Source organism: Ixodes scapularis, unplaced genomic scaffold (assembly GCF_016920785.2).
Source record: "Ixodes scapularis isolate PalLabHiFi unplaced genomic scaffold, ASM1692078v2 PGA_scaffold4__175_contigs__length_147842914, whole genome shotgun sequence".
Lineage (NCBI taxonomy): Eukaryota > Metazoa > Arthropoda > Arachnida > Ixodida > Ixodidae > Ixodes > Ixodes scapularis.
In genome coordinates, this window is record NW_024609879.1 from 20,178,622 (window position 1) to 20,250,710 (window position 72,089).

General features: G+C 44.8%; 1 protein-coding gene across 1 annotated transcript; it reads left to right on the plus strand.

Moving 5' to 3' along the window:
- The first annotated feature begins 11,450 nt into the window (after positions 1-11,450).
- LOC115318213 (maltose permease) lies at positions 11,451-30,621 on the plus strand. The gene is made up of 3 exons (XM_029977920.4): positions 11,451-12,542; positions 20,869-21,030; positions 30,253-30,621. The coding sequence occupies exons 1-3, from the start codon at positions 11,510-11,512 to the stop codon at positions 30,447-30,449; spliced, it is 1,392 nt and encodes a 463-aa protein (XP_029833780.4). The 5' UTR covers positions 11,451-11,509; the 3' UTR covers positions 30,450-30,621.
- Positions 30,622-72,089: the final 41,468 nt, after the last annotated feature.

Sequence of the window (72,089 nt, forward strand, 5' to 3'; positions counted from 1 at the left end):
CCGCGAATACAATGGCCTCGGGGACGACAGGTTTTGCGCGCTTTGAATGGGTGGATGTGGCACGGTGTTGCGGCTTTCCTCTTTAGGATCGGAAGGTGACTAGCGCCGTCTCTCGGTGTGGGATATTTTACTACCGGCCGAACTTCCTGCGGTGTGTGCACGCTCTGCGGTCGCGGCGGCGTGGGTCGTCTGTTGAATTTAAAAAAAACAGCGGACACTTTATTGGTGACTCATTTAAGGGGCGCGTTTACGTAGGATGAGCTTTATGTCTACGTTGTGTTATATAAACCGCACGCATGTAGCTCGATCAGCGAGTATCGAAATTTGTACGGGCGGTTTCGAAAGATGTTTTAATAAGTGTGGTTAGTCGTAATCGCACTTCAAAGTAGTACGGAGCAACTAATATTAAGGAACTATGTCGACACGACAAGCACGTTTAGCAGGCACAGCAATGTATTGTCATGTACTTCACAGCAAAGTATTTGCTACTATGATTATCGCTAAACACGCCCGAGAAGGCACTTTGAGTAAACGACCCTATTTTCGCGAGCTCGGTATGTCGAGAATTTTTCAAAGTGCTGGTTTCGGGAATGTCCGGCTGGCGCAAAATTCTGATATCAGGAGTGGGGTTCTGTGTATTAGATATAAGACGATTTAATCGTGTGATCCCTTTCTCGCTATTTTCAAAATGCGAGTAGGTGGTGCTTTGCAGCAGCCCAAGGCAACAGAAAAAAAAATGTTCAGAAAGTTGGGAATAATTTTTATTACTTCGTGGGTAGTCTACATTTTTCCTTATAGACCATGCTGGCCTTGAACAAAGTTGGTTTGGATTTCTTTTGGTATTTCTGCAATGATAATTGAAGGTGCGAACTCAGATTCCACTTATAAATGTAATTCGACAAATTATTTGTTGAAACAATATTTATTGCACATTGAACAAATGAGTACAGCTTTGCCTTCAACAAACACATATCTCTGTTTACACAGACAATAACGCCTTGAACAAATATATACATCTCAGCATTCAACAGACACGGATCATATCTATGTTTTACACACACATTTTGAATAAGCTCAGCATGAGAAACGCGACGCCAAAGTTGTTTACTTACGTGATTTGATCTGGAGGGAACCGAAAAAATGACAGGTTTTTGCCCTGCAAGGGCCGGTTCTTGCTGCGGAGAACGGAGAACACTGTCCCTCCTGCCATTTTCACGGATTCTTTACAGCGGCGAACGCGTCATACTAGGTGCACTACAAAAGGACACTGTAGCGTGCCATCCGTCGAGAAGGACGCTGGCATCAACATGCGGTGACAGGTCGTGCAATGGTGGCCGCTGATAGTCGTCGCGCCCGGCCTAGCCAACACGCCTAGCCCGGCGCCCGCGTGTTCGCCCGCCCGCGTTTGGCATCGTCGGTGACGCATATCGGTCACGTGTTCTGGCGGGAGGAGAAAATGTGAGAGGAGGGGAGAGAAAATAGGGAGAGGGACACACCCAAATCATCCCGCGCCACCAGGGGAGGAATCGGCGCGGCCATCGCTCCGTCTAATGCAAATGAGCGGAGTGTCCTGTATTCCCCCTAGTAAAGTATTTGTTAGTAGCTTCGATGTAAAGAGTGCTCCAAGGACGCTTAGGAATTCCGCAAAGCAATAATATTGCTTAATTTGGGCCCGGTCGTGGGAACGTTGAAAGTGTCTTCCGAGGGTGTTTGAAATGACGCTGTTTATACATAGCTTTGTTGGGGTTTCTTCGCCACTTTGTGTAGTGCTCAGAATAAAAATTATTTTGTTTTCAAACTATCATGCCGCCATTTTTAATCAACAGTAACAAGTAACGGGTAACGTAATTGGATACCAGAAACCGTAAAATAACAATGATATTACTTTACTCGTTACTCAATTGGGATTCTAACGAGTATGTTAGTACGTTACTAAAAAAAAACCAACGCGTTACCAGTAGCGGCGTTACTTGTAACGCGTTAGTTCCAACACTGCGCCATAGTAATCTCCTTTCATCGATTCATTCAAAAAGTAGATACGCTGTTTTAACGTATTCACAGAGTTCATAATTATGTGTTAACTTGCCATTTCTTTTCGGTTTTATTTTTAGCTTTCCAGCTTTCTGTAATGTGCAACCATTTCGCTATTAGGCTGCAAGCACGAGGTTTTCTTTGAATGATGCATCTCGGCTGTACGGACTCTCGATCAGCGCAGGAGCAGCTGCCGAAGATAGGGCTTTACGAGCTCGGGATTCTCGCCTTGAAAGAATATCAGCATTTAAAAACAAGTATTGGTTCAGAGTGTTGTAATCAAAAACGTCAGGAAAGCAAGAACTGTCAAATTAGCTGTATGTTTTAGATACATGTTGAGCTTGGCTATTTTCTGAGTGAATTTAGCAACAGAAACAACAGCGTACTCACTCTATTGTTCTATTAAAAATGCCCGCGCGTTGGCGGGGTGGTGTAATTTTACTCCTTGTTATCACGTTATGCCAGGGCTCAAAATAGCCATATGAACAAAGCAACTTTAAAGATGTCAGCGGAAAAACCTGCGAGTTTAGAAAAAGCATTGAGCACGCAGTCTCTTCTCTTCAGAATCTTCTGAACACACCCCCCCCCCCCCCCCCCCCCCCCGCCCCCCGCCTCCGATCCCTCCATCTCACGTTGTTGGCCCTCGACCTTTCCGGCGTAGGCCGTCTGTCCCCCACACTCAAATGTGTTTGAGACCACTGGCCTAAGCGATATAAAACACCATTGAGCCGGCTAAAAAAATATGGGATGGTTGTGAGTCTATAGCTCGAGACAGTTACATCCCTCTATAGCCGGCTAATGCAGATTAAAAGGCAGTCATGGGTAAGTTACTTTTAAAAAGGAATTCGTTACAGTTACAGTTACTTTCAGAAAAAAGTAGCGAAGTTACAGTTACAGTTACCGCAACAAAAGAGTAACTCGTTAAAGTTACAGCTACTTTCAAAAAGTAACGACGTTACTTTTCAGTTACTTTTCTATTACACAAAACTTAAGGAAAAACTAGTGTTTGAAAGAAAAAATATAGACACGAATCAGTCGGGCTTCCACCATTGCGTAAAATTCAAACTTAATAATTTAGCTGTAAACTTAGTCAATAATATGAAAAGAATAATGACCAAAATTCAACTGGATGTGTTTTCTCAGATTTGAACACGAAGACGTGTTGTCGGAGTACTCCTTGTTGCAAAGTTTGCATACTGCGGTCAAATGTTAGCAACCAACATCACCACAGAAAAATACTCTCTGCACGCCGGCCATGCTAGTTCTTTGGTCTCATTAACATCCCTATCCTTGGTAGCACTAGCACACTGCTGGATCGTTGACGGTTGCGCTGGGTTTATTCACTCCTTTGATATATTTCAGTTCGTACCCGGCAAACCAAAAACAAGCCCAGCGCAAACAGAAGTAAATTTTGCCTCCACCGTTGAAACCACGCCGGAATACTGGCGCAAATCAAAATAAGAAACATTCGCAGTGCGGAGTGGTGGCGCTAATCAAAATACGAAACATTCGAAGTTCCTTCCGCGTGTATTGTTGTTTCACGTTTGATTCACCCGATTAAAAAGCGTGCGCACAAAAAATAAAAAAGCGCAACAGAGATAGCGCTTCAATATACTAAGATGTAAGTGTTCAGTCACAAAGTATAAGCAAGTGCGTAAAGATAACTACATTGTTCCTTTTTCTTTTCCATCAAATCTACACGTGGCTATATTCGGATAGTGACTCGCGAGAAAGAACGTATTCTCAAGTTTGTGCAAGGCCAATTGACACTCGAAATGTCGGTACAGGCAATTTGGAAAGTGCAAGGAATAGCTAGATTATACTCGTTCAATGATATATTATTCTCAAAGAACTGAAAGTAACGACAAAGTGATGTCGTTACTTTCATCGTTACCTCAGAAAAAGTAATAGAACTACAGTTACAAGTTACAGTCTTCAAAAGTAACTCGTTACAGTTACAAGTTACCGAAAAAGTAACGAAGTTACAGTAAGGCGTTACTAGTAACGCGTTGCTACCCAAGACTGTAAAGGGTGGGAGGCCTATGGCAATTTGGTGGCATAAAGCATTATTAAGTCGTCTAAAGGAAATTCCATGGTTTAGTATTAACTAACTTAAGAAAGCATATATTCAGTAACGGAAAGCCATTGGTTCTGACGGTCCAATATTTTAGAGGTTATACTGGCGTATATGAAATATTGGAAATTCATTGGCTCAAACAGTTCAATATTGGAAAGCTATTGGCTTTGACAGTCCGATTTTGGACAGCTTATGCCAGCTTAGTCCATTATTGGCCAATGTGATTCCAATATTGGGAAACATATGCCTCAGTTGGGCCATTGTTGAGCCAATCTTTGCAACATGAAATCCGGCCCAATACTGTGTGCTACCTGGGGGGTGTTCATTGTTCAGTAACATTAGCATGGAATCAACAAGCACACAGCCTAGTCAACGGCTTACTAAAATCACTAGGTGTTCTTCAGGCGGAACCTATATCTGGCTCCTATAGCAACCACATTCCTGGATTATGAAGCAATATTTCGAACTGAACTAGAATATGCAAGTATGATATGGCATACACATCAATATTACCTAACTTCTAAATGAGCGTATATTCAAAAGAAGGCTCCATGGTTCAAATTAAACGATTTCTCGCATGGAGGCGGTGTCTCCGCTTTAAAATTGATTCTTGGTCTTTCCTTATTATCCAACAGGTGCGCAGACAACCGAATGTGTTTCTTCCATGCTGTGTACTAGAGTTAGCTCATACTTCAAAAGCGTATTATTGCCATTCTGCCCATTATATTTCTCCTCGAAGGGAGAATTCATACAAACTTCAGCGATTCCGCTCTAACAATAATTATTTTCTGTTTTCTCCCCTGATACTGTCGATTACCGCTTGGAATGACATTCCAGACCAAATGATTACTAACTGAAATCGTGGGTAAAGAAATGCGAGAGCCTCTGTATCCCCAGTAGAGCGTGTATATAACTTCATATGTTTTATTTTCCTCATTATTTTATTTTTCTTTTAAGTTAGTAATAAGTTCTGTGTAACGTGTTAGCCAGATTCCGCATCTTGTTCTTTGGTAATTTGATATAGTGTGATCATGTTGGTACGAATGTATTCTTCAAAATAACCTGCTCCTGTAATGCGCCCTTAAAGAAGGCCTTTGAGACCCCTTGAAATGAAATACAAGCATTACATGGTCGGGTATTAAGAACGCACTGGCGCCCCCTAGCCGAGAGCAACAGGTTTATTCAGAGGGCTAGAATATACATTAGTGAAAGTCAGTACCTGTTTGGAGGGGAGGGGGGGGAAAGTGGATACAGCGGATTTGAAGGTTCAATAAATACATTCAGTGGGCCGTTATTTAGAGCTAAGCTTTGCTAGCGGGAGCTCGTGCCGTCACTTTGAAGCATGGATAGAGCACGCCTCCGCTTGGTATGCTCTGCGCAGCCTACGACCTACTAAAACTATTTTTAAAAGCACTAAAAATGGACAGACAAGTGGAAAAATGACGAACCCCATAAAGCGAACATTCCACTGAAGTTTGCCAGCAAAATAAACACACATACCACGAGATCTAAAAGTTGTGTGACTTGAGAAACGGGAATTATGTAATGCTGTTCGTTCCCCTTGAAACGATTCGAAATATGCTCCCTCAGAAGGTTTTGGAAGTAGCGCTGCCACATATGCCTTCATGACACTCCAATATAAAGAACGTCTTCGAGGCTCTCTCGTCTTTTAGTCATTGATCCGAATCAAATAATGAAGATGTCAAACTTTGGGACATAATTGTAATGCACTTCCAGATTGCCCGAGGGCGACAATTCACTGAAAAAGATTTTTACCCGAGTCTTTAAATTAATACAGCGGCCCTATCAAACTATTCATACACTAGCAAAAAAAAAAACTCTTGCACACCCTTTTTTGACCGGCCTCTGTATCAGATAATGATGCCAGCAACCCTGCACGCGCAGACCTAAAGTCCGTGCGCTAGAAAATAAAGAATCTATTGCTCCTGGCACCAAGCGTGAATACCTTATTTGTATAGCCACTGCCATAGCCTCCTCCCCAATTTCGCACGCTACCACGTCTCAGCCATCCACATAATCGATTACAAATTTGAGGCGCTTTAAAGACCGACGACCAGTTCGCGCTTTCCACTTTTCGCCCGTTTCCTCCTCTCCCTCCTACCCTTTCCACCCACGCCCGCCCCTCTTGGTCTCTTCTTTCCATCCTTCGCTTCCCTCGCCCTAAGGCGTGGAGAGGAGGGTCTTCTGCCATGCAGAATCTCGAGTCTGGTCGTCGGCCTTTAAGGAATCAAGAGGGTGCACAAGGTATCATCTCTAGTATAACCTTGGGATGCACCCAGGCAGCAAGACAAAGAAACGCCTAACTATATTCCGTGTCACTAAAACTGCGCAGTACAGCAAAAGCTACACGGGACAGAGGCCATCCCAACCTGTTCAAGAGAAGGGAAAGGAAGAACGGGGGAATCTCAGCCCTTCTCTCCCGTTCCTCCTTTTCCTCCTTTTGAACAGGTTGGCGTACGATCTCTTCTCTGTAGCTTTGGCTGTACTCCCCGAGAGCGAACACAAGCGTCGCTGCGGTCGCCGCGCCCTGATTGGGCGAGGTGTACCGTGACGTCCGGGAGAGGACTCCGCTCCGCGATCTCGCATCGGCTCGCTTCCCAGCACCGGTTTCCTGGTTTGGCGTTGTGTGCCGCAAGCCCTTCGAGGAGCTGGATTTCGTTTACCCGGTGTACAAGACGTTGAGTTAGGCCGACATTGACGTGCTTCCGCACATTTTATAAGTTTGCTTGTCCCTTTTACTTTTAAAATTGGGTTAAGAATCCCGAAAGCAATCGGCGGAGGCAATTCCGACGATGAACCTTCCTGTCCGTCCGAACGACACAAGGCAATCTTGCGAGGGGTCCGTGAAGCGGTGGCGCAAGTGTTTCAGACGCTAAAATTCGCTTCCTTGCATGTTCATGATTTAGGACGATATTACATCCCGCTTTCAAGGCATTTGAAGAGGCATTTATACCATGGGCCATTGGGTGGTCGGCAAATTAGTTCGCGACCCCGACTCTGCGCTGCCACTCTGCATGCGCTGGTTCGCAGATGTTTTAAAGGCCCTGTGTCTGGTTACCTTTGAAGTGCTCGTGGAACAGAGTTGTCTACATAAATGTAGTTTCTTCGTGTATTAATTATATTGTTTATACACGTATGCAGGCATATTTCCTAGAAGATGCACAATTATTGGAAATCAGTTTGTATGGTAGCACCAAAAACGGACGAATTGCCCCCAGTTGCCTGTATGATATGTATTGAACTGCCCAAAATATGCACAACAATAGTGCCGTAGTTTGGAATGTTTATACTTTTTTCCTGACATTCTTTATTCCAGTCTTCGGTATTCGGAAAATACACCGTTTAGTCTGAATGAACCTTTTCCACACACCGACGGCACCAGGCGGTGGCTGCACGAACTAAAAATCGAGGAAGTAACCTACCTGCGCTACCAATCGATAATGGGAGCTACGCTACCAGTTGCTTCGCTCTCTGTGCAGCGGCGCCTGCCCAACGCGACTTTAAAGAGGGGCATCCGTCGCGGTCGCGTCCACCCAAACGTCATGTTTTCCTTTCCGTCGACGTTTTTTTTTTTGTGTAACACAATTATATATATGCTGCAGTTACGTGTTCTACTCGCTGATATACCGCCTCCTTCCGAATTTCCTCGATTTTTCGTTCCGACTTCCGCCGCTTGGCTTCGGGCGCTCGCGCGTGCGCAGAACGCTTCTCGGAAAGGGCCATTGTCATTTCCAATTAAAAGAGACACTGCTGCATGTCCCCAAAAGCTTCCTCAGCCTCCAAACTCCCTACAGCTGGACTCTGACAACAGAGGAGAACAGGAGTAAAAGTAAGCATTCGAACGTTTGTCCAGTGGTAGATGCAGCACTAGTAGCAGGAAATGTGGAACCTGTGAAGGGCGACAGTCTGCGTGAGAAAACCTTCTGGTATTTTAGCCTCAGGACAATTCGATTTAAGTAAAATATGAATTTTAGGGCTTAAGGGACTAATAACGAGCTAGACACCTTCGCTTACATTTGTTATACATTAGTTAATGGTTGATATAAACAAGCCCACACATACCACCCGTGTAGTCTATTGAAATACTATCCGAATCCAGCGAAGGTCAAATGCGAGCAATGTATAAAATAAATGTTCCTTTTTTTTTTTTTTTTTTTTTTTTTTACTTTGCCCCCGCACTTGGGCTGTCTTACTTGTGATTCTCTTGTCATGGCTCAAACTGTATTTAGCATGTTGCTCGAGCAGCTTGCAGCTCTTCTGCTTCGGCGATCTTGTTTAAAAACAAATACAAAAAAAAATAGTATACATAACCTGCCAATTCATTGAGAACACTCAGCAGCATTTATTGCGCGGAATGTAAATCTATAATGATGCTCCTGCAATTGTGGCCATACTTCTTTATTTTCATATACCAGCTGTGATACATGCGTTGCCTGACCTGTCAACCATGCTTAAAATGTTGCTTGAAGTTTCGCCTGTAACTACAGGCCATACCTCCACAAAGGCACATATAAAAATTTACACTTCCTACGAAAAACACGCAAAAAAAAAAATAAATAGAAACGAGCGCGCCGACAGCTAGCGTAGTCACAGCCTCCACAGGGCGAGCGGGGCGAGTCGGGGAAAAATTCTCTCCTCGCCGTGACGTCACCCCAGTTCGCCGTAAGGGGGCGCCACGCGAACTTCTCGGGGCTAATAGTCCCAAGATTGGCAGTGCTAGTGCCCAGCTTTCGCCTACTAAGGTTTTGCTCTAAAACGTTAGCTAGGGTCGAGGAACTCTTCTGTTACTTTTGTACGGTTTCCTGGGGCCCGCCACGTTGTTGCTAAATTGTCAAGCATTAGCCAAAAATGCTGCATATCAGACAAACTACCCGGAGTGAAGCATACTTACGGCACTTGTTTGTTAATTTAGGCCCAAATTTGCCAAGAGAAAACCGAATGATGAGAATTGAGTTTAATTCTGGAATTTCATCGGGAACAGAGGCACACATAAGCCAGATGACAACCGAAGAACCAGGCGCTGAAACCTAACTCATGCCCCTGTTTCACAATTTAGGTCCAAAACAGCCAGACTTTGACGAAATGATTCTGAGTTTGGCTATACCTTCGCTTTTTGGAGCTTTCAGGGCTTTAAACTTTAAGATAAAACGTTTTGGCTCAGAAAGCTGTGTTACCTGGGCATGGCCTCTCAATTCCCGTCCTCTTTCCTCCGACGTTTCTTTAACAGCCCGTTCACCCTCCACCCGCAATATGAGACCTTGTTTAATCACTTGAGAATTAAAACTATCTGATAACTCTTTCCGGTAAAATTTACCTACTGATATTTTTATGTGCGCAAAGACAATATCCCTCTCAGCATATTTTGATGGACTCAAATCAAATATTTGCTTTCAGCTAGTCCATAAAACGAACAAAAGATATAAAAACTGAGGTAAAAATTTACAGATGCAGAAACACTAGTAAACCTTCAAATGGGTCTTTCTTAATGAAACTCTGTTCCGGCACACCACTCTCAAAAGTCTTAAACATTTTTTTCTAGAAAACCAACCGTTTACAAACTTTCCTTCGAATGAAACAAAGACAGTTAAATATTCACACACTAAAAGAAACACAAGTAACATACGCGTCTTAGAACAAACTTACTTTGATTCTTCATACCTCACTTCACAAGAATCTAATTACTCACTTCCGATACAAACACGCGTTCGCTGCATCAGTTGCTTTGCATACAAAAGAACCTAGGTAATGGAAACGTAACAATTACAACAGCAACTTAATTCTGGACCTTTACAATTCCGTATGCTCCAATAACCTCTTGAACCCAATCAATTTTAACTACATGTAATATTCAATAAAAGCAACTTTAACATCAAAACATAGTGCATTCCAAGGCTTCTGGTTAGAATTTTTAAAGAATTCAATCACAGCGAATTGTCCTCTATAAAAAAATTATGCATAGGTAGCAAAAATAAAAACCTGTGGCGGAATAACAGAAGCCTAATTCAGTGAAGCACTCTCGAAGCCCACCACGCGTATTGTAATGGTCATAACAAGTCCTAGAGTTGTCATGCATGAAAAATATATAGATCTAATAAAATAGGCCAGTCAAATATTTTTTTACGGTTGCTCCTCAATTGTTCTAACATTTTTTTTATGTTGTAACTAGGGCAGTGAGAACATTGTTGGGTACGTGTTATATTTCAGGTAATCTTTTCGTGTTTAATGTTATATTTCTAGTAATCTTATAATATCGTGTTATTCTAAATTACGCAAACTATTTTATGTTATTCAAGCTCTCGTGCTTTATTTCAAGAGAAGCCAATGGCCAAGTGCATAAACAAAAATCTTACACAGGGTTGTGTTATCAAGATGGTTGTTTGAATGCAGGAATATATCCGCCCTGCTAAGACCCGACATGCAGCTGCCATGGACAAACACACTTTTGTGTGTGAAGATTCATTATTTTCTCATTTTTGCAGGTGAGTACAAGGGCTTCAACAGAGGTATCGTTAATCACAGCTTGCATCTGTTTTTAATATTGAGGAGTTCGGCTTTTTGTATGTACTACCAGTTCAAAATACATGTCCCGGAGGAATGTATTTTTGCAATATACCGTAATGTCCCGAGAGATACCCACGCCCGAAAGATAGCCTACCCCTATCCTTTCCACGCTTTGGTATAAAAAAAAACACCGAAAGATAGATTATTTCTAGAAATGCTGGGTGCTGATCAACAATGACCTTTACAGAAATGGTGCTACTTAGCTGCGACAGGAGATCAGCGACTGTTTCTAAGAGGGACAGTCGTATTTCATTCCCCGCAATCAGAAGTTTTGAAGGTGACACAATTTCAAACAGCAGATTTTTCTAACTTTCCTTGGTCGCACACCGAAAGTTAGCCCACTGCTTATTTTCACCTGATTTGCTTTCAATTTCAGGTGGACTATCTCTCGGGATACTACGGTACATGTTTTATATTTGTTCACTATTGATCGCTTTTATATCACTGTATATCATGCTGCTAAGCCCTCAACTACTTGTTTGAGAATATATGACTGTGTAAAGTGCAATATATATTATCGTAATTGTAACAATTCTGATCATAGTAAATAAAACATTGCTGCAAAGGCTAACGAAATTGTGCTTTTTTTCTTCATTAGCCGCCGGCTGCACTCTGCCATACGAATCTGCAATTGGTCGGAGAAACGGAATCCCCGAAGCAACACTGGCCTACATTTTAACTGTCACATCTCTGCTCGCTATTCCGGGGAAGATTTTGATAGGATACATTGCTGACCGGACGCAAAACGTAACAAGAATATTGTTAACACTTCAATCGCTTGCAGTCCTATTCAACGGCCTTCTCTACTTCAGTGAATTTATGATCAAAACAGTCGAACCAAACGGGGAGGTATTATGCCCAGAGGGAGACGCAACTCTTTTGAATTCGTTCTCAGTGTGCCTTCAACCACCGGAGAAGTGTTTCGTTTCGTGCCCAACGAATGCCACCGAATTCGGCGAAATGGATGTGAGCTACATTTTTCAAAACACCTCCGCCGTTTGCCACACTCTTTGGAATGGTACGTCTGGTTACCACCGCAGCACCTGTCAGTTCAAGTGCCCTTGCACAGCAGGTTCGATAGATCAACGAGTTGTGTGGTTTTATGCCGTGTTTCATGCGCTGGGGTCGTTGTGTTCGGAGACTGTGGTTATCATCTCGGACGCCGGCGTTTCTGAGATACTCGCTGAAAATGTGAGGGCCTTCGGATGGCAGCGAGCGGGAGGGGCAATAGGCATGGGAGCCGCTGGTCCTATCGTGGGAGCCTTAATTGATGCAGCCAACCGATGGACGGGAGGACAATCAGGTTACCTTCCAAGCTACTTGGTCTATGCACTGCTCATTATCCTCGACAGTGTCCTTCTCTGTTGCATGCCCACACTTCGGATGCCCAAGCTGTCGGCCAACTTTTTTAAGGACATCTATGGTGTGTTCATCAATGTCGAAATTGCCGTATTCGGCTTTTGGACATGCGCCCTCGGAGCCCTTTTTTCAATCTACATGTCATACAACACGTGGTTTTTGGAGGACATAGGAGCCTCTCAGCTAATAATCGGGTTAATATCCGCAGTCAGTTGCATATGCATAGCAGTGCCCTTCTATGCTGTGTCCAGTTGGATTCTGAAAAAAACGCGCTATTATCCCTCGTATATATTGGCATTCTTGATCTTCGGGGTGAGGTACATTGGCTCTGCCTTTCTCTACAACCCGTGGTTCGCGCTTCTCGTCGAACCCGTCACCGGGGCTGCCCATCCGCTTGTAACACCCGCCATGACTGTGTTTGCTAAAGAGGTGGCGCCGGAAGGTACCACGGCGTCCGTCTTGTGCGTCCTCAACATTTGCGAAGGAGCCATCGGTAAGTTTGATGTCCACTCAGGTATGCAATAGTCAGTAACAGCTTAATTTTTAAGGAGCAAAGGGCGCTTCGGTTACAGTGACATTACGGCATTAGCACATAAGAATGACGAAGGACCAATCACGAAGTCACTGGCGTGGACATAATAGGCTTGGCCCTGTAACATAATAGGCTCCAAAAGGCACGGGTGACTCAGAAATGCTTATAACCATATTGATGCGCATTATTAACACGAAGACAAAGGTTGAAATACTACAGATATAATTATTCGCTCAATGACCAAGCATGTTTATATAGCTATAGTACCAGTGCCTCCTATATACCTTCAGTGCCAGCTAAAATGGTCGCAATACAATGCGCCGATGCATCTGTCGCAAGTGTAACCTTTAGCCGCGAGGCGCGCTACTGAAGCAAGGTCGTTGCACTGGCCGCTGCCACTGTTGTAGTCCGTGTACACGCACGGTAATGGCTGCAAACAATTCCCTCTAAATTATGTCGTTCTGCGTTCTTACTTTTAGTTCTAAATGGTATGCCATTTCACTGAAAACATGCGTATTTTTTTAATCGCCGCCGTTCACCACCGCCCCCCCCCTATAAAAAAAAAAAATTCAAACTTAGATTGCATACATTTGAATAGCACGTATGTAGTCAAGTTGACATTTCGGCTAGTTCGTATAGTATAACATATTGAGGTTTTTAGCGCACAAAGTAGGCGGAAGAACAGAACAGAAAAGAGCGCCACTCACAACTATGTTTACTGACAAGAAAAGAAAAAGAAAGAAAAAAAAAAACGAATGGTTCTTGTCAGTAGACATAGTTGTGAGTTGCGCACTTTTCCGTCCTGTTCTTCTTCCCTCTACTTTGTGCGCTAAATACGTCACAGTGTTGTACACGTTCCTCAAAAATGTAACGAAAGATCGTTCCTCGTTTCATCTGATGTTTGGAACGCGTTCCCGTTACAAGTTTCATATGTGAAAAAGGAACTCGTTCCCATTACAGTTAAAGAAATGGAACGTGTCGTTACATATACATTACATTTGTATTTTGACGATTACCATATATAATTAGATCAAACAAAGTGGTTTTGTTTTTTATCTATCCCATCAAATGGCAACATACAAAATTGAATGCAGTGATGGAAAGGCACCAGGAGAAGAAGACAAGCGGAAGCAGTGTTTTATTTGTTGATATATTCACCTTAAAAATCTCAGCTTGTAACCATATTTTGTGGTAGGCGATTTCGACGAGCCAAATGTACTGTTAGTCCACATTGCACGACCGTTTCACAAAAACCTCACGCGTTTCAATCTAACAAAGTCACTTGTTGGAACATAACAACAGTTGCTTCTCGATGTTGCTGTCCGCAAGACGAGCAAGTGAAGAAGGTAGGGCTGTTAGAAGGTCAGTCTTGAAAAGTACAGGTCCTTCTTCGTGAGGGTTGGACTCGTTGTTCAGTTTGAAGATTTATTTATTTACACAAATACCTGCTTCGCCGTTAGGCATTATGCAGGGGGGAACAAAAGAAAAACGCATTCAAAAAATATTTTCAGTAACGCAATCGACAATCATCCAGTACTAGATTTTCATTCGACCACGCTTCTCCGCAGTCTGTCATAAAAGGCGTCATTATTGGTAATAGCTATCAGTTCTTCCGGAAGGGCATTCCACTCCCGGGCGGTTTGAACAAAAAATGAATAGCAAAAACAGTCAGTACGATAACGATACTCTGCCGCAGTCTTAGAATGATTCCGCCTTGAAGATACATGGTGTGGTTCGAGAATGTAAAGACCCTTTTCAATGCCTGTTTCCCCGTGATATATACTGTGAAAATTTTTTAACCGCAAACACTTTCTCCGAAGTCTAAAAAGGTCCCAACCCAGTCTGTTCTTCATTTCTGTACAGCTCGAGTACGGACTATAATCGCCTGTGACAAACCTTAATGCCTGATTTTGAATTCGCTCTAACTTATTCGCAAGGTAACCCTGAGGCGGGTCTCAGATAACACAGGCATACTCCAAAATTGGTCAGATAAAAGAAAAATATAATGTTTGTCTTACGCTACGAGATGTATTCTTAAAATTCCTCCGAATAAAAAATAACATCTTACTTGCCTTTGCTACAATACTATCTATGTGGTCATTCCATTTTAGATTATTCGAAAAATTAACTCCCAAATACCTGTGTTTATCTACCCGCTCAAGTTCATAGTTTTTTTTATCTTATAGGTAGCCATGCTAACAATAGATCGAGTAAAACAGATGTATTTGCACTTTTTTATATTCAAGCCCATTTCCCAATAATTGCACCAGTGTTCTGACATACCTAAATCTTTTTGCATCATACAGACGTCCGCGTCATTTTTTATAACTCTGTATAATACACAATCATCCGCAAATAACTTGATATTTAACTGCATTCCTTCCAAATGTCGTTAATAAATATAAGAAATAACAAAGGTCCCAGTACACTTCCCTGAGGCACCCCCGAGGTTACAAGTACAGGTGAAGATTTTTTCACCATTTAATACAACATTTGTTCTCGCTGAGATAAGTAAACATCAACCCAATTTATAATATTTTCATTAATTCCTATTAATGTAAGCTTATTCAATAACAAATGATGTGGCACCGTATCAAACGCCTTACAGAAATCCAAGAATATACAATCTACTCGTTTTTTGTTGTCAATGGCGTTTGAAAGGTAATGTGTAAATTCAGCTAGCTGAGTTACGCACGAATAACCACGACGGAAACCATGTTGGGAAGGAGAGAAAAAATTTCTGGAACTTAAGAAGTTATATATTGAGCTATATAATATATGCTCCAAGAGTTTGCACGCAACACATGTCAGAGACACGGGGCGGTAGTTTTCAACAAGATTCCTTGATCCTGACTTAAAAATTGGAGTTACGTTTGCTTTTTTCCAATCGTCGGGAATTGTGCCAGTTGTTAGTGATTTTGTAAAAATTATATGTTGGTATCTTGCAATTTCCTCTTTACAATTGTGAAAAATTACCGGCGAGAGCTCATCTGGTCCATATGCCTTGGAAGTGTCTAGGTCTCTTCGAAGTGCTATAATCCCGTCCATTCCTATTATCACTTCTGGCATAACAGATCTTGCTATTCTATCAGGCACAGACGGAATACCTCCAAGAGCGCGGGGTGAAAAAACTGATTTAAAGTATGTGTTAAAAGATTCCGCTTTTTCAATATCACTGTTCACTAAGTTGCCATCCTTCAATAAACCAGGAATTGAAGTATCCTCTTTTTTATTTGCCTTAACGAATTTCCAGAATTCAGTAGGGTCATTTCTTAATTTGTTTTCAAAAGGCTCGCAGAAAATTAGTTTGCTTTCTTGGATATCTTTTTTAAGATTTGCGTTTATCTCCTCAAGTTTTTGTTCTAAGATATCGGATTTTTTCTATATTTTTTGTAAACCCGACTTTTACGTTTTATTTGTTTTCGAATTGTAGCATTTATCCATGGTTTATGTTTATTATTTTCCCTAATAGTCCTGGATGGTCTGTGAGAATCAGCGAGCACCTTAATTTTATGCTTAAAAGTTTTCCATAATTCTTTAACGTCGCACTCTTTACTGAGATCGGAAAAGTAAGGGAAATATTGTCACGGGTAGTGACCAATAAACAAGAAATAAACAGGAAGGAATAAACGTTTAATGTGGCGAACTTGTGCCAAAACTAAAAAGGTACAAAAGATAATAAAAGAGCGTCGCGGGCGTCGAAGTCGGCGTAGCAGCGGAGACGAACGCTGGGGCGAAACTGAATCCTGCTTGCCAGCGGAGCCGCTTTTGAACACGCGTTGGCTTCTGGAGCATTCGATGTAGAAGGTTCAACGAGTAGAACATTCTAACCTCGAATCAGCTAGACGGTTCTCGAATTCACCAGAACATCACATTACAGTGTAAACAAAAATGCGTAGCCGCAACCAGGAATCGAACCCTGACCCTTCGCGTGGGAGGCAAGCGCGATAACCGTTAGGCTACGGTCGCGCTGCCTACTTGGCGCGCGGCATTACTCCCCCCTTAAAAAGTGCATCGCCCCGATGCAACACAAAACAAAACAAAGCACATAAAGAGCACGGCAAACTAAAGAGTCATCTGAAACACATTAGATCCACAGTCCTATCGAGCGGAGTACGGCTTCAGGCGCACGACGTGGACGACTTCAGGTCGTGGTGGGCGGCGTGATGATGTTCTTGTTCCGTCGGGCATCATCTCGTAGTTGAGCTCGCCGAGGCGACGAAGTACCTTGTATTGTCCAAAGTACCGTTTCAGCAGTTTCTCACTGAGGCCGCGGCGACGGATAGGCGTCCACACCCACACCCTGTCTCCGGGCTGGAAGTGAACGTTCCTCCGACGAAGGTTGTAGCGGCCCGCGTCGACGCGTTGCTGGTCTTGAATCATGAGTCGGGCTAGCTGGCGGGCTTCTTCGGCGCGTTGAGCAACCGCCTGGGCGTCGTCGCTCTCATTGTCAGATGGCTCATGGGGCAGCATTGCGTCTAGCATGGTCGTTACCTTCCGACCATGTACCAGCTGGAAAGGGGTGAAACCAGTGGTCTCCTGAACCGCCGTATTGTAGGCGAACGTGACATAGGGCAACACCTCGTCCCACGTCTTGTGCTCTACGTCGACGTACATAGAGATCATATCGGCGATTGTCTTGTTGAGTCGCTCGGTCAGCCCGTTGATCTGCGGGTGGTATGCAGTGGTTCGACGATGGCCGGTGCCACTGAGACGAAGGATCTCTTGCGTCAGCTGGGCCATGAACGAAGATCCACGGTCTGTGATGAGGACTTCAGGGGCGCCGTGCCAGAGGACAATGGACTCAATGAAAAACTTGGCGACTTCAACAGCCGTGCCTTCTGGAAGGGCTTTCGTCTCGGCGTACCGTGTGAGATAATCGGTGGCGACGATAATCCAGCGGTTTCCCGACGTTGACGATGGAAAAGGGCCAAGTAAATCCATTCCGATCTGCTGGAACGGCATAGACGGGGGAGAAATCGGATGCAGAAGTCCTGACGGCTTCGTTGGTGGTTTCTTGCGTCGCTGACACTCGTGGCATGATCGAATGTATAGGTGAACGGTCTTCGGTAGCCTCGGCCAGTAGTACTTTTCTCGAATCCTGGCGAGCGTCCTGCTGTAGCCAAGGTGTCCAGCCGTTGGGTCGTCATGGCATCCTTGGAATATTTCGTCTCGAAGGCTGGCAGGGACAACCAACAGCCATGCTGTGTTGTTGTTGACGAAGTTCTCCTTGTACAGCAACCCTCGCCGCATGGAGAATGTATGCAGGATTCTTAAGAAAGCACGGGGAACCGAACTCGCTTGTCCCTCTAAGTGCTCGATGAGCGCTCGCAGTTCAGGGTCGTCTTGTTGGAGTGCTGCCATGTCGCTGACGTCCAAAGCGCCGAGGAAACACTCATCGTCGTCGTCTTCGATACAGGCTGGACCGGCCTCGACAGGAGCTCTTGACAGGCAGTCGGCGTCATGGTGCTTCCGGCCGGACTTGTACACAACGGTCGAGTCGTCCGGGCGAGTCGTCCGGAGGGGTCTTTCAGATTCGCGAGCCAGCAGAGCGAGTGGTGGTCCGTGACCACGCGAAAAGGACTTCCATACAGATATGGGCGAAACTTTGTTATCGCCCAGACGACAGCAAGGCACTCCTTTTCAGTTGTAGAGTAGTTCGTCTCCGCCTTAGATAGCGTCCGACTCGCGTATGCGATGACTCGCTCTGCCCCGTCCTGCCTTTGAACAAGCACCGCGCCAAGTCCGGTGTTACTGGCGTCCGTGTGGATCTCTGTATCAGCGAACTGGTCGAAGTGGCCAAGGATCGGGGGCGTCTGGAGTCTTCGTTTCAGCTCATCGAATGACCGCTGGTGTTCGTCTGTCCATTCGAACTTTACGGCGTCCTTCGTGAGGTGCGTCAGCGGTGCGGACAGCTTGGCGAAGTCCCGAACAAATCGTCTGTAGTAGGCACAAAGTCCGAGGAATCTTCTCACGGCCTTCTTGTGAGACGGCGGCGTAAATGCAGCCACGGCACGGGTCTTCTCAGGGTCAGGGAGAACACCTTTGTTGCTCACGACGTGGCCAAGGAACTTAAGTTCACCATAGGCGAATCGACACTTTGTTGGCTTGAGTGACAGGCCGGCGGTCTTGATGGCTTGAAGCACGGCTCGAAGTCGTTTCAGGTGCTCGTCGAAATCTCGTGAAAATACCACGACGTCGTCGAGGTAGACGAGGCAGCTCTGCCATTTCAGACCTGCCAGCACGGTGTCCATGACACGCTGGAAGGTGGCTGGCGCAGTACAAAGCCCGAACGGCATCACTTTGAATTCGTAGAGTCCGTCGGGAGTGACGAAGGCAGTTTTCTCCCGGTCGCGTTCGTCGACTTCAATCTGCCAGTAGCCACTCTTCAGATCCATCGACGAAAAATATCGGGAGTGGCGCAGTCGGTCTAACGTATCGTCGATGCGGGGGAGCGGATAGACGTCCTTCTTCGTCACAGCGTTCAGTCGACGATAGTCCACGCAGAACCGCAGGGTTCCGTCCTTCTTCTTTACAAGGACGACTGGGGACGCCCATGGACTTCTTGAGGGTTGAATGATGTCGTCGTCGAGCATTTCTTGGACTTGATCCTGAATCACTTCCCTTTCCTTTAAGGAGACTCGATACGGCGACTGGTGGACAGGGAGCGCGTCGTCGTCGGTAATAACGCGATGTTTCGCCATTGGTGTTTGGCGAACTTTCGACGACGTTTCAGCATACCTTCACCGCGAGATCGCGAAACCATGTCGAACAGCGAAGACGAAATAGGCCAAAATAGACGATGCAGACCCGGTCTAGTTTGCCTGGATTTGAGAGCGTTCCCAACTGCTCGATCAAAGTCACGTCATTTCCGTCCGCTTTTCCTTCGAAACACGACAACGCAAGGCGTGCTCACCCGCGAGGCGTTTGCCCAGTAGGCGTTCGCCATTCAATTGCTAACGTTCTCCATGGTTTGAGTTGCTCCCTTAGACGATACAGGCAGACCTTCTTAACACAACGCCCTCACGCGGTCGCCATGAGCGGTTTCTCAACAGCCTCGGGAGGCCGTTCTGCCAAGCGCTGAAAGTATATAAGAGGCACTGAAACATGCAAGGAGCGAAAGTATGCAGGGAAGCTGCTTAGAATATATCGTAATCTAAACCCTGGGTGTTTACATTTATTCCACATTGCATCAATCTCAAGCAGGTAGATATGTCTGTAGGCCCATCCGCAGTATAGAAGCACCACGAAAAATTTCATAAATAAATAAGCATTGCACACAAACTCGCAGTATAGTTAAATGGTCAAAATTGAGTATGAGCCAGCTGCTGAAGCAGATATGAAAATAGCAATAAGACAACGAAATTTACAGCTTAAAACGCATAAAATATTAACAATATTATTAAACAAAAACGTATATGGAAAGCGTTCCTAGGCAAAAAATTATGTATTTGAACAATAAACAAAGGAAAGTATCTGCACCAAAAGGCAAATTAAAAATTAAAAAAATAGAAAATCAGGTAAAGGTTACGGGTTAAGGTTACGGGTTTAAAGCAAAGTCACATGAACGGCTAAAAGGACCAGGACAGGACGAAAGATCCTTCCAACTGGCAGCTTGAACATTTATTGACGTTCCTCGAGACGCTGAGCGCCTCAGCGGAGGCCTGACTGAACAGCGAAAGAAAAAGAGAGGAATAAAGGGTATAACTGGGAAGCGCCTTCGTCGGTGAAGGGATGCGCGTGGAGATGTGGCTTTGATCCACCTATGTGGGCTGCAGTTATGGATGAAAATACGAGATCTCGGTGTCGAAGAGGCTGTGAGAGGAGGAGCCAATGTTGCCCAGGGCTTGTGGCTTGGAGAAATCCTCGATTATCTCCCGGCCATACCGACACCTGTGACCTCCACTTGTGCGGATGTTATTGTGATCTGGATCGCGACTTGTGCAGGCGTTGACATGCTGAGCTACCGGGTCGAGGCGTTGAACGGATGGGTGGGATATAGCTTGTTTCACCTCATTGTCGTGCTCCCTCAAACGAAGAAGACGCTTAGCTCCATGTTCTTCGTCACAATATTTTTCTTTAAACTGAGCTTTTTTTTTTTTTTTTCATAAGGTAAACAATATTTAGAATGCGCTTTTTTTTCTATGAAATTGGCTTGGTAAGCAATTTTCGGGTTTATATGTATTTACCGAAAGCACAGTGTCCTAGCTATGTCGCAGAGTAACTTTCTTTTTTTTTTTTTGCGAAAAATTTGCGTCTTGATTCAGTAAAAATGTGTTTGTTCCAGGAAAGTCGCTTGGTACCCTCGTTGGTGGGACGACATTCGCCGAATTTGGAGGCCGGTGGATGTTTCTCTACTCCGGTGTGTTCGCGGCGGGGTGCGCTCTCCTGTGCCTCGTATCACACGTACTTGTGCAAAGGAGGACTTCAAGGCATGGAGTCATAACACGTGAGTTCACTGCGGGTGCCCTCTCAGAGGGCTGCACTTTGCTTACTCAACTTAACTCAACTTTACCTACTTATCTTCCTGATTTGAAATATTTCCCTGGTTAATTCCATTCTGTACCAAAGCAAATCAATAACGGATTTAGGTTGCCTTCTCTGAATACAATCACAAGCAGATATGATTTACCTTATTTAAAAAGGAAAAATTCTATTTGATTTCTCCATCAACACATGAAAACTTATATAAATCATCTAAAGCGTACTAAGTCGTACATAAGGCATGTTTCAGTTCTCATTTGGTTTTATATGTTATCAAGTGGTTATTGAACATGCTTATAATATTTTTTGACTAATGAAGGGCTCCTCACAACTTAAAAAAGAAGAAGAAAAAATTCCAGCGACCTACAGCCCCAAAGTTTCATAATGCGTTGAATGCAGCTTTAAGACAAAATCGCAGCTCCCGAGCCCTATGCAATTCCAAGGCAACTTTTTTCTTTGTGCATCCACGGAACGGAGTGACTTAAAAATGGTTTTATTAGAAAGATAAAAAAACTGAGTAATATTGTGACACTCCATTACCTAATGTTAAAGTTTAAATATTTTACACGAACTTAAATTTGGTTAGAAAAGACCTCTTTTTTGTTCCGTACTTGATGCACATTTAAAAAGCAGCCATGGCCTAAATAAAAATTCAGGTGCCACAATATTAAAGAGCAGGAATTTTTTAATTTATCTCTAACAAGATATTTTTTACAGATATTCTCCTTGTGATAAATTTTAGCCAAGTATGTAGCCCATCAAAATGTAAAAAAATCTAGATGTTAGTTGGCACCATCTATGAGTGTGTCGGCAATACTTCTTCTTACAATGCGCAATCTGTTATCGCGCCCTGGACTGCTTATTTAATTATTTATTTATTTATTTATTTATTTATACACAACCTCAATCCCTCGGGGGCGTTGTAGAGGGGAATGGGTCAGTGCAAGTGATTTTGAAGGGCTAGTCGGAATTGCTTGGAGTCGGGTATGGTAACTATGGCGTCCGGGAGGTCATTCCAGTCCACAACTGCTTCACGGATGAGGGAATGCTGGTGTGATGATTTGATGACTTGGGACGGGCGATCTTGTATGAATAGTTCATTCTTGACGGGCGATCTTGCATGAATGGTTGAGTCTTGATGATATGTAGGTGGGCGGGTTTAGAAGAGACATCTTCAAGAAAGGTGTGTAAAAGACTTTATGACGCAAAAAAAGACGGGGAATTCGATGGCGGGAGGTAAGTAGAGAAAGGTTAAGACGAGACTTTATTGATGATACACTTGAGGTACGAGAATAGTCATTAAAAATAAAGCGAGCAGCACGGTTCTGAATGGATTCAATGGAGCCTGTTAAATATTTCTGATGAGGATGCCAGATGGGGGACGCATATTCTAATTTAGGCCTAATGATAGTGGTGTACAAATTACGTTTTAGGCTTTCAGGTGAGGATCTAAAGTTTCGGCGAATGTAGCCTAGAGAGCGGTTTGCTGAGGATATAATTGTTTTAATATGAGTATGCCGTGATAGATTAAATGTGAGATGCAAGCCTAAGTATTTGCATTGGCTAGTATAATCAATGGGGACAGAGTTCAAAAGAAATACAGGATAGGTAATTGACAATGGACGAGAGAAGCACATGCATTGCGTGTTCAAGGTCGGTCAGCTCGTGGTTTAATTGTGGCGAAACGTCCAATTGTTGCAATGGGACGTTCCGCCACTTTTTCAATAAAACGGCGTTCGATGAAATGTCCTGGGAGCCTACGCATTGCCAGTTTTTTTTTTTTTTTTTACTTTGAGTTAATTTTTTTATTAATGATCTGCTCGACCACAACTCTGGCGCAGCTTTGCACCACCCCACCTTTTTCCCCTACACAAAATCCGACAAAACACAAAGAAGATTCAGACTCCTCGGAGTGACATACAACGACGCCTACCACAGCCAGAAAGCAGTGGACTTTGAGAGTAGCGTTCTCCCCAGCACAAGGACGGAGCCGGCCCGAAGCAAGCCAGAAACCGAAACTACGGCCATTTTTGCTGAAATGTGTCTATATCTGTCGGTGCATCGATCTCATGTTTCTAAATTAGAATCGTTCATATTACGCGAGAAGAAACACTGCGGATCTGGCCGCAGTACATGGCTCAGAGCTTTAATGATATTTAAACATTCCAATTTATGTAAGTTCCGCTGGACATAGAATTGGCTCATTTCGAGAAAAAAAAGGTATTTACCTATGATCTCAAAAAAAAGGTCAGAGCGCCCAGCGCTCTAATCTGTTTTATCCTCTTATTCAAAGAGCGCCCAATGCCCCTTGACGCTGTTACTTGGTGCAACAGCGTTTACGCATTTGTATGATTTGCTGGGGCGGCGTCTTGTCCGGGCGAACGGAACAAAACAAGTGCCGTGCTCGGTAAAATATGCTGGGGCATTAGTGGCAATCCAGTTTCGCGAAGTGAATAAATCGGAACATGTAATTATAGAAGGTTTTGTTGGAAATGTTTTTTTAAACATAACTTTGTGACAATAGAACTACGCTTTATCAGTGCGTATATAAGACGGAACACAATCTAAACTTATGGTAAATGATTTTTTGGAATTTCGGCAGTACGAAATATAGTTCTGCTTCCGTGATATTTAGAAATCGCACACCTATCTAGAACAGTATATACAGCGCCAAAAAACGACAGGACAAAGACGAGAGTAAACAGGACGAGGCGCTAGAAAAAAGAAACCTATCTAGAAATAAGGGTGACCGTTGAAATAAAACACAATCTTGTGCTGGATAAAAATCTGGGACTCTAATGGCTGCTGATTGTAACGCGAACTGGTTCATTTAATTTCTTTTTTTTTTTTTTTGCACAAGAAGATCGGACACTTTTTAGAGTAGCTTTATTTTTCGAAGCACTGCTTTGCGAGAATGAAATGTAGGCTCTAAGGGGCCGTTATTTAGAACGCAAAGTCCTTCCGACTTGCGGTAGATTATTTCGCAACATTGTGACGCAACATCATGAAAGAAATGTATGGTATATTTCGTTTTTGTAATGATGATATCAACAATCAACATGCTATTTGGAAATGATATCGTACGAAAAATCTAGGAACACGAAATAGCTGAAAAACCGAGTCAATGGTTTTGCGCGGTAAAACCCGCGCAGCGAAATTGGGCGTTCTCTAACCGCGTTTTTTAATTCCTAATCCGATAAAAATGGGACAAAGGGCCCCCTTCGCACTGGTTTTGGACGTCCACACCTCTCCCAATTATCCTCTTAAAAAAAAAAAAAAAAAAAAAACAGCCATTTTCGCAGCTCGCAGGGGGGGGACGGGTTAAGTGGGGGGCTTTCAAGCTCAAGCCGTCCGCTAATAACCGAAAAAAAAAGACCAGCGTTTTCTTTATTTTTTATTTGGAAGTAGCACTATATCACTTAAGCTGATGTGTGAAAAGGCTTCCTCCCTATACTCCGCGACAACTTTTCTTGGCAAGGCAGTGGAAGGTACAGGCCTGCGTCCCCTCTCCAATTTTGAGTGTGCGCGGGCTCTCCTCCTCTCCCCGGAAATGGGGGAGGAGGAGAGCCTGCGTACACTCAAAATGAGAGAGGGCACGCGGGCCTGTACTTTCCACTGCATTGCCAAGAAAAGTTGTCGCGGAGTATAGTGCCATCTGGATTCTGGAAACGTTCATATCGGAGATGAAAGTCAACTGCGATATCCTCTTAAAGGCCGACGTACAACCTCGGTTTTCTGCAGGGAAGATAATCCTTTTAGCGCTCCCCTCTCCTAAGCTGCGAGGGGGAGCCAGGTTGGGGCAAGGTAAAACGTGGAGAGGATATAGGAAAGGAGGTGGCGGGCAAAAGTGAAAAGCGCGAAGTGTACGTCGGCCTTTAAGCGCGAAACACATGTACGACGAAACCGTCCGATCCGACGTCCGACCGCGCAATACGACGGTCGGAGGCGAGGGTTTTCCACGCTCTCCGATGCTACGAAAACCCTCTCCGCCCAAGGTCATTCCGGCAGTCCGCACGTCGGGTCGGACGGTTTCGTCGTACATGTGTTTCGCGCTTTAAAGGCCGGCCCGCAAGCAGAGAGAAGGAACCCGACCCTCACTTTCCTTTTCGCCACTATGAAAGGAGGAAATCACCTCTCGTTTCCTCCTCGCCATTTTCCGACTTTTTTTGTCTTTTATTGCGAGCTGCCTGTTTTTTTTCTTTTTTTTTTTTCTTTTTGACAAGTTTGGGGTGGAGGAAATGAAAGCTTCGAGGATTTGAAAAGATTATCCAGAAGCCAGCCGGCACACCTGCGACAAGGAGCTGGACCAACCGAGTAGCTGCTTTGAGCGAGCTTGGCACTTGCTCTTCCCAACGAGTTGCATTGGCCCTTTTTTATCATTGGTTTGGAGGACGATTCTTGCTGTTGTAAGAGCCAAATACGTTGTTCTGCTCAAAAAAGTAATCACTGAAGTATTCATTTTATTATGAATATCTGATTTGTCATCTTTCGTTGTTTAGGCGGATTCATGGCGACAACGGGAAGTACGAGCGGCGTTTTCTGTATATCAGGGATGGCGCTCCATAGACCAGTGGTTCTGAATCATTATGGTTCGGGGACCGGCAGAGGTGACGGAGGATCCCATCCGTAGTGGGTTTAGCACTTTTCGGTGCAGAGCGTTTTGCTGTAGGGCATTTCGGTGCGGACTTTTTGGTGCACAGGCATTTCAGTGTACCAGGCACGTAGCCAGGATTTTGTTTTAGGGGGGGGGGGGGGCCTGCCTATGACAAAATGCTGTATGAGGGGGAGGGGGAGAGGATGTCCCAGCAAAATCAAAGATTTCGGGGGGGGGGGGGGGCGAGCCCCATGGGCCGCCCCCTGGCTACGTGCCTGCAGTGTACGGCCGTTTTGCTGCAAAGACTTTTCGGTGTGGGACTTTGATGCATGGACATTCGACGCTATGGTTTCCTCGCCGGTATCTCTTTTCCAACGTACGCAGACACGTACGCTTCGCATCGTGTTTGCGCGTTGAGTTGATAGAGACAGTCTCCTCTACAAGTTTTTGGCTTTATTATTGGTCCTGCTCATAGGAAAGGACCCAAACAGCAAGACGTTTGAAGATGTTTGTGTAGTCAGAACAATTTTAAATATCTTAAAATGCGCCTCCTCCGCGTAATCGCTTAGCTCCGATTGTTAATAATAATTCGTGATGACCTCGCACGACAAAAAAAAAAAACAATGTAATTATCACTTGCAACTCATTAGGGAATAAAGTAGGCGTGTGCGGGTACAAAATAAGTGTAATCAAATCAAATATCGATTTCAATCAAGTAAACAAGCCGAATTTGGTGAATGCTAAAACTATTTTATTTGGTATCAAATGTTTGCTCATCCTCGTACAAAAAAAAAACAGTGACCACAGATCATACACAGCGTATGACCTGTGGTCAACGTCTCCTTCCATGCCGTATTGATGTTGCCGGCCGTAAAGAACTGCCTTACAATCGTGCTTATACAGGGCGACTTTTTCTTTTTTTTAACGACTAGACTTTTTTTTTAGAAAAGACGTCAGAGTTACGCACTTGCGGTTTGTGCCTTATCTGTAGTCATCAAAAACGCCAAATCATTCATTTATAAAAAGATCTAGTGCACGTGAAGTGGCTCAGGGCGTCCTAAAAAGCCTAATTTGGTCGCGAATCGTGTTACCGCAATTTTTTCGGCCGCCGCGCTCCTCGCCCCTTCTACAGTGGCGTTGTCACAGCGATGCGCATGATTTGTCGCTTTGGCTTCATGGCGTTAAGCTGTGCCACGCGGAGATGGAGTCCACATAAAATCAGAACTATATTTTCGCGCTCAAATTAGGAGGACGCCGTATCAGGACACCGCATAATAGTGTACGCGCGTTACATCTTTTTAAGAGTGGACGGTTTGGTGGCTTGCGATTATATGGCCAACAACTTTCTAAAAACACGATGCCGTTTTCTTTTCTAATTAAAAGGTTAATTAGCGAATTTTAGGCAATCGCTCGATTTTAGTTGCGTTCGTTCTTGAACCTAATCCTCGCCTGGCCGTATAGCTCACCTACACAAACCGCAATGGCGCTAATTTTCACTGGACGATTTCGTGGCTTTCGATTATGAACAACAACTTTATAAATCAAGTACCTCGTTTTTTTATTATTTTTTTTTAGGCAGCATGAAAGGAAGCACTGCACTCTTGGCGCAAACCAGTGCCCAGTCAACGATCCTACGCTCAAACACGCATCACCACCCGACCTGTTTGAAAAATAAATAATTTACAGTACTTTTGGTAGAAAAGGCGGATTTTCTACTGAGCGTGATATTTTGTGGACCCAAAAGTCCTGTAGCCAAGATCGGTGGTTGACAGCTTCAGGAAGACGAAGAACGACGGATAGATTATTTACCGCAGAAGTACTGTTTTGACGTTGAATTCCACATAAAATTGTATATGCACAAATTGTGGCACGATACCGAACTTGCTTGATTACTTTTCTTGTATAGACAACATAACCACGCATAATCTACAGATATTGCAGAATTTGTTTTAATTGGCGTACAGCGCGAAAGACAAGTATGGACATAAAGAACACAATAGAGCTCTGCATTTCTACTGCATTTCTTTCTGTACTTGCGGACAGTTAGTCCGCATGACTATATTCAAAAATTTCCAAATTGTTTAAGCCTACCCCTTTTTATAGTTTTTTCCATGGATGAATCGTGGCGAATCCCGGCTGGGTTCGGGTAAAGGTCTCGCACGTGTTCAAGGACACATTTTGGCATGATTTCCCGCTTGGTGACGATGTTGAGCTGGCCGCTGTTCCGCTTCTTTTCTAAGTAGGCGGGGAACGCCAGACACCTAAATTAGCCAAGCAGCCCCAAAGCTTGCGGTAGTACACCTTCCGAACTCCTGGTTTTTTTTGGAGATGGTCGCTGGCCTTCGCCCACCCTGACAGAGCCCCGAACAATTATGATGCAAGGGCTGCAGAGGCTATCTGGGCATTCCATTTCTTAATCAGCGAACAAATGGGAACAGAAGAGAGTGAAAACTTCGTAATACCTGCTGTCTTTTAAAGGGGCACTGACACCCCAAAGGTCGTATTATTTTTTATTGCCTAAATTGATGCAAGTTGCAGTCATATACACGCAAAAAAAACCGCATCGCGAAAAAAAAGTTCCCCGAGCGCGCGCGCGCCTTTTTATTTTTGGCGTTTATATTTCCCGCGCTAACCTCCTTGCTTCTTTTGATCGGCGACGTCAAAAATCAGGAAATTTAGAAGCTTTGTAGGCGACATTTCTATAACATTTAATAACAGCAATCGTAAAACATGTTTTTTAACGCAATTGCGAACGCACTACGGCCGCTCTTTTTGAAATACCAAAAATCAGATTTCGGTGTGACGTCGCTTCCTGGATATGTATCCTCCCTCGGAAAACTTGGCGGCGCTAACGGCCAGATGGGGACAGTACGGCTCTGGATGGGGAAGAAACCGGTTTTTTCCCGCGCCGGCTTCTATCCCGCCTGCTTACCTCCTCCTCGCATCGGGTTGCTGTGGCAACGGCGGAGGTCCCAAAGAAAGTTGAGTCGCGGGAGACCGCAAAATTTGACTCACTGCACTGGCGCAGATCACGCGGGAATTTCAAATTTGGCATTTGGAAATTGTTTTTTTTAATTAAGAAATACTGAATTCCCAAGTTTCAAAACTTGAGGGCAATGTCCCGGCATCGTTTTCAATCGTTTCGGATAATAAAAAAAAGTATGATATTGTTGTGTCAGTGCCCCTTTAATAAAGGGCATAATATGCTACTATTGCTAGTTGCACTATTTTACGCGAAGAAAATTGTGATTTTGCGGTTCAATCTCCGTGTTTTCCGTTCTCTTTGCTGATACGCAAGATATTTGTCGGCTGTCGAGTTTTCAGTTACATTTGTTGACAGAAACTAAATGCACGTTTGGCCGCAAAGAAATTTTTTTCAAAGGGTGAAGATAGATGAAATATACCATGAACCGTTTCACTTTTTATGGAAGTTTGTTTTTACTCTTCTTCGTAGCTTCAACGAGGCAACCGTCACTCTAGAAAGCACCTGTAGTACGAACCCATATGTTATGCCCCAGAAATGGTCAGACTGTGTCCCTCTGACTGCAATATTTTTGACCTGTAATTACTCATGATTATTACTTTGTACAAAAAACAAAAAAAAACAGTATAGTGATACAATCACTCTTCAGTGTGCCGTTGTTAGAACGACCAATTTTAAACTCTCTTGGTAGAGCTCAAAGTTGAGATAAAAATACCCATCTTTTTTCCTTCTGCTGCGATGTTCAAGTTCCGTTCACTCGAGATAAATATGCGGTGTTGTAGCGTGTGTGGCCGCATGCGGAAGTATCTGAATGTAAAAGAACTTGTTGTTGGGCAAGTTGGTGTTGACTATCTGAGTGTGTTTTAAAGCTGCAAAAAAAAGAGCAAAAAAAAAAAAAAAAAAAAGAAGAAAAGCGGGCCAGCCCGAGCCCTTCCGAGCTCATATCCAGCCTGCCTAACTAATCCCTGGTGTTTGGGATTGAAGCAGAGATCCTTGAAGAGTTACAGAAATTTTGTCGGGGGGCCGGTAAACCCATTAGCACTCGTGCGAGAAGGCCGTAAAAAGCGAGGAGGAAAATGGAGGAGGACAGGGGAGGAGGAAAAAAAGAAAAGAGGGGGAATCTTCTGCCACGCTGAAGAAAATTTTGAGCGCCCGCCTTTAAGGACCAAGTGTTTAAATTTGTTTAAAGCATTTCGTGTTGTTTTTGGTGCTGAAGAACACTCTCTTCTAATTTTCACGCTAAACTTAACGGGGAAATAGAAGTCACGTGACCCTAAGTCACGGCGTCAAGTTGTGGTGTAAGGTGATATCATGGCAACACGACAGATAAGCTCACGGGATCCTAAATATCCTTCTAAATTTACCGAAGAAATGCTGCTTGACGCCACTACTCGTGCTTTCAATTTCGTTGCTAAATTTAGCACGAAAATATTACAATGTCGATTTGAAGTTAGTTTTTACTCGCCTCGTCAAACAGGGAGAGGGTAGGAGAGTCCATCGGTGATAGTGAGGTTTTGGGGGATGACACTAAGAGAGCATACCCCGTTTTTAGGTTAAGAAAAAAAAGAAAAACTTCTCCCTTCATACCTTTTCTCCTTCTGCTTTTCCAGAGCCAACGCTGGAGAGGAGGCGAGACGAGGCGAGGAGAAACTTGCCTCCTCTGGTTCTCGGTCTGATTAGCGTAAAGGGTGGAGGGCTTCGCGGGAGGAGCGACCGACAGCCAGGCCTGGGTGCTTCGATAAATGGCCCGAACCAGGACTGGGCTTCAAGTCGCCGGCCAGAGAGGAACCCTCAGGACAAAGCCTGAGGCTCCAGAAGAAAGCGGAGGAAAGAGGCGGTGTCCTCCGAGCATCCAGCGGCGGGCAGCAATGACCGCATTCCAGGAGTAATTATGGCAATCAAAAGATGAGATCTACAGTACCGCGTTTTCTAATTGGTGTAGTGAATTTAACGTGAACATGTTGAGTTGGACTCGAAAAGAAATGCGTTCTGTTTTTGTTAATGGTTTTCCTAGTTATGTCTCTGCGGGCTAAGAGCCTCACGTGATTGTACGATCTTGCCTATTTTATTTTTGCTATTTTTGATGCTAATATTTTATTTTTTAGTACTTATTTCATTAATGTTATATATATTGCGCGTGTATTTTCGTTTGTCCTCTGCTGTTGTATGGGGGGCAGGGGCTTGTAAAGCAACACCAAGTTGCTTGTTTCCCTGTTTCCCGTCTTCGAGAGGAGAGAAATAATGAATTTGAATTCGGGTTCTTCGGACTCACGAACCGAACCGAAACTGGGCTACCACGTCGCAGTACAACCAGGCGGCAGCAGAGCAGAATTGAAGGTGTGACTTGCCGGTCACAAGTTGTTGGCGACCAACAGGACCTCCGTTTGGTTCAAGAACTGAGAGGAAAACAACACTTCAGCAGCTTACACACTGGTGGTCTTCCAGGGTTCATATCCCTTCATACCCTGCTCTGACGCAACTTCATAGGATTGTGCACCACTAATACCACGGTCAGACGAGCTAATTTACTGCACTTCTACCAAGTGCACTTCAGCTCACCGAAAGTCACTTCAAGTGTTTCCTGCCACACGGGATAAATTAGTGTCACTTGGAAACGAAGACAATAATGACACATTGTAAAATACTATTGGACACCTAAAATGTTGAAGTAAAGGCGTTGACGCCTTGGCAATATTTCATCTATTTTAATGAAGACCTGTTACGTTAATTGACAATATTTACGCCAAGTGGATGACTCTGATCGATCACGAGCCAAGATAAAGAAAAAAAAAAAACAAGAAGCAAACTCTCTTGCAGTCGACTGTGTTCAGGAAGGCGGCATGTGGCACATACGCAAATGACACCAAAAGTGAAGTGCACTCCGTTGAAGTGCACTAAATCAGCCCGTCTGAGGGTATAAGATGCCGCTACTGACACAACACTTCTAACTGAGCCAGACTGAACCAAGCCCGAGAATTCGTTGTAAATATCCCTATATTTGATGATATTTTTCTTCGAGATTACTCTTTAATACAAATTTACGTCCCCTTAGGTCTCGTCTCTGAATTCATACCCTTATTAATTTGAAACTATTCCTTACAGTGCGAAAGAGCCCAAAAAAAGCTCTGTGTCCTTCTCCTATCCGGACTCCTCCTCGGTTTTTGATGACATAAATTGAGAAGGCATTAAAAAGAATTGGAGATATTCCCAGTTCAATGTGTGTGACAATCGTTGATGTCATTCGTCAAACTTTTTTTTACGACCATTGCAAACGCACAACATTGCTGATTCGCAAATATAAAAAATCCAGAGCACGGAAGAGTTAGGAAGGAGGCATCGGCCGTCTCTTGTTTTTGCATGGTTTTTGTTACACTAGATATGGCGGCGCTTGGCGGATGTGCTGAGCAACGTTACAAATCAAAGTCAGTTTATAAGCTTCCTAGAACCCATGGCGGCATTTCGTGGTGCGTCCGCTCAGTGGCGCTCCGTGCACTTTCAACCAACCCTATGGACAGAAGCGGCGGAACCGGTGGAACGTTGGATGCACATTACCTGCGGTGGAAGGCAATTCTATCGTGCTAATTATGTTAAACATAAAGTTTGCGCTAAACTCGGCACAGAAAGAGCGCCGTTCGGAGAAGTTCTTCCTTGGATGCCTCCTTCAATGCCTTCTTCGACACTGGCGGCGCGTGAAACGCTATCCGCTACACATTTTCGAGGACAGGCAACAGAGAAGAACCGATTTCGAACGCCGCTCTTTCGCAAAGCTTGTCAACTGATTGAGCTAAACACATTGGTACCGGAGGGGTTGAGAGGAATAGGACCCACTCAGAAGTTGATTACGGGTCGCCCGTGTTGTTTCTCTCGGTATGGGATAAGCTCTCGAAGTCGAGAAAGCAATGAATCTTTTTCAGTAACGAGCGCCGTCTGGGGTGTTATCTTCGAACTAAAATAAAGGGAAGCCCAACTTTCCTCGGCTCGTCAGAATACATTAACATCGTTGCCTTTTATACCTCATACAAAGGTCTACTCAAGCGAGAATGGCTAAAAGAGAAAAATACGCTCAAAGATAGGTGCTTAATATGTTGGTCGACCCGATCTTTGGCCTCCGAAAATTGTGAGAAAAAAAGAGAATATTCATTGTATACGTGCTACAAATGAAAATCAAACTAGAAAGTGGCGCTTCTTCTGGCCTCGGGAGATTGCAGGTGCAACTCTACAAAGAAATAAGCGTGCGATTGGCGAATTGACAGATAAAAGCGAATGTAACTCCTATCTTTAATTTTTAATAAAAATATGAATGTTAGAGAAAGCTTCCGCTTGGAAGTCATCCAAAAAGTCAATGAGTGCATTGCTACGCCGACCAAGTCCTTGATTCGGGCAGGAGTATCAAATCTGGCTTCTTGGAAATAATGTTTTTCTCTGCAATACGCTCTTCCCCCGACTCAATATTTAGGATGATCCCCGGAAATAATATACAGTCGTTTAAAAGGATACAAAATATCAACCTTGGTGTGTCAGTGTCCCTTTACGACGCAGTCAACTAGTCCAATTCCTAATTTTCGGTCTAATGCAAACTTTGTTTTTATGTTTTGTGCATTTACTGCAGACAAAGAGGGTACTGCTACTGCGCACTTAGCAATGTCATACGAGAAGCATCAAGATTAATTCAACCCTTCAGGGTCTCAACAAACAGACTCATGAAGATATGCATGTTTTGTTGTCACTTGGAAGTCAATTTTTCCTGTAGTTAAAAAAAATCTTACAAATCAAACATTTTGATTAACACACTGAGGCATAAATACTATCAGCGTTCATTCCTAATAAAAGTGTGTGAGCTATGCTACTCCAGGTCAACTACAAAAATTTTGTAACTTCGCCGATTTGTTTATGGGTGCGTTCCGTATGAATATAAACATGAAAGGTACGGAAACGTAAAACATAACCACATATTAACTAAATATGGAAGCCCTTTTTTATACAGATGCGTTGATACAGATACGTTGAAGAGGCATGCGCACAAGTATTGCTTTGTATATATTATATTACATTCTATAGCCGTTCCCGGAAGATGCACTTCTGCATTTTCTAATATTAAAAAAGTTATAGTTTAAGCTCGAAGGTAACAGGCATCCACACTTTCCTGCCATTCAGAGCTTCGAAATTTGACGGACGCGACGAATATTTAAGTTGCACATGTACATGTTGAGCCCAATTGAAGCACGCATTGAAGCGCGCTGCAGCATCCCCCCTGGGCCGACCCTCGCGGAAGGGCCGAACGTGGTTTAGGGCCGAGCGAGCCGGAACTGCCGAGTGCGGGGCCGACGACTGCGAAAGGGCCGGGAGGGGTGTCGAGGCCGAAAGAGGGGGGAAGGCCGGGCACGGCGGCAAGGCTTAGGGAAGCGTAAGGGCCGATAACGGGGGTGGGGATTAGAGCGATCAGTGCACGCGTGGCTCCTTCGTCGACGCGGGAATTCGTTGGAAAGAAAACCGATAGATGGCGCGCCCTGTTTTCGCTCGTTTCTGTTTGGAGACCTGTTTGGTTTGACGAGTCTGGCGTGGAGCACGGTGGAAGAAAAATGTCTTCCACCGTGGCCTAAAAACCTTGTTTTTTTTAACACACATTTTGAGCGAGCGATTGTAACGACAGAGTGAAGTCTGGAAAAGCGAAACAACGCAATCCCGCTGCATGAGCTCTCGTGCAGCCAGATCCTCTTGCAGCGCTATGAACTCGTGCTCTAGCCTTCGCTATAATACAGGGGGCTCCTAAATAGACCGATCTCGCCAGCCAGTTTGACCACGCTGCCGCAATGCATCGGGGGAACTTTAGTCTTTCCGCATGTGCGACAACTGCGCTGGAGCTCTGCGCGTGTGGAGCACGAGCCCTTTCGTGCACTGCCGTTTGCTTTATGTGAACTAAAGTTATGGCGGCGTCACGCATGCGCCAAACACTTAGTGAGATCGGTATATTGTCCCAACATCTTCGTCTTCTATGTGCTTGCCCAATAGGGCGCGGGCACAAGCCCTGTTTGAATAGAAGCCTCTTGGCTCCCCTCTAAGTTGGCTGGCGCAGTGTCTTCACGCAGCAAGCGAGGTCAGGAGCTTCGCTTCGTCGCGTACTACTACTTCCGACTTTATAAGCCCCCACAGTGGAAGGCAAGAGGCAGAACCTCAGTTTTTTCTGCGCCCCTGCCAACAGAAGAAAAATAAACTTACCATGATCCCACGGATAAATTCGGAGTACACTTGATGTGTGGTGTCTGAGGTGGCCAAAAAAAAAAAATTCAAAATATTCCTACGAGGGCAGCTAAGCCTATCGCACATATTACACATTCTGTGCATTCCGAATTGTGTGTGCGATCGATCTAGGTAATTTGCAAAGAAAAAGTCTTCTAAGCAAACGTTTGGATACAAAACAAATGAGGAGATCTACGGAATGGGATTTGCTCCTTTTTGATCCAGGGGCCCGACATGGAATTCTAAATTGATACCTGGCTCCAGTGTTGGAGGTAACGCGTTACTAGTAACGACGTTACTGGTAACGCGTTACATTTTTCGCTAACGCAGTAACGTACTCGTTAGTATTCTGAATGACTAACGAGTAAAGTATTTCCGTTACTTTTTTATGGTATCGGCCGTCAAATTTCGTTACTCGTTACTTTTGACCAAAACTGGTGAAATCCTGCACGAGCTTGTCTCAAAATCCTGCACCAGCTTATCGCTGCACGGAACCAGCATCCGTCACAGTAAAGTAAAAAAAAAAACTCACTTCTCGAAGGCGAAAAAAACCTTCGGCTACCAGCTAATTCCCTTCATCCTCCTTTTTCTTTTTTTTTTTATAGTGCCACCACCCACAAGGCTTGAACGAACGACAATTTTACAGCCTCCTCCCCTCCCTCCTCTCCCCCCCCCCCTGCTTTGTGCAGCAGAAGTAGACCGGGGGGGGGGGGGGGGGGGGAGCCGTGGAGAGACATCCGTTTACAACAGTGGACAACTAGTTGCGAAGCGATTTGCCCATTTCTGACGAAAAGGCAAACAGCGCACAGTAAACGGGGACTAGAAGAAGGGCAAACAGGACAAGCGCTGACTCTCACCTTTTCGTCAGTATGAACCAACTAACCCACATCACCTCCCTTATTCTGCTAATTTCTCTAGTTTCAAAAAAAAAAACAAAAAAAACCCTTTGTGGAATATTTTTACCCTCACTCTCCCCATCTCTGCCTGAAAGTTCCTGACCCACTTTTGTACACAGAAGAATCTTTCGCTTGATTAGTCTTTAATTCCCTAAGGTCATAATAAAAAAATTAAAAAAAAGTTTTAAACCTGGAAAGAAAACTTACAAACACGAAACAAATTTTTTTTTTCTCAGAAAAACTAAGAGCTACTGCTGGTAAGAGGCAGCAAGTGATTATAGCCAGTGTGGTGGTAACCGGTGTCCTGTTCCAAATAGTGATGTAAATCAGTCTCTGGTAATAGTATGAACCGGACTGTTACTAAAACCGCCGTACAGATGAGGGGTGTTGGTTGGCTGGTTGTGTTCCAGAAGTCCTCGTTCGCATGCTGTAGTTTATAAAAGCCGATTGACTAACATCTCCGACTCATTCTGCGCGTGAGATGGGCATGAATAACGAAAGACCGTCGCCGTGGCCAGCAGGTCTGAATGAAATGTATCAACTAAAGGAGACAGAATGAGGTACTATACAGTTTCAATGCCTAATCTGCATGCCGAAATTTAAGCTGCTTCGCGCATCAAAACACTATGAAACCACTCTGTAAATTTTTATCTTTATCCAAGCTTGTTAAGGAGGCTTATCATACATCTCTGCCAAGCATATGTACTCGAACAGAAAAGTAACGTAAAAGTAACGTAAAAGTAACGTTCGTTATGTTTGAAAAGTAACGGTAACGGTATATCGTTACGTTTGTAAAAGAGTAACGTAGCTCGATAACGCGTTACTTTTTACGAAGCTAACGAGTAACGCTAATTCGTTACTTTTTTTCGGTAACGGGCACAACACTGCCTGGCTCACACCGCTTACACCTCATACAAAAGACAGTCTGACAGACACTATCGAGTCACCGCGAGATCCGTGTTTCGAATGCCGCGTGCCATGTCTCTTCTTCAACTCATTGCCCTGCAGCATTCGAAGAATGGACCTCGCGGTGACTCGCGTTCGAATCTGTCCGCAGACCGTCCTTCGTAGGATTTATGAGCAGTGTGACCATGGCTTAACGTTCAGGTATCAATTTTATCATGAAAATCCCGAAAGATTACGTAGACGGGAGTGGTATGTCATAAAGCAAAAGCGACGGGATTGCCATGGTGGGGAAGAACAATCAGAGATGCTTAAAAGAGATGTAAAAAAAATTGCAAGGCGAGTAAAAAAAAAAGAATTAAGATTAATTAACCGCGTCTCTATGAGAAAGCAAATGACGTCGCACTGAGTTTCTATTTGTGCACGAGCTCACTAGGTAACCGGACAAAAGCTCACCGACAAAAGTTCACCTAATTTTTTTGGCTACCAGGGCGAAAGACAGGCTGGGATAAAGTGCAGACACGATGGACATTGCACCATTTTTAGGATAACTGGTACCCCTTACCATACAAAGGTGTCGACAGATAAGCCATAACAGGCAAAGCGACGATTTGGGACCAAAATTTAGGTCACCGATATTGAGTGGAGCTGATAACATAAAGCTTGCTTAACTTAAGGTATGCCGGAGCACCCTTGCGCCACGCTGAAGGAACTTCGTGGATCGAAGGTTTGAACCCGCTTTCTCAATGTTCTTATGTCACGCTAAACGCGCACATAAAAATTATGCAGAATCTACTCATCGACATTGCAAGAACACAGTGGCATATAATGGTCAGTGTTAGTCTGGAAATACCTTTAGCTTATTACTGGAAGCATGCTTAAATAGGCCGGTTTAGGCGTGTTAGCTTTGCCTCGAGAAGTTGAAGTTGCTCGAGTGCTTGTAAACTTTGTTTAATTTTGTCAACGCGCGATTCAGGTGAATTTCTGCAAAGTAAAAAAGAAAATAGCCTGGTACAGAAATTATATATGTTTTGCTGTTTCTTTGTGCATATTAAGGCGTCGCAACCAAAATGGGTTCATCGGGACCGCCAACTAAGGCCGCCGTTATGTCCACGGGTCTATGCCTCACCATTCCGTCGTGGCCAAATGCATGGGGATTTCGCTCTAGATTATTATGTTGACTCTATAATCCCGACAGACAAGCTTCGTACCCCAACTGCGGGTTTATGGACAACACTTCGTGTCAGATGAGGAACCTCTTTGCGATTGACTAGAAAAAAATATATTCTGAAATGTGACTATAAAAAGACGGCTCTCTGACTACGGCACTACCGCTGCCACACTAAGACGCAGAATGCCTCCAACATGGCGTCAAGGCACTGATAGCAAACGACAATGTTGGTTTCGATCGTTTCGATTTCGAGTCTAACCGGAAGTGACGTCAAGTGCAAACTCTAATAGCGAGTTCGTTTCACACGCACTGGCACCGTTCGAGTTCTCTCCCGAAATCCCCAGAATGGATCGCACTCGCAGAGTGTTGCACGGAGAACTGGACTCAAACGAGCGCGCCAAATGCACCGAGTGCAGAAGACTGATGATGCCGCCATCTATGTTGTAGAAAGAGTACCGACCTCAAACCGAAACTAGCGCCTTTCTGTTCGGAGTGATGGGTGGGAATGCGAGAGTGTAGTCACTACCAACGTTTATCTATACAAACGTTGAACGCTGCAACCCGTTGTTCACAGTTGCGATGACTTCAAACAACTCGGCTGTCGTAGAGATAGTGACAGACGGCGTAAATTTCCGCATCCAGCTGTCTACAAAGCAGCTGGTTGCGTTTACAGTGAAGAAAACTGATGAGGCTGTCCTAGCAGAAGCTTGATCCGTTCGAGCATGGTATTATGCGTGAACCACTGAAAGGGTATGGCTTAAAACTAGTCTGTTGGAATATCCAGCAAAGCTTTTCGTGGGACTTTCGATTTCGATCGTCATTACAGGAGGATCAGATGTTAGCCTTGGTGAGGACGTCGAGAATGAGAGCTTTCTCGAACAAAATACAACGGGGCAAGTTAGCTGACGTAGGTAAGTGTTAAACATGATGATGTTGCCCAAGCCTCGAGTAAAGTCACTATGTTTAGCTGTCCCGTATGCTCATTGGGCAGACAGAGGTATCTGTTGGGGGAGTTTTGTCGACAAATGTTAAATTTTTCATCCGCACACGGATGGGGATAAACATCTCGGGGGCCGCTGATGCGTTTGTTCTGAGCATTTCTTGACACACTGGTATATTTCAGCGTCTGTACGGTAACAGAGCGACTTAAAACCTGCAAATAAAGCACGGGTTGTTAATTGCTTCTTTATGAAATAGCAGACGCTCACAATTCAAGCTCGCGTTTGATTATGTTGCACGCGGGACGCGATTTCTATCAGAAAATCTACTTTTTTTCTTTTCGGTTCCGCGACACATCGTAGCAGACGGACCCTCGTCGTCTGCTCCCGCTCCTCGCCGGCCTTGCCGGGGCGAGGCATGACGGGATTGCACTTTGGCGCACGCCCGATTTTCTCGGTGCAGCGAGTACATGCACGCGTAGGGTTGCCGCCGCTTGAAACGAACTCGGAGAGTGCAACCACTCGTGGAGTGCCTGCCGAAACGAACTCGCTTTACGCCGCGAGTGGGCACGCGTGGACACGAGTGTTGTGAAACGAACTCGCTATTATACTTAAAGACGCAAAGAAAATGAGCACAAAGAAGTAGGCGTGCACACTCGGAGCGCTACAAGCAACTAAATTTTATTTTGAAAAACAAAACAAAAAACTAACCTATATACACACTTTATTATACCTCACCCCAAATGAACCTGAATTCCTTATTTGATGAAACGAATGACGACGCACTGATGCAACCGTCATACTCATTTACACTGATTTTGAACGCCTCAAAAATTTCTCCTCTGTTTTGGGTTCCTACTTCCCCGGAACCTGTGTTTTATCTAGCCAAGGATCACATGAACACTTATTACAGTGGACTTCAAAGTTCCACGAAGGAGACCGCTTTACAGAATGTTGATGATCTATGTACGATCGGGTGGTGCACGAAAGCACCCGATGACAAAAGCTCCGTGTGAAATGACCACGACTGACACATTGCCCTTTTGCCCCGCCTTAAAATGGCCAGTTTCATCAGGAGCCAATGACGCGAATCCTCAGATCAGGTGGCCCGGTCCTCACCGTGACGGCGGAGCATTTTGCTTTTAATTAGAGAGTTTTAGTAGATCGTTCCGATACCTCCGATAGCCCCGATAACGATACTATGCATGCACAAGGGAGGCGGTGGCGGAGTATCGGGTATCGTTACCGGAGTCATGGGAACGATCTACTAAAACTCTCTAATAAAGGGCGTCTGACACGCCAAAAAATATCAAAGTGCCCGCCAGTACCCTGTGACGTAACAGTGTACCGCAAGGTGTCGGAGTGGTCAGAAGGGAAGCATTGACTTACGTCACTAAATTGTGTTTGCCGGAAGTCACGTGAGTGTCGCTTCTCGTGCTCCCCACAACCGTGCTTAAGACTTTTTTTTTTTTTTGTCTTCTCCACGAGCGATTGTAGAAAACGAAGTTTCAGTTCCACTAGCTTTTATCACTGCACCGTTTGTTAGTTTGCGCGATGTAAAAGTTGAGGACGAAGAGTCAGTAGATTGACGTGATGGAGGTCAATGATGAAAGCGTTGCGAGTACAAGCCAGTGCAGGAGTGCATGCCATCAGTCCGATCGCACAGAGCCATACTGGGGACAAAACAAGCTATCAAGTTTTGAAAATAAAAATTAGAACGCTCGCAGAAATTAGGAGGTGTAGCATACGACACGCCCGATCGCATTGCTGAAGGTTCAGACACCGAGGTCGTCGAATCATCGGATACTCTCCAGGCTGAAAATGTTTACCCTCTAGAGAATACGAGCTGGTGAGTGTACCAAGTACAAGTAAACGTCGAGTATAAAGTACGTGTTTTGTCTAGAACATGAGCAGAACTTGTTGACTAGGCTCACTGACTCCTCTTCTTCTACCGTTACAGGCTCATTAAACGATGAAAAGCAAATAAAAAAACCTTGTATGCTTGAATTTCTCGCGCAGGTGCGGAGAATAACAAAAATATAAAAACGATATTACGCGCGGACGCGGTAAGCACGAGGAGTGAGACAGCTCACGTGACTTCCAGTGATGCCTCCCTTCTGACCGCCCCGACCTCTTGCGGTACTGTTACGTCACAGTGCACTGGCGGGAACTTTGAATTGGCTTCGTATTTCTATTTTTTATAAAGAATCTACGCAACTCTAAAGTGAAACAATTCTTTGGTGATATCCTGATACAACATTTTAACGCCCAGCAAAAAAAAGAAAAATTGGGGGGGGGGGGGGGGGGGGGGGCGTGTCAGAGGCCCTTTAAGCGGCAATAAGTGGGCACGCGAGCGTGTGTAACGTAATCATGCCGTCATTGGAACAATGCTGGTTGAAGCTTCCACAGGGATTCTGCACGTGGGGCTATCATGCTACATACGTACGAACGCCCATCTCTCGTTGATATTTTAGACTACCGATGTAGCGCATCCCACATGTTTGTGTGAATGTTTTTCTTGTTTTTTTTTTTGTGCGCATGCTCTCCTGTTTTGTTTATTTTGAAGCATAATCTAGTTAGCTTCAATGGTGTTCTGAGGGAACGCCAATTCAAGGCCGACAATTTTTCTTGAAATTTATATCGACCCTTTTTTTGTTCGTTGGTAGCCATTTTATTTTTTGGTGTCACTTTTTAATTTTGACAGTAGGCTTCAAGTTGAGTTTCGAGCTTCGTGTCTCTCAGTCGCTCTTTGTCCTTTTGCTCTAAAGTGTTTTGTTTTTGTTTTTCTTATACAAGCAAACTTGACCACATTCGTTTTGGGACAACCGGATCAGAGCCTTTTATAGACCATTCCATTTAGCGCTCTCTGGGCGGCACCATTTTGTTCGACCTCAGCGCCCTCTCCACACATCCGGGAAGTTGAGCGGGTTCGGCGGGGTAAAACGAGAGAGAGGGCACGCCGCCGACTCCGCTAGCAGACGACAAACCGGGAGGTTGCCGTTCTCCATCTTTAGGCTGTATCGGCGGGCTCTACCGAACACCGAACTCTCGCTCGTGGCTGCCGTTGTGAAGTGGTTCGCGTTCTTAGAATAGTCATGGCTACTCCAAAATCAGTCTATAGCTCTCTGTTGTTCTATTTTGCTAAATGATAAACTAGCATATCTTTTTTCCGTTACTTAAATAGCAGTTGAGTCAGCCGGCACTTCTACCCTCAACTACTGCGTGTATTGCGGCAGGAGAGCACGTTTTTATTTATTATTTCAGACTTCCACTCATGGTCGCTAAAGGCCTACACCAGTACGAACTTTTGTATAGTAAAAAAGGTACAGCAACCGGATTTTCTTTTCGCCAAAGAGACCGGCCAATCTGACACAGTTTTCCCTATTTTTGTTTTTTTATTTGCACGCAGGTAAAGGCCCGTTCACACTCTTACAACCCACTACGACCGAGAGAGACCAGACCGGTTTTTAAGCCTCTTACGACTTCTTAGGACCAACTCCGCAGCAGCGCACCCGGTTTTAAGAGGTCGCAAGAGGCTTAAAAACCGGTCTGGTCTCTCTCGGTCGTACTCGGTTGCAAGAGTGTGAACGGCGCTTTACAGTGCAATTGGACCCTGTGAGCCTTTCTATCTAGCATAGTATTACACGATAACTGGCATACCGAAATCTGCGCATCTGCGCTTGAAAGTTCCAAAATGACGCGATTTTAAACAGAGTTTGCACGCCAGCCGGACGCTAGCTACAGCCCACTCGGCGGAGCGGACAACTTGCGGGGGAGAGGGGGGGTGCATTTTTTTCTCTTTTACCCTCTCTGCTATGACCCTAATGGAACGGTCTATAAAAGGCTCTGAACCGGATAGCAAATTTGAGCAGCGACAGACGAAAGTATTTGAGAAAGGGGAGAGCACAGGGGAGGGGCGAGCCTGACGGCCTCGGAACGGATTGCTTACCAAGGTCGCCCGGCTAAACTCATGGCGCACCCTCTCTTTCCCTCAGGAAGGGCGAGAGACGTGATGAGAGAACAGTTACCCTCCCGTTTTCCCCACACAAATCTCCTTTGTGGGCGAAGAGGACTCGGCGTCCTTGAGCGACAAGGAATCCGTTCATTCCTAAGCTGACAGTACAGTGGGAGCTACGCGCCCACCGGATCAGTCATCACCTACCCCGCTCTCTGCGTGTGGTTACGGGAAGGAGCGTGATCACGCGATTAAAGTTAGACGTGCGATTGGTTCACCGAGCACCTTAGCTTCCTCCACACTCTCAGCTCAGGGGTGGCGGAGTCCAGCCAGCGAAACACACATAGAAAGTGAGGTCGCGTTGACCAAGGCCACACGCATAGCCTCCTCTATACGGAGAAAGCCTGGCACATCGACGACGGAGCCATAGGGCGCGCGGCCGCAGGAAAAAGGAGAGGAGGAGCGCGCCGAACGGTGACCAATATGGTAGCGCAGAGCAGAAAGGGCAGACCTGACAGCGAGCGCTTGGGTCATGAGCGGCCGCTCCCCGAACCACGCTTGTTTTTGTGTTTTCGTCACCGTCGTTTTCGTACTCCGGGAGAAACGGGCACGGCGATTCGAAAGGGCGCAGGGAGAAACGGGAAAGGATGGACGTTGAGTTTCTCCTCTCCACGATAGCGACAAGAAAAGAGAGAGAGAAAAAAAAAAGATTGTTTCTGCGTTTGGCCGCTCGCTCTTTTGTGGCGCTAGCAGGCAAGGTTCTCTCCGCTCCCGTTTCTCCGCCCCTCCTTTCCCATTTACGGCGGCCGTTTTTTCTCGCGACGCGCCAGGCTTTCTCCGTATAGAGGAGGCTATGCCACACGATTCGCGACTCCAGCGACCTACACTCCGTGCGACGCGACTGGCGCGCCGCCGCGCGGCAGGTACTGAAAGTAGGCAGTGAGAACCCCGGAGAAAACGAAACCGAAACCACGCCGCGTTGGTTGGTACGCATTGAAGTCGGAGCGATGCGGTTGCGCTGGGTTCACAGCATGAAGTGCTGCCGGTGCTGCGCCATTAAGTGCTTCAATAGTTATGCGTCGCATCTCGTGCGGACAAAGTTTCACAGTTTTTCACCTCGCCGATGTTTTGTGGGACAGCGACAACGAAGGAGCCGTGCCGTACGACGCGAGAAATTTGGTCTCCCAATCATGTCTGCCACTGTGTCCGCACGGCTGACATATTCTACACTGCCGCTTGGCGCTCTGCGTTTGTTTTCGTACCAGTAACGCCTACATCTGTCAGCGCCGATGGTATGAACTGAAATGCCATCCCACACTCGCGGTTATGCAGCGCCAATTTCGTTGGAGGAATGCCCTCCAAAGAAGTTTCGTCCCGAGGTCACCGCCAGTCTCCATTGACGGCCACCTAGCAAGATCAGCATACCCACCTGTAACTCTAGCGAACAATAAAGGTTTTCCAATCAAATCCCCATCGTACGTGTCGATATCTCCGGACAAATATGGCACGCAATCTCTACTTCATGAAGAAAGATTCGAACGGTAAAAAAAGTGACAAATATAAATCTAAAGAAAACAACAATGAAACTCGAAATCACTAAAGAATCGATGTTTGAGTATGGAAGTTTATGTGGTGAGCTTTCTTTCTTGATCAGCCTCCTTTTGGATGTGGAAACGCTGACACCCCGAGTTCTGTCGACATTTTTTTCTCTCGGCTTAGAGAGCCACCTATTGCAAAGTGGTTCGAACTGGAAGTACCGTCCGCTGGTCCCTTCCTACCTGTAAAGTGTGCACCTCCCACGATGAGTGGTATTATCTTGACAGCCTTTGACGATCAAAGCCAGTTACGCCGCCCAAACTAAATTTTCACCTGGTTTCGCTATGCCAACCCTTTTTGGTACAATACGTGTTGTGTCAAGTTACAGTCATGTCAAAGTACCTGTGCGCCGAAAATCAGTACCTCGCACAGCGGGTTATTACACAACAGCTGACTGCAAAAAGCCCTTGACGGCCAAACCGTGTGTTGGCCGACAACTTTGTTTTCTCGGCTTTTTAACCACCTTTTGTAAAGTGGTTTCAATTGGAAATACAGTCTACTAGTCCCTACCTCTAAAGTCTCCACCTCCCAGGACCAGTGGTATTCTCTTGACAGCCTTTTCATGGTCAAAACCGGTTCCCATTGAGTTACGCCGACCAAACCGAATGTTCACCTGGTTTCCCTATGCCCCCTTTTTTGTACAATAAGTGCTGTGTCATGTTACTGTCAAGTCAAAGCACCTGCGTGCCCAAATCTGCACTTTGAAGAGCCTGCTATAACACAACAATTTAGGTCCAATATTGGATATCCCGTACAGCTTTATTTCTTTATTCGTTAGAAACCTAACTTTCACACCAGCTGTCTTAATGAAACTTGGTACACTTCGTGCACAAACGTAGTGAACATCTCACTCGCCTCCAAATATTATTGTTCCAGCAGTCCTACGTTTACAACGACGAGCGAAATAAATTTGCTACTCAGAGCAATTATGGTGGCGGCCGTCCTGCTTTTCGGAAAATTGCTCCAACTCCTTTTTCGGCCGCCACTAGAGAAATTACCCATAAGAACGACCCAAACTCAATATATAAGAAGTGGAGAACAGCTAGATGCCCTTCTTAGGTTTGCCCCAGCACTCATGCAACGCCACCATCAACGTATCGGCTTAAAAAGCAAAAGTTTCGTCCGTGCGCGCTTCCGCCGCCACAGCTTGGCATGCGAAAAGGCGCCGCAGGCTGCTGAGCGCGCCTCACTGTCGAACGCCAGCTCCTCCGCTAGCGGCGCTGCGCGCGTTTTGCAAAGCGCCCCCTATAGTTCCCGCACGGAGTGTATACACGAACTCATCTCTGTTACGTCACGGCGCGGTGGTGGCGCGTCGGACGCACTTCCGGTCCGGGACTGTGGGCGGAAGTGCCCATCTGAGACGTGTATTCCTGCGTTGTTTTGAAAGAACCAGACAAAATCTTGCCTTCTCGTAAAAATGCTGCGACTGGGGCTGTACCAAAAGGGTCGCGAAAGGTTTGAAGGTTTTCATGCGCTCGGTTCGTCCGAGAACGTGGATATGTGCCGTGAAAAGGGAAAACCAGACGCCATCGGACCACGATTGCTTGGGCGGGAAGCATTTTGGGTCGAATTCACGGACACTTCTGGCCATCAGATTTATTTGTTTTGTTCCAAAATGAACGCCGGAAAACCGTCAAGTTGTACGGACCACCTGCGGACTACGTTCAATGCGCCTTCAAGTTCAAACGGTCGCCTGATCGTTCGAACTGTCGTCTGCTCTCTCAAACGTTTCTGCTTGTCGTCTGCTCTTTTGGAGGACACCGGCCCGTAAACCAAACGTGAGCCCGGTACTTGCGATAAGAAGTAAGTGCAGGCCTCAAAAGACTTAAGTTTGAAGGTTGATAAGCAGGCTCGACGTAAACAGTAGATACAAGGAGATGTTGATCATTATTACCAGTGGCCATCACCGACTTGTTATGCTTGATTCACTTGGTTAGATTCTGCTTGCGATTTTAGTATCGACGTCGACCATCTCAGCTACGGTTCACGCTTTTGCAGTCCGAGCGACGTCGCTACTGAAAATCTGAAAATCTCATCACGTGAATCAGGCTTTAGCGTACATTTTGCGGCGTCCACGCGGAATGAATCGCCGCGTGTCAGATTATTAACGCGAATTTTTGCGGTGTAACGAGCCTCGTTGATTTCGCTGATGCCGCTCAAGTAATAAGACATCATTAAGAGGACGTGGAATCAACAATTCCAACGCGAAAAAGAGCGCGGGGACTCACACCGACGGCGACAACATCGCATTTCAATGGTTTGTTTATGGGCGACGGCGACCTTCTTGCCCACACCCCCATCGCGCATGCGCGGCGCCGGTGGCGTCCGCTAGGGGCGCTCCGGGCGCTCCGGTTTGTTTGTAAACATGAGTTGGTGTATAGGGGGCGCCACCACCAAACAAACATGGCGGCTGAGTCCAGGTCGCGTCGGCTCGGGAGAACAGGCGGTTGCTAGGCCTGAATGGGTGGCGCATTCAATTTAACAAATTTTATTTTGTTGAATGCCCAATTTTATGGGTATTTGAACTGAGACAGTTAAGTGTAGCCGGTGCACATAAACTTGCCGAGCATAGTTTTGTTGTGCCGATGTTTTTTTTTTTTTCTTCTTTTCATGTCAAACTTTTGTTTCGGAGACTTCGATCAAAACCGAAACTATGGGCTCCGGAGAAACGGTAATAGACTCTAATTAGTTTTGATCATCTAAGGAAAGCGGCGAGGGCTACAAAATTGTTCCACCGAGAGTAATTTTTAGCTAACTCGCATGCCTCGACCATGCGACTTATCTGTCCGCGAAATGGAGCTTTTGTGCCTGTCCGCGTTTCAAGAAAAAGCTCCCGTTGTGTGCTCGGTCAAGAACACAGGCTGCAGGAAAACTACGAAAATTAAGCAAGCGCTTCTTGAGCCAAGGAGCATGTCAACTCGCTGGCGCTTCACTAAGCAGCTGATACTCGTATTTCAATTCAGGTTTTAGTAGCAATCGAGAAGTCATTTTGACGAATATGCTGATTATGTGTCATATTACGTGCTATGTCCCTAAAGCGATATTAGTATATTCTTCGGGTTGAAATATGAACTTAGTTAACTAACTATTAGGTGAACTGCTGAATAAAAGTATATTTGACAGACAGAGAGATACTACTTAAACTTAGCCAAATGGTTCTAGCCGGTAGAACGGAGACGAATACGGACAAACTGAGGAGAGTCTTCATCGGAGATTCACACAGACCTCTCTGTATTGAACTTGACTTCGAATGCTGAACGGATAAAATGAGTATTTTTTTGTGGCCGGTCAACCTGAGCGATGTAGACGTATATTGCTGCTGGCTTCGACGAGGGTATAATATAAATATTGGAGGCGCGATAGATCCTAATGACGTGACAGCTTCCAACTTTGCGAGACGCGTCCCCCACCTTTTGAAAGCAGATAATTTCCCTGATTAATCATATGCAGCGAGCACGTTTTCTGAATCAAGTAATTGCGAAATTAGCCCAACTCTTTCAATGTGGTCTTTTTCGGCGAAAAGCCGCCAAGATGAATAGCCAACGCACCGGCCGGCGTTAGTGGCTCAAATTAACTTGAAGCTAATTGAGCACAACCAAACTCAAGGAAAGCAGCTATCGAACCTTCCCATTCACTTGACTGCAACATTGGTGTTCCCTCCAGTAAAACACTTCGTCTGTCGACCTAAGTCCACTGTTCTACATCCTTATAAAGAAACCATTTATCAGTTACCAAGCAGTCGTCACTTTGAATGTGATTAGAGACAGACGAGAAATCAAAACGTTTTTCCGTGATTCCTCCTCATCCAAAAAATTGAAAGCACGCGACCGTGTGTTGTGGAGTAAACGGGCTTTCAAACACGTGATGGAAAGAAACAATCTACTGAGGCTTCACCACACTAATGAACACTCAGGCAAACTTAAGAAATTTTCGGACCTTCGTCAAATTACATTGCTCGCCCCCGCGCCGACACCACGCGACCGCGAAAGCCATCAGAGACGCGGCGGGGCGCGGAGCGACCTGGACCGACTGGTTCCCGGTTTTCCCGCTTGGCGGCGTCCGTTTTGCTGGAGTCGCGAATAAGGTAGGGGTCGACTGGAGGACGGTGGGGACTGTTCGACTGTTTCGGGGAACTTTCGGCAAAATTCGACGAAGTTCGCCATCGTGAACAGTGTTGCGCAACCGGGAACTACAAACGGGCAGAAACAGCTCTTTTCTCCAAGAGAAAAGAATTGCAAGATCAACATGCGTATATCAGGACATCGTGGTTCCAGTTTTTAAGTAGTTTTAGTGCATTTTATTGCTTAGCGGACTATTTTTATCGTTCGAAGGGGCTCGACATCTCCACCATCCACGCTACCTCTACTGGAAACGGCGAAAACGGTGGTTTTAGAGCTCCCATTACCAGCAGCGCATTCCGCCTTAATGCCAAGTGCGATCTTGAACATGCGGATTGTCAAAACTTGTGCCACTAAATAAGCTACGCTTCAGAGTAACGACACTTGGCCGTGTTGTGGCTTAAAATCATGGTTGGCAGTTATGTGAAGCTTTATCTGAAATCACAGAAAACGCTTTTTCGTCCTCCACAAATGTTTAAACAGTTCGCGACAAAGCAAAGCAATATTACATGAGCTTCCTTACACCGAATCTAATGTTGAGGAAGTCGCACTTTTGAATCATGACGATCGGCAGCTACGTCTGCTCTGCACAAGCACCAAAAATGGCGGCGCCCACAACAATGTCAGCGAACGGAGTGCCGATACTCTAGACGCAGCTCATTTAGTGGCTCTAGTCAAAACCATGGATATACTCTCGGCAGCCCCTACACACCTGTGACCTTCCTTCGTTGTGTGCATTCATGTCACTACTAGCTTCGGCGGACCGAAGACGCGACGGACCGCCCTTCCTTCCATGTGAGTGACAAAGAGATGACCTCTTGACCATTGGGGACATGTGTTCTTGCTACGCAATGTACGCTTTGTCATGATCCGATGAGTTTGGACTGCGTCGAACTCTGTGACAGGAATCTCCGACGAGTCCAGCCTGCCCAGCCTGTAACCCACAGAGATCGGCCCGACAGGCCTTGTACAGCGCTAATTGTAAGTTTTTTTTGTTTTTTTTTTATTCTAATAGACTATTAGAGACGTTCTGATTGGTTATTTTTTTGTTCGAAGTCATTTTTATTTTATTTTTTCTGTTAAAATATGGGTATCTTCGTGTCGCAAGATGTATGTCTAAAGCTGAATACCACAGAAGCGTTGGTTAACTCTTATTTGCCCAGATTCGGTTTGTTGGCTGGAAGTGGAGTTTAATTTATGTCAACGCGCTATGTGAGTGTATTTGCCTGTAATTTTCTTTACTCGTCAAGCTTTTTTTACGTGCGTGATTTATTTTAAATTCTTGAATGATTCAAGCGTTATGTTCTGTTCAACTGTAATGTTCCTCTCGTATAACAGGCTATTTATTGAACTGTTAATTTCGTAGTACATTTGACATTGGTGAGCTGAAAAAGGCCAGCGATTTGATTTATAACTTGTAAATATTATTGAGGAAATATTAGTACATTTGTAACTAATATTTCTGTGCCGCAAATGCCGTAAATGTAAAGAATTTTTTTTTCCAAATCAACGTAGAGATATAGGTGTTAACTTAAATAGTGAGATTGTAATTAGCAGGTCTTAAGGCTAGATGAAGGGTGGAGGAACCCTGTGATGTTGCAAGAATAGGGCTAAACAATTTATGGATTAACCTTTCTACTATTTGATTAATTTCTTTAATCACTATCAATATTTAATACTAGATCGGTCGAGCTCTGAGTTAGGACAAGTCGGACGAACAAAACAACAGTTAACGCCTGTGCCGGCTTGCTGGAAACAGCGTCTCAGCTGAGACTACGGAAAGCACTGTCGAAGCCAGCGCAGAAGCTGAGCGCGGCTCATACCTCGTCTCCAGACGCTCGCGCGCCCCACCCTTTGCAGTGCTTTTTTTCACCCATTGTCGGCTGGGGCGCTGATTGCCGCAAGCCGGCCCGGGTGTCTTACTTGCTCATCTATTTGTTATATAAGGCAGTACTGCTATCTCCTAGAATACTCAAGTTTATTGTATACAAAATAACGAAAAATATTCGCTGGAGAAGAAAGGTTTCATTATAGAAAAGTAAACATTAAAAGAGTCGGTAGGCCTTTCTGAGATTTTATGTTTGAGAGCATCTGAATCGATTAATCGAACAGTTGATTAAAGGGCGACGAATAATAAAGCTATATTTTATTTCGATATTCATAATTGACAAGGGTAAGAGAGAACTGACAGTGACTGAAGATGAAAGGTAAATGAATATTTAAAATTACAGTGGTATGAGGTGGCCTAGTGGGAACTGGCACCTGAATCGAGGCCCTCGCTTCTGTTACATTCAGAACTTTGTGCCCAGAACTCTGCGTGCGATCCCACCACGTTCTTGCCCGGTTCAAAGCTTGCAGGGGTGAATCCTGGCACTCATTTTTGCTTTAATTTTTCTTTAATTGTAATACTTAATAAAATGAATTGACGGTACACTTTGAATTGCATGCTTCTATATTTACCTGGATGCGATCAAAAAAATTCCACAGTGAATGTGGCTTCTTTACTGCAGCTTTCTTTTCAGATGTATATGTAGTGTTCAACTGATCACTATAAATACATCTGAAAAGAAAGCTGCATGTCCGCTAGTATGGCTGCCGAAAATAGTACAACCCGCGCTTGAAATCGGATGCCAAAATTTAAATAGCCAGGGCATAAGGTTGGTTGCTAATATTGGATAAGCCAGTGACTAAACTTTGATGCCAATATTGGTTGTAGGATTCACAATCAATAGTGGTTCAATGATGGCTTTGGTGTTGGTGAAATTGTGGCCCAGTGTTGGGCTTAAATTTTGGTTAAAAGGCGGTCCAACGATGGCATAAATGCTGGTCCAATATTAGCCTAAATATTGGTTGAATCGTGGTCCTACATTGGCCGTGTTAATGGTCCAACGTTGGATCGGGTAGCGGTTTCGAGAAAATCAACATTAGGCCAACATTGGAGCCAATATTTGCCAGTTGCGGGCCTATTTGGTCAAGCAATGGTGTGCTGCTTGGAAGTTGGGGCGCAGTAATCGTCTAAAAGATAACGCATTATGTTTTTTTTTTTTGTTTTTGTTTTTTTTATTTGCGGAAGTGATGTGTTTTGTCGTCTGCTCTCAAGCGCGTTCTCGCTGGGTTGAATCATCGGTCTTCCTCGCGCAGATTCCGTCTGCGACGCTGGTGACTTCTACAGTCATTATATATTGATGCGACTCTAGTGTGTGGTTCCTTCCAAGCATGCTTTGCGATCCGTGATCCCTCAAGTTTAGCAGACCGTTTTTGCACCTTCGATACGATACTTCAGCGGTGCGATCGGCCATGGAGTAGTTATGCCTGGGCGCGTATCGGGCCGGCTGGAACCACGGCTACTGTTCTCGCACCGATTACAAAATTTTGATTCCGGTGTCGTAGCGGGACTCAACAGGCTTTAATCACGACTGAAAGTAAACATCTCGCTGTACTTTAGCTGCGGCAAGTATATTTGAGATTGCTAAAATTGGTAATAGAAAGAAATGAAAAAAAAAAAAAGAAAACAGGAGATGTGCATTCTCGTTTTTTCTATTTATATTCCTAAAAAGTTGACGCAAAATCCCTCATGCATCCATGGCCTAGCGGATAAGAGGTCTGCTACTTTGGCCTACCTAGCGAGTGGATTTTCAATTAAAAATACTAAGGAAACCAACCCGTCCTGGGTTTCAAAACCCAGGACGGGTTGGTTTTCCTCATATTTTTCCTTATGAAAGTTTTGCTAATAAACTGTGCGTTAAAAAAAAGATAAGAAAAAAAAAACAGGTTTCCAGACTGAACTTGTCAGACCAAACAGGCCTTCAAACAGAAAGGAGCGAAAACAGGGCGCGCCATCTATCGGTCTTCTTTTCAACGAATTCCCGCGACGCCGGAGTAGCGACGCGTGTGCTGATTGCTCTAATCCCCACACCCGGTCTCGGCCCTTTCGCCTCCCTTAGCCTTGCCGCCGTGCCCGGCCTTCCCCCCTCTTTCGGCCTTGAGAAATTCACAAGATTTCAGGCGGCTCATAGGAAACACAATGTCTCACAAACAAGATTGTACAACTGGCGAAAGAAATTTTGTCGAAAGACGACAGCAGGTTGCGAAGAAACCCCGCCGAAAGGTTCGTCTGACTGGGGTGATCAGTTTATTTGTCACAAAGCTCACTGGAAACGATGCAGAGACGTGTATGGGGAACATTTTGACAGCATTGTTTCGTGTTTCCCGTATTTTCTTTTTTTATTTATTTCTACAATATTTAATGCACCGGTAAAGCTTGAACGGTTGTCGTACACACACACACACACATATATATATATATATATATATATATATGTGTGTGTGCAGATGAATGAACCGTACTTAATCCAATTAATCAAAGAATCAAAGTTTTCAGGAACCCGCCGAAAGCCAAAAAACGGCGGAGCCAGGATTTGAACTCTGGGCCTCCCAATGTCCGGTCGGGTGTGCTAACCTCTACACCACTCCACCTTGGCTTTCTGGAGTTTCCTACCTGTCTTATTAATGCACAAGAAACGAAATGTATCCAATCGGAGGTGTTCTGGAAACACACGCCGCCGCGTGGAACGCGGTATACGACGCTTAGTATCACGTGGTACGTGCTCGTTTGTGCTCCAGAAATCCTCCCACTGTTTTGTCTCGTCCCGTGTACATGTAGTATTCTTTGCTTATGAGCTTTAGAGACACGGTGTCATCATCATCTGCGAGAATCAAGAGCCACGTTATTGAATATGCAACACGGGCACTTCACACAATCGTACGTGGTCTCCGAGGAGGATATAAACGAATATGTGCAGATGAATGAACCATACTTAATCCAATTAATCAAAGAATCAAAGTTTTCAGGAACCCGCCGAAAGCCAAAAATCGGCGGAGCCAGGATACATTTCCTGGCTCCGCCGATTTTGATGATTTTGATGCGGGACCCATGACAAAACCCTCCGTTTTGTCATGGGTCCCGCAAGCCCTGCACCATAATAATTAATGGCCCGTCAGGTCATCCTCCGAAATAACATCATTTGGATTAAGTATGGTTCATTCATCTGCACATATTCGTTTATACATACATATATATATATACATACATATATATATATATATACTTGGGAGACTAGTTGCCTTTCATAAGCCAATACATATATCGAATTCGTTGGGCGCATGACAACTCGTATGTAGGTATAGAGGACGTTTCCTAATACGCGGGCCCAATCGTCTCTGAAAGGTGCGCATCGCGGAGAAAAAAAATATATATATTTTATGGATCTTTGCTAGAAGGCCTATTTAAGAACACAATATACGACGTTCATATAAAAATATTCTTAATTACGTTAGGCTACTGAAAATACAACTAGAAGTTTAAAGGCTTGGATTTAATTAAAAACTTTGTTTTCAATTGAGAAGTAAAAAGCAGCGTAATTTGAAAAACAACAGGGCGCGTGCTCCATTTATAGCGTTCCAAAAAAGAAACACACACACACACACACACACACACGAAAGTTCGACGGTCTAGGTTTCGATTTCTTCAAACAGCGCGCCTCATCTCCCTCGTAAAATAGAAAAGAAAAAAAAAACACTGTGGCTGTTGTTGGTGTAATGATACATTGTGCTGCTTCAATGACATTCCAATAATAAGCTTTGTGCTTGTGTGCGCACCCACCATGCTAAAAATGTGCAGCGGCGCGTTTTTAGTTGCACGTTCAGAAAACCACGCAGCGGAAACCTCGCACTGTCCTTGGGACTTCATGGTATCCACGTGTGTTCATCCCGTTCACGCAAAAAAAAAAAGAGATAATAAACAAATGCCGAGCACAGCGCAGTGAATCATTGGTTCTGAAAGGTTTGTGGAAGTTTCCCTGCCAGAACATACGGAAAACCTTACACAAAGTTGAAAAAATAAATATAAAGACACAAACTACGCAATACAGGAAAACAGATGTGACGGGCCTACCAACAAGGCTGCGGGAAATTGTAAAGGAAGAACACCCCTATATCAACACCACCTGGACAGAAGGCCTCCACACGCGTCATCATAGTCAGATCAATCGAGGCGAGAGATTGGGCACGAGTGCTGCGTCAGTGTTCGGCTGCGGCTCGTGGCCAATCAGCGCGTCGAAGGTCGGGCTCGGGTCCAATAGCCGACCGAGCGCGATCCGACTGTGATGACGTTTCATAGAGGAAGAGGAAATCATGCGGAGGCCTTCTGTCTAGGTGGTGTTGCCTATATTCTAACGTTATTCAGCCACAATTCTGCAGCCCCAGAAGGCACCCGTATCTTTCTAAAGAGGATGCCTGGTCTGAAACTATCAAATGCATTCTAGTAAATGAGGAACGGCATTCTGCAACCTCGAAATTTCGTTAACCTTTTATAGAAGAGAAAACGGTATATATCTCATCAATATGATTTTTATAGGGCGCTTGAAAGCACCTGCGTGTGAACGTGACTGCACCTGACCGCATATATATCACGGAGGATGTGATGGGGATTTGGCTGTTGACTATCTATATCTCGGAAATGTTTCAGAAAAAAACATTTCAAGCTCTAACGCGAACTGTTGGACTTTGTGATTATGGGCCATTAATTATTATGGTGCGCTGAAGAATCAATCCACACGAGTTACGGTCCTGGACGGTCCTGTTTTTTTTCTTTTTCTCTTAATTTTTTTTAACTTATATTGACTTCGTAGAAGGCTGAAGAATTCATTAGTCTTCATATTTCTACAAGTCTCCCTATATCTACGTGTTCCGCGGTCGAGAGAAAGCGCAGGTTATTAAAGCGATGAGCTTCCTTATAATATTCAGAGCACCACACTACTCCAGTTGCCCCACTAATTTTAGTAGTGAAAATAACGCCATGCGCGACCTATACAAAAGGTGTCATTTCCCCACTAAATCTAGCGGGGAAAATAACTTCACATGATGTCACGTGGCTTCTGCGAAAATTCCGTCTCCACTCTAGAGTTAGGGGTAAAATCGCCTGCGCATTATTTCAAGATCAATTCAGTTTCTCGGCTAAATTCAGCTGGAAAATCGACATGTGACCTGCCACGAATCTTTCCATTATCTCTGCCGCTGCTTGCTTAATTAGAACGCAACTTAGTTGGTTCCGGACGATTTTTGATATAGACTACTACTTTTGTGTCGTAAGATGTATGAAACGGCACGACCCGTCATGCTTTTTTGGAGCACCTGCCTGTCATTAAGGACGTTCAAATCTAAACCTAAGACTCGAAGTTTATGTTCCAGGCCCTCAAGTTTTTGAGAAATTGAGAGATTACTTCGGTTTTGCACACAGCAGTCATTGCAAAAAAGGCAAACAGGGTGTTCCCGCTCGTATCTCTTACGATTATAATCGGTTTCATGTTCAAGTCACAAAGGGCCTAGAAGAAAGTTTCAACACCGACAAAAACCGACAGACAAAAATATGAAACCATATAAATGCGTTTGCCATCAAAATTGATGGTGAAAGCAAATTTGTAGAAACCACAGGGGTGATTCTTTATGAATGCGATCGCATTTATCGTTGCACACAAGGGCAGGTGTTTCGTTGCCCGCTAAATTTAGCGGGGAACCTGAATTGGCTCGTAGGTCACGTGACGTAAAGTTCCTGCTTACTTTAAGGGGGCAACTAAATTGGTCAATTTCCCGCTAAATTAAGAGTGGAACCTGAATCGGTGCATCGGTCACCTGAAGTAAATTTCCCGCTAAATTTAGCGTTTAACCTGAACTTGTGCCCGGTCACGTGAAGTCAGTTTTCTGCTAAATTTAGCGGGGAACCTGATTCCGCTAGATACAGCGGAAAACCTGAATTTGTACAAACGAAACGTGAAGTCAAAGTCGAAGTCAAAGTTTATTGAGACAACAGTCAAGGTATTGCCATACTTGACAAGGTGAAAGCTCCCCCCCCCCCCCCTTCCCACTCCCACCCATTTCACTGCCAGAACATCCAGCATGCCTAGACAAAATGAACAGAACATATGACAGAGGACGAAAACTACTTGATCATGACAAATCAAACAATAAAAACCCATAAGCAGTGAAAACACTGAAAACAAAGACAAAACCAAGGAAATAAATCCAGATTGTTCCCAACGGCGTGACAAGACACAACGACACACAATTAATTTTTTAAGCCAGCAGAAACACGGAAAACATAGGAGCCACGCGAAACAGCAAAGCAAAGCCAACCAGCCGTTTGCAAAGAAGAAAAAAAATCTTTCACTAAGCCAGCAAATAACCGCTGCACAAGAAGAGACAACACCCGCGCACATTAAAACAAAACAAAAAAAACTATTCACCTCTGAAGTTCCAATATATGCACATTCTGCTTGAACAGACATACCTCCATGAGTAATGGTCATAAGATCAGGCTGGTCAGTTGGAGGTCCGAGTATTTCACAATCTAATCTCCGTATGACATAATTTGTGCGTATGTTTTGCTTTGTTCAGATTGTATGCTATAAATCGTACCGATGATCTTCCCAAAGATGCACAGTGAAAAAGGCAGTTGATTCTTAATTGATGTGATTATAGAATGATACAAATAGCTCTGTTATAACATTTTAAATCGCTAATATCCTTTTCTTTCTGAAGACCGGAGCAGGGTGACTCCGGTATGGTGTATTTTCAACTAAGGGAATGCCTTTTTCTGGAGTTTTTGCAGGGTTTCTATATTTGTTTTTTGTTGTGGTCCCCCAAACAAGAAACTGTAGTGAAGACGTGAATGAACTAACCAGTTTATTTACCCAATGAGGTTCCCCGCTACATTTAGCAAGGAACCTGATTCCGCTAGATTTAGTGGGGAACTTGGATAGATGCATACTCGCGTGCACCGCTTCTGCGCTAAATTTGTCTCGGAACTTGAAATTGTGCCTAGGTTACGTGAAATCAAATTTCTGTTAAAATTAGCGGAAAATACAATACATTAGAGGCGACGTACATAGGCTGAAATCTGTAATGAATAGCTTTATAATACTATTGCGATAAAATTGCCGCGACCTTTATCTCCAAAGGACCATATTGCATCAAAACCCGCATTTAAGATGAAATCGTTGAAGATAACTTAGAGGGCATTAACCCGTTATTTAAAAAAAAAACAGTTTTTTTTTTTAATCGCCTTTTTAAATTTTGGCTGGAAAACTGAAGATGCCTTGGGCACGTGACACTGATTTTCTCACAACAGTTTGCGGGATAATTTAATTGGTTACCCCACTAAATTCAGAGGGAAAATTAAGTTGTTTTGCACGTCTAATGACGTGAGGTCACGTGACATCAAATTTTCCACTAAAAAACTTGATTGGTGCATAGGTGAAGTGACGTCAGGCCACGTCACGTAAATTTGTTTCCCGTTGAATTTAGTGGGAAAGCTGAATTAGTGCAGAGGTCACGTCACGCCAGGTCACGTGTCATCAATTTTTCCACAGATTTGGCGAGGAAGCCTAATTTGTTTAAGATCATGCGACATCGGCTTAAGTGAAATCAATTGATGTCACGCGACCTAAATACCAATTTAGCCGCTAAATTTAGCGGTAAATGCACGCACGGCCGGACGCACACAATTTCGGGATTTGGGGGTTCCGTTCAAAATCATGCAGTTCATGCTTTAAAACGTGATGTCATGACGCATTCTTGGCGCTTGACTAGATCCGTTGGCGGTAACACGCACGCAAAAAAAAAAAAAAAAAAAAAAAAATGATGTCATCTAACAACGTTCGGCAAGCTCGATCGGTCCCATAAGCTCGCAGAATTCGGCTATAAAGCTTGGACTGTGGAACGGAGCATATGGAACTGCGCAGAGAAATCTATATGTCAGCGCAAGTCCAGGAACAGTCGAGAGTGGAGAAAAAAAAATGAAAGCGTCAGACTTCATGCGACTCTTTTCATTGTCGGCCGGTTGACATGTTACGAAAACTGATGATAAGAGGCGTCGCTTCCTGCTCTAAAAAAGAACAAGTCACCTGTGGTCGTGCCTATATTTGATGAAACATTGTCGGCAGTGTTCCGATTTTTCGCCCCTCCTCTCTGTTAGAAAGACTTGTCACAGCAAGTATGAAGAAATCACTATACTTCGTCTCGGCTTTCAGACACAGCCGACGCTACAAGCTAATGGGCCATTCAAGCAGGGTTGAAAGCACAAGTCCCTGAGCATTTTCTGTTGATAATTGATTTAGTGATGATAGAAGACCTGCTGAACCAGGCCGAACACCATATTGGTTCGCTTTAGACGCTTTGTGACTCGTACCATCAGCTCGTAGCGTCGGCTCCGTCTATAGTCGGTTACAGGTTAAGAAGGTAGCGGCAAATGCCCCTCAAAGGGAATCATATATCCCTCCGCCACCTCCGTATCCAATAGCGTCCCATCGTTTCGGTGACGTCGCGGCCAACGCGCGAGAAGAGTCTTGCCTTTCTGTACATATTTGCTTTATCTTTCGACTTTGACTTAGCATTGTGGAAGCAACGAGAGGGAGATTAGAGTTCTCCCCCACCGACGGAAACAAACACGACTTTCGGGGATTAGCTTCCCCCCCGATGGATACAAAGGCTGCTTTCAGGGGCTCGGTTCCCTCTCGAATGAATACAAAGGTCGCTTTCTTAAAAAGTGGGATCGGAGACAAGTTGGAATCCATTGAAGCGGAACAAGGAGCGTTTCCAGTGAACTCTTCTTTCGAGTGCGGAGAGATTTGAAACGGGCGCATCACGCTTGTGGGAGGAGCTTCTCCTACCTTCTTGACTTGTAACCGACTATAGACTTTAATGTGAAACTAAAGTATAGGGCCTCTGAAGTCACCATGCTCAATCTAAAATGAATCGTAAAAATGGACGCCTGCGCGAAGCCAGTGGCGTAGTCAAGGGAGGGGGGGGGGGGGGGCGGTGGGGTTTGAAACCCCCCTCCCTCCCCAAATGCCAAAGCTCCCCCCCCCCCCCCCCCGCGGTGCATTGGGCCTGCTCGCTACCCTGCTGACGCAGTCGGTTTTGCACGAGGCATGGAGCAAAAGGGGAGCTCAGACTATCTCCAACTTCTTTGTTTTTGGGAGGAATGTTTGTGGGGTATAAAGTGCTCAAATAAATAAAATACTCAATATTTCTTCATTCATGCTTATTTGATGGGATGCGGAACTTGATCTCAGGTATATAGAGAACGGATATTTTGAAACATTTGTGTTGTGAAGGATGGCAATTTCAAGTCAAAGTATAACTAACTATTTTCAGTGAAATACATAGTTAAATCAAACCAACCCCAGGAATTTTGGACATGGGCGCGTCCTCACAACTTGCGCCATCTCTCGGCTTCCGGGAACGGGACTGACCGTAACTCAATGGGCGAAACCAGTTTATTTTTAATTGCTCAATACCAACGCGAATAATCAGCTTGCTCTCATTGGAGTTCTATTGAGTTGGAATACTTACATCTGCACACGAAATTCCAAACTCGTTTGACCATATTAAGTTTAGCCAAGGGCCAATCGAAAACTTTATCATTGCGCCTATGGGAGCACCCGGAAAAAAGACCGTGTTTTCATACAAGAACCGTGTCCTGATAAGAACTGTCGCTTATACATAATTGCTCTCATCGATAACGGGTACACAGTGAACTCAAATAAACTATGACGCTTTTTTTACTTTTATCAATCCATATTACGAAGGTCCATGAGCATTTCAGATATTTAAAAGAAGCGCGGCATGTGTCTTTAAAGGTTTAGAAAAAGCATAAATGAGCGCATTTTATGTGTAATAGGTGCAATCACAAAATATTCACACAGTACATAAAACAATATCAGCAAACACACAAAACCTGCACACAGGTCTTAAGGTCCGAGGTTCGAACCCGGGTTTAAAATCAATAGGGATTTTATCTATTCAAACCACGGTTGGACGACAGTACTGTTGAAGTGTAATGAGCATTCTAATGAAAGCAATTGTTGATTCCATTTAATTACACGTGTGTCACGTAATTAAAAATGGGCCAATTCTTTGAAATTGTGAAATTATACGCTCTCCAAGCTCAATTTTCGGACAAGCGCGCATGTTTCTTGCCCAAAGGCTAGAACCCTGACTTGTGTCAAACCCGAGCTAGAGAATAGTTCCGTCCTCTAAATTAAAATACCGTTGAGAGCAATCCTTTAAGTTGCCTAATTACTCGTGCGTCACGTCATTAAATCGGAGCCAAATCGTTATAATAGCGATATTACGCAATCCAAGCTTGATTTTCGGGTAAACGCGCATGTCTCCTGCCCAAAGACTAGAACCCCGACTTGGAACAAAACCCGAATTTTAGGATATTTCCATCCCTCTACATTGGCATACCGCTGAGAGCAATCATCTCTATCGCCTAATTACTCGCGTGTCACGTCATTAAAGAGGAGCCGAATGGTTACAATAGCGAAATTATCCTCTCCAAGCTCAATTTTCGGGTAAACGCGCATGTCTCCTACCCAAAGACTAGAACCCCGACTTGGATCAAACCCATGTTTTAGGATATTTCCATACCTCTATATTGGCATACCGCTGAGAGCAATCGTCTCTATCGCCTAATTACTCGCGTGTCACGTCATTAAAGAGGAGCCGAATGGCTACAATAGCGAAATTATCCTCTCCAAGCTCGATTTTCGGGTAAACGCGCATGTCTCCTGCCCAAAGACTAGAACCCCGACTTGGATCAAACCCATGTTTTAGGATATTTCCATACCTCTATATTGGCATACCGCTGAGAGCAATTGTCTCTATCGCCTAATTACTCGCGTGTCACGTCATTAAAGAGGAGCCGAATGGTTACAATAGCGAAATTATCCTCTCCAAGCTCAATTTTCGGGTAAACGCGCATGTCTCCTACCCAAAGACTAGAACCCCGACTTGGAACAAAACCCGAATTTTAGGATATTTCCATACCTCTATATTGGCATACCGCTGAGAGCACTCGTCTCTATCGCCTAATTACTCGCGTGTCACGTCATTAAAGAGGAGCCGAATGGTTACAATAGCGAAATTATCCTCTCCAAGCTCGATTTTCGGGTAAACGCACATGTCTCCTGCCCAAAGACTAGAACCCCGACTTGGATCAAACCCATGTTTTAGGATAGTTCCATACCTCTATATTGGCATACCGCTGAGAGCAATTGTCTCTATCGCCTAATTACTCGCGTGTCACGTCATTAAAGAGGAGCCGAATGGTTACAATAGCGAAATTATCCTCTCCAAGCTCGATTTTCGGGTAAACGCGCATGTCTCCTGCCCAAAGACTAGAACCCCGACTTGGATCAAACCCATGTTTTAGGATAGTTCCATACCTCTATATTGGCATACCGCTGAGAGCAATTGTCTCTATCGCCTAATTACTCGCGTGTCACGTCATTAAAGAGGAGCCGAATGGTTACAATAGCGAAATTATCCTCTCCAAGCTCGATTTTCGGGTAAACGCACATGTCTCCTGCCCAAAGACTAGAACCCCGACTTGGATCAAACCCATGTTTTAGGATAGTTCCATACCTCTATATTGGCATACCGCTGAGAGCAATTGTCTCTATCGCCTAATTACTCGCGTGTCACGTCATTAAAGAGGAGCCGAATGGTTACAATAGCGAAATTATCCTCTCCAAGCTCGATTTTCGGGTAAACGCACATGTCTCCTGCCCAAAGACTAGAACCCCGACTTGGATCAAACCCATGTTTTAGGATAGTTCCATACCTCTATATTGGCATACCGCTGAGAGCAATTGTCTCTATCGCCTAATTACTCGCGTGTCACGTCATTAAAGAGGAGCCGAATGGTTACAATAGCGAAATTATCCTCTCCAAGCTCGACTTTCGGGTAAACGCGCATGTCTCCTGCCCAAAGACTAGAACCCCGACTTGGATCAAACCCATGTTTTAGGATAGTTCCATACCTCTATATTGGCATACCGCTGAGAGCAATCGTCTCTATCGCCTAATTACTCGCGTGTCACGTCATTAAAGAGGAGCCGAATGGTTACAATAGCGAAATTATCCTCTCCAAGCTCGATTTTCGGGTAAACGCACATGTCTCCTGCCCAAAGACTAGAACCCCGACTTGGATCAAACCCATGTTTTAGGATAGTTCCATACCTCTATATTGGCATACCGCTGAGAGCAATTGTCTCTATCGCCTAATTACTCGCGTGTCACGTCATTAAAGAGGAGCCGAATGGTTACAATAGCGAAATTATCCTCTCCAAGCTCGACTTTCGGGTAAACGCGCATGTCTCCTGCCCAAAGACTAGAACCCCGACTTGGATCAAACCCATGTTTTAGGATAGTTCCATACCTCTATATTGGCATACCGCTGAGAGCAATCGTCTCTATCGCCCAATTACTCGCGTGTCACGTCATTAAAGAGGAGCCGAATGGTTACAATAGCGAAATTATCCTCTCCAAGCTCGATTTTCGGGTAAACGCACATGTCTCCTGCCCAAAGACTAGAACCCCGACTTGGATCAAACCCATGTTTTAGGATAGTTCCATACCTCTATATTGGCATACCGCTGAGAGCAATTGTCTCTATCGCCTAATTACTCGCGTGTCACGTCATTAAAGAGGAGCCGAATGGTTACAATAGCGAAATTATCCTCTCCAAGCTCGATTTTCGGGTAAACGCGCATGTCTCCTGCCCAAAGACTAGAACCCCGACTTGGATCAAACCCATGTTTTAGGATAGTTCCATACCTCTATATTGGCATACCGCTGAGAGCAATTGTCTCTATCGCCTAATTACTCGCGTGTCACGTCATTAAAGAGGAGCCGAATGGTTACAATAGCGAAATTATCCTCTCCAAGCTCGATTTTCGGGTAAACGCACATGTCTCCTGCCCAAAGACTAGAACCCCGACTTGGATCAAACCAATGTTTTAGGATAGTTCCATACCTCTATATTGGCATACCGCTGAGAGCAATCGTCTCTATCGCCTAATTACTCGCGTGTCACGTCATTAAAGAGGAGCCGAATGGTTACAATAGCGAAATTATCCTCTCCAAGCTCGATTTTCGGGTAAACGCGCATGTCTCCTGCCCAAAGACTAGAACCCCGACTTGGATCAAACCCATGTTTTAGGATAGTTCCATACCTCTATATTGGCATACCGCTGAGAGCAATTGTCTCTATCGCCTAATTACTCGCGTGTCACGTCATTAAAGAGGAGCCGAATGGTTACAATAGCGAAATTATCCTCTCCAAGCTCGATTTTCGGGTAAACGCACATGTCTCCTGCCCAAAGACTAGAACCCCGACTTGGATCAAACCAATGTTTTAGGATAGTTCCATACCTCTATATTGGCATACCGCTGAGAGCAATCGTCTCTATCGCCTAATTACTCGCGTGTCACGTCATTAAAGAGGAGCCGAATGGTTACAATAGCGAAATTATCCTCTCCAAGCTCGATTTTCGGGTAAACGCGCATGTCTCCTGCCCAAAGACTAGAACCCCGACTTGGATCAAACCCATGTTTTAGGATAGTTCCATACCTGTATATTGGCATACCGCTGAGAGCAATCGTCTCTATCGCCTAATTACTCGCGTGTCACGTCATTAAAGAGGAGCCGAATGGCTACAATAGCGAAATTATCCTCTCCAAGCTCGATTTTCGGGTAAACGCGCATGTCTCCTGCCGAAAGACTAGAACCCCGACTTGGATCAAACCCATGTTTTAGGATAGTTCCATACCTCTATATTGGCATACCGCTGAGAGCACTCGTCTCTATCGCCTAATTACTCGCGTGTCACGTCATTAAAGAGGAGCCGAATGGTTACAATAGCGAAAGTATCCTCTCCAAGCTCGATTTTGGGTAAACGCGCAAGTCTCCTGCCCAAAGACTAGAACCCCGTAGGATATTTCCATACCTCTATATTGGCGTACCGCTGAGAGCAATCGTCTCTATCGCCTAATTACTCGCGTGTCACGTCATTAAAGAGGAGCCGAATGGTTACAATCGCGAAATTATCCTCTCCAAGCTCGATTTTCGGGTAAACGCGCATGTCTCCTGCCGAAAGACTAGAACCCCGACTTGGATCAAACCCATGTTTTAGGATAGTTCCATACCTCTATACTGGCATACCGCTGAGAGCAATCGTCTCTATCGCCTAATTACTCGCGTGTCACGTCATTAAAGAGGAGTCGAATGGTTACAATCGCGAAATTATCCTCTCCAAGCTCGATTTTCGGGTAAACGCGCATGTCTCCTGCCCAAAGACTAGAACCCCGACTTGGATCAAACCCATGTTTTGGAAACCCAGTTAGGTTTCCAAAGATGCGACGGTGCCTGTGGTTGACTTCAGCTTCCCAAGGTCCTGCGTTCGATCTCTGACGTGTCGCTTGAGCAGACGAATTTGGCCACTGGGCAGGATTAGCTCGTATTAGCCCCCTCCCCCCCCCCCCCAAGAAAAGCTTTCCTTTTTCTATTTTTAGGAGGACACTTCCCCTCCCCCTTTTTTCTCTCTCTCTCCTAAGGTGGCAAGGGGAAAAAGGGGAAAGGGTGCGAGAAAGGGTTCTCTTCGCTCGGCCTTGCTACGATCGAGGCGCCACGTGGCGACGGTCGTTACAACTAAGATGGGATGTCCAAAAATCCTGGCCTTGCTAAAGTGGACATAATAAAACGCACACGTGGTGATAACATAAATCAATATCAGTGACGTAAGGAATATCAAGTGAATTGTAAAAACAATTGGACTGTAAGCAACGCGTAACACTGCGCTCACGCACACCTTCTGTACTGATCAGAATTACGTGCTTTCAAATATATATTTGAAAGCACAAATAAAAAAGGACCCGCCAATAAAAAAGGAACTGTCACTAGTTATTTAAGAGAGCAAGTTACATGCTCTCTTGATCATTTCATTTATGCCAAGCGCCTACATATTAAGATGCAGCCGCCTGCGATTACGCCAAAGAATATTCAGGATGTCCACCGCTTGAACTTCAATGTAGTGGTGAACATCAAAAGCACTAGACAAAGCAGTCGCTCATTCAAAGTGGACGCTCTCAGGTATGTTTTCAAACCGTCGTAGTGAAAACAACGAACGCTCAGCGTCAGCCGTTGTTATCGTGCAGGGTCGCTAGGATCTCGAGGATACCATAAACGTTTGGGGGATAGGGCCTTCGGACAGAGGGCGAGCGCCTGCAGCCCAGACGTGACGGGCGTTTCACGGTTCTCCTTCTTTCATTGCACGTCTACAATTTCGCTATTTTTGGCGAAGTTTCCTTCAATTCGTGAAATTTCTCTCCATCGAGACGCCCGTCTCGATGGTCGTTCACGGATGCGATGAAGTCCGTCTTGCTTTCCGTTTTGCATGTCGAGGTGGCATCCGATGCAATTCGTTATTAGATGAATCTTTTCCTCGCACGGAACATAAGAAACTCCGAAGAGTCTTGATATTCTCACTACGCACAGGTGCAAGGGTATTCAGTTCCTTTCCACGTTCGGCGAGTACCTTTGCATGTTTGTGTGTGATGTCATTTCTCCGAGTGACGGAACGACGAGTTTGGACTGACGACTTCTCATCGCCCTGACGGTATGCCGGTGCTGCCTTTGCACCACACTGCAAGATAAAGCGGCCTAGCGAAAATACGCCTTTTTTTCCTTTGGCATCTTGTTCTGTAGCACGAATTCGTAAAACCTTTAATGGATAACAGATTTTGGTTTTGTGAATATTCAGAATTACCCTGGCTCTATATATGGACCCCTAGCTTTGTGCGAGGGCAGTTGCTGTAATTTTTCAGAGCCTGAATTTTTTTTTTTTTTTGCTTCTGTTGATTTTTTTTTTTTTTTCGTTGCAGTATAGCCTGTCAGTAACAGCCAGGCGGCGCCAGTAGAGTGAGAGCCCAACGTTATACCCCGCGTCGGTGTAAGTTGGCAAAGGGTAAACGGTGAGCCCCACATTGCGTGCCGACGGCATCGATATCCGCTACGTATACGAGCGCAACGCACACATATTGGAGCATGACAAAGCGAAAGCCAGATACTTTTTTGCAGTAAAAGCTCACTCCGGTGATACCTAGTCACGTTTCGATTGGCCCGCCATTCCGCAAACTTCCGCCGTACTTGCACGTTATGCGACCACGGCTTCCAGGCCTACTCAGTATTTCTTGCTTCAAACACTAGGCTATAGCGGCGCCACCAGAGTAATAGCTCACGTTTGAACGATTCAGCTGCCACTCCCAGACATACGCAATGTTTTTTGCTTCAGTCGCTAGATAGCGGCAAGCCAAACAGCATTGCAGGTTGCGTATAACCAGTGTCCGAAATCCTAGCCCCAAGCGATAAAAATGTGAATTAATAATCTCAAGCGCAGGCTCTGTGGCGAGTGGGGCTGCGCATAAAATAAAGTTTGTGGCTCTTAACAGCACTCGTGGCATTGGTGTTGTTCTTGGAGCATTGTGGCTGTGCCTTTCCGACGCTCTTTCACTGCGATATGTGCAGAGGTTTCTAAGAAAACGGAGTCTCGCAAAAAACGCAGCCCCCTTCCCCCTTTGCTGTGTCATTGCGTCAGCATAAACAAATATGGCGGCGCCAATGGAACAGAGCAGATACTGATCTATATCTATCCTGGTGTTTTTTCCGGCCGTGACGCGTTGGTAATGCAGTCCTACCTCAAAAAGTGTGTGTGTCGGGGGGGGGTGGGGGGGGGGGGGGGGGGGGGGTTTGTGCTGTGAGGAAGCTTTTAAAGTTGGTGGGCCGCAACTACAACGACAGTAGAACAGTGAGCCACCACACCGGTATTCCTGTATTATAAGGCCCGCACCCTTTTTAAAAATGATGATGCAGCTTTACTCGTTTTACCTTAACAGCGTCTCGCTAATCTTTGCGTGAGGGTCCGTAGCGCCGAGGTTCACCCTGCTTCGTTACTTGGGGGGGGGGGGGGGGATTATGCCACTAGACTCCCCCCGCCCCCCCCCCCCCCCCCCCCCCCCCCCCCCCCCCCTCCCCAAAACAAGATCATGGCTACGGCACAGCACGAAGGAATTTAAACTTTTCGTTAAAGGTGTATTTTACAGGTCCGTTTTTTAATTGTAACATTGCAAAGCCTAACTCCCTTGCTCTTAAAAATAGGGCAGAAAAAACTTGCCTGGGTCAAGCGCGGGCGGCGACTAAGGCGACTGAGTCGGGCGGAGGGGCGCGTTTGGCGCTCCTATTGATAGATGGCGTCGGGATCAGCGTCGAAAGGTGCAGCCGACGGCGAAAGAAAGCAGAGGACTCGCAGACGAAATCCGTCGGCAGCAAGACCGCTGCGGTTATGCAACCGCGTTCTTTTCTTTTCTTTTTTTAATGCGAAAGTTTTATATGCTTTATTATGAGGAAAGGCGGCGGGCGTTGTGCCCAAAAGACGGTCACACCAATGCATCATAAAGCACGCGCGGCTCGATGTCAAAGCGGACGCACCTCAGAAATAAAACACAGGGAAAAAGCACAGCGACGCAGATGCTTCGTCACAGAAGCCGGAGGAGGCGCTTAAGGTCAATGCGGACGCGCCACAAAAATAAAACGCAGGGAAAAGCACAGCGACGCACATACTTCGTCACAGAAGCGGGAGGGGGGCGCTTAAGGTCAAAGCGGACGCGCCTCAGATATAGAACACAAAGAAAAGCAAAGCACAGTGGTGGAGCGTGATGTCACCGCCGGAGCGCCGTGTGAAAAATGTAGACGTGGCGCATTGTTTTTAGGAATGTGCTGTATGTAGGAATGCGCGTAAGCGGTGTTAAATGTCTTCCGCGTGTTTTAGAGCGCAGCTAATAGGCGCCTGCTCCTGTCTTGAGCGGCGTCGGCGTCGACTTTGGCATTAACGCGCGTTGCATCATGAGGCGTTTTCCCATATTGCCCTTACAAAAATGATCAATGAGTTTCAATTGACTTTCTACTGTGTTCCTATAGAGTCAATGAAACTCAATATAAACTCAATGTCTAATGAATTTGATCATTAGAAACTCGATTTTGATTCTATTGAATGTACTCATTAGGAATGCAATTGAGACTGATCATAAGAAACTCAATATCGATTCTATTGACTTTACTCACTAGGAATGCAATTGAGTTTGATCATTAGAAACTCAATAGCAATTCTAATGATTTTACTCATTAGGTATGCCATAGAGTTTTATCATAAGAAAGTCAATATCGATTCTATTGAATTTACTTATTAGGAATGCAATTGAGTTTGGTCATTAAGAACTCAATATCAATTCAATTGAATTTACTCATTAAGAAGGCAATTGAGTTTCGTCATAAGAAACTCAATATCGATTCTATAAAATTTACTCATTAGGAATGCAATTGAGTTTGGTCATAAGAAACTCAATATCGATCCTATTGAATTTACTCATTAGGAATGCAATTGAGTTTGGTAATAAGAAACTTAATATCGATTCTATCGAATTTACTCATTATGAATGCAATTGAGTTTCGTGATTAAGATCTGAATATATATTCTTTTGAAATTGCTCATTAAGAATGAAATTGGGTTTGCTCATTAGAAATGCAGTATGTATTCTTTTGAATTTACTCATTAGGAATTCAATCGAGTTTGGTCATAATAAACTCAATATCAATCCCATTGAATTTACTCATTAGGAATGCAATTGAGTTTGGTCATAAGAAAGTCAATATCGATTCTATTGAATTTACTCATTAGGAATGCAATTGAGTTTGGTCGTTTGTGGATTACTGCACCCGTGTGCACCGAACGATTATTGCTTGTACCAATGTTTTTCTATTAAGGGATAGAGTCCAATGACATCGAAACACTGTTTATCATCTATGAGACTTCCAAGGAGGAAATAGCAAACTGGGAACCTTAGTAGATGCTGAGGTGGTCACCAGCCAAATGAATACCTTTCTTATGTAGGGTATATAAGGCGGTGGGGTAGTCAAGGGGAGTACGATTAGTGGGTTGTGAGTGCCTAGTTAGGATGTTTGTGTTCGTTTCCTCTATGTGCTTTGTTTCCTTCATGTTGCATGCTTTAAAGAATTACAAAAAAAATTCTCAACCAGAGCGAATTCTTTAAATGCAGTTGCAATAAATTCTTTTGAAGCACGTTGCAATAATTCGATTGAAAGTCAATTGCAATATTTTACTAAAACTCAATAGCAAAAGTTCTATTGAAACACTATTGCCAAAATTCAATTGAAATGCAAGTGCTAAAAATTCAATTAAGACTCAGTGGCCAATACCCTGGGACGGATCAATAGCGACTTAATAGAAAAAGTCAAATAAGTTTCAATTGAGACTGAATGCGGTCTATTGAGTGAGTCCTTTACACTTTCAATTGAAAGTCAGTTCATTTTTTTGTAAGGGTGACGTCACAAGGGACGTCACGTGTGACGTCAAGAGGGAAACATTTTCTCGTTATATTTAGCGGGACGTTTCCCATAATGACATCACACGGTACGTCACGTTTGTTTACATGAGGGTAAAACTTTCCTGCTAAATTTAGCGGGAAACATTTTCGCTAAACTTAGCGGGAAAATATCCCTGCTAAATTTCGCGAGAATTTTAGCGAAAAATTCTTCGCTAAATTTACCGGAGAAACTGAACGCGTAGACTCCCACGCCAATTCAGTTTCCCGCTAAATTTAGCCCTTTAATTTCTCCGGTAATGGGAGGAAACCACGCGAGGAGGAGGGAAGAGTATGAAGAAGGAGGAGGGGCATACCCTCCCCTCCGTACACTTCCTTCTTCTCTTCAAGAGCTACGCTCTAATTCGGCATTATAGTGAATTGCAAACGTCCCTAAATTATGTTTTTTACATCAAGTTTTGCTTTAATTATGTTCGCATTTATTTTTAAACCAAAGGTTCACTACAAAAAGATTCCCTTCCTTTTAGTAATTCAGGGCTGTTGCAACCAGTCTCGATAAGGAAACAGCGCCATCTACGTGCGCCAAACGCGCCCCGCCGCTCGACTCAGCCGTCTGGGTCGAGCGCGGCTTTGACCCTGGCAAGTTTTCTGACAATACTTTTCTACAGAAAGAGAGCTACGTTTTGTAATTTTACAAGAAAAAACGGACCTGTGAAACACAGATTTGACGCAAAGTTTAGTTTACTTCGTGCAGTCGTCTGATTTTACGGTGCATTTAAGATCGAGCTTGCTGACGTTTTTTTGATTTGGTTTTATACGCAAGCGCGGCGCATACGCTCATCATTTAGGCATTCCCTTCAATGCTTGGGACGCGACCAGCCTATACTCCGTTTCACTTCATATCCAACTGCACCCGAGGCTGCGATACGATGGAACGAATTAGACGCCGCGAAAAGTGCTACGTCAGCGGCAAAAACCAGCCACGTGCAGTGAATGTGCTGCCATCTTCCTTCTTTTTCTGCGCACGATTGGCTTATACGATGTGTGCGCTTTGACGTCGCACTGTCGCCGCTGCTTTAATGGCTACTTTGGATCGCTGCAGCTGTCGGAGTTGAAGTGGAGCGATATTTAGGAGCAAAACGTTCCAACCGAAAGCGGCGGGAAACTGCGTATCCGAGAAACCGATAGAGTCGATCAAGCTACGCCGGAAAGCACACTGTCGAAGCCTCTTCGTGATAGGTTTAATCAAAGTAATTGAGCGCACCGTGACGATGCCATTCGATATTGCGTACACCTGTCTGCGACTCTCTTAGCCGTTGACTGCGCTGTGGCTTAAGTTGAAACATAGCCTCCTCTATGCTCACAAAGCCTGGCAGTTCGACGACAGCCATAAAGCGCCCGGTCGCAGATTTGGAACGCGAGGATCTATTACGTACACAGCATGAAAGAGTAATTTCTCTGGGATACTGGACGTCAGCGCACAGTGTTTGCAGCGCAGAGGACCCGAAACACGCTTGTTCGCTCGGGAGATGTGTGTTTCGGCGTCTTGCCGCAGCGGCGCGCCAGTCACGTGGCTACTTCTCATCGTGGTCTGCCGCTCCACCGTTTCCATTTCGGAGGACGCTTTTCGTGGCATTTTGCCAGGCTTTGTGAGCATATAGGAGGCTATGATTGAAATAATGTACAGAAAGTCCACTTGTTATCTTGAAAATATCAAAAGGAGTATCGGAGCAAACATGAAGGTAAAAAAGTGCGCGCCAGAGAGCGAGGAAGATGATGCTGTAACAATTCTTATTCAGATGATTTCGTGACGTTTATTATTGCTTGTTTGGTTTTTATATGAGCACAAAGAAAATAATAAAACGCCCTCTTCAGAAGTGGTACGCGGCGGTTTCTAAGCTACGAGTGATTGCATGTGAAATTTAGATGTGGCGTTTTTACTTTGTGTAGCTGGCTGGAACTTGCGCGGTGAAATATCGGCGACTTCAGAGCCACTGTTGTTGTTTTCTATCTGCTTCAGTGACATGTTTTGAAAGTTTAGTCACTGCAAAAACTTGTTGCTCTAACGAAACATCTGCTCTCAGCTGTGACAGCAGTAAGTAGTCAAAAGACAAAACCAAACAGACACATTCCGGGAAACGTCATCACACAAAGCTTAGCAACTCCTCCAGGCCTAAATAGACAGATGTTGGAAACAGCGACATGATAACGGATTCAAGCTAAACAAACTGTAAAATGCGTAGGGCTGCGGAAGCACGCCATATATTCCACTGCTCATGAAATATGTGCGTAGCCGACAATAAATGCAATAGAGTCAAAGAGGGCTAAAACGGCAT

Excerpts from the sequence above, each read along its gene's own strand:
- LOC115318213 (XM_029977920.4), top strand. The coding sequence starts at position 11,510 with ATGATCAAAACAGTCGAACCAAACGGGGAGGTATTATGCCCAGAGGGA. Across the intron at positions 12,543-20,868 it reads CATTTGCGAAGGAGCCATCG|GAAAGTCGCTTGGTACCCTC; the intron begins GTAAGTTTGATG and ends TGTTTGTTCCAG. Across the intron at positions 21,031-30,252 it reads AAGGCATGGAGTCATAACAC|AGCCAACGCTGGAGAGGAGG; the intron begins GTGAGTTCACTG and ends CTGCTTTTCCAG.